Raw genomic sequence first — 62,650 nt, 5'->3', positions numbered from 1 at the left:
GAAGACTGGGGCAGAAAAAAGTAAAAAAAAAAAAAAAAGTAATGGCTGTCATTCAGGGTGTCATCATGAAGGAAGAGGGACTACGCCAAATAGAGAATCTAACATCAAGGGATAACTTCGAACATTCACTTTCCTTCAGCTTCCCTGAGAAGACTGAGGAATCTAAGCTAAACCCTGGGTGGACATCTCATCAACCACAACAGATTCAAGTAATACATGAATGGGGCTGGAGGCAGGGCTTAGCTGTTACGGCATTTTCCTGCAAAGCCAAAGGACCTAGGTTCGATTCCCCAGGACACAGGTTAGCCAGATGCACAAGGGGATGCACACATCTGGATTTTGTTTGCAATGGCTGGAGGCCCTGGTGTGCCCATTCTCTCTCTCTCTCTCTCTCCCTTTCTCTGTCAAATAAAAATAAAAATTTATTTTAAAAAAGAAAGGCATGAATGAATGGAAGAGAAACAGAGCTGCACACACGTGGGCATGATGACGAAACAAATGGAAAAAAGCTGGGAGGTTGAGAGGAGAAGGTAAGATGTAGCATTCAAAAGTAACATGTCAAGAAAAGCAACCGGGCCGGAGAGATGGCTCAGTGGGTAAAGTGATTACCACGCACAGGATGACCTTAGTGGGATCTCCAGAACCCATGTAAAAGCCCGGCATGCTGGCATGTGCCTGGGGTTTTCTGGATAGCTAGTCTAGCTGAATTAGTGAGCTCTAACTTCAGTGAGAGACCTTGTCTCAAAAATAAATAAATAAGATGGATGGTGACTGAATAAGACACCTGACGTTCCCTCTGGCCTCCACATGCACCCACATGACTACGTACAAGAACAATGCATGCGCGTGCATGCCCACCACACAGGCATACACATGTGAAAACAAAAGGCAACCAGTGAACAAAGAAAACTAAGTTAGACTGTGGGGTGAGCATGGCTGGAGCTTTTCAGTGGAAGATATAAATGGTGCCTGATTAGAAAGAGCTGAAGATCATCCCAGCGAAATGACACAGCTTATGAACACGGCAAATACCCAAGTAATGACAAAGAAGACCTCCACAGACCGAGCACAGCTTCATACTAGTGCTAAAGACAATGTTGCTATTCACCCTAAAGGCTGATGGGACAGCAGTAAACTGTGAACTAAGCTGGTAGCTAACCAACATAGGACGAATCAAAGAGAATCCTCTTACAGATTCTAAAGAGTAGCATCTAAAAGGCATGAAAGAACAAGCCAGTTAGATTAAAGAAGGGGATACTTTAAGTGAAGCAGAAATCAAATCTGATCCACAAGAGAGACAACATGTGGGAAAGCTTGGATCTATGTGCCTTGACATTAGAATATTTCCGTGTTAAATTATTGAAATCCAAAGTTAAAAAGAAACACTTGAGTATCTGGCAGAGACAAAAATTAATTTGTAAGAAAAATTATCCATCTAGTAATAAAATATTCCACAGACATAACCAAAAAGGCTAAAATAAGGGAGCTATGTCTCCAAAGTATTGAAAGAAAATGAAATCCTGGAGAAATGCTTTGTGAGTCGTTCATTGAATCAAAAGGGTGACTTGCATACAAAGAAATCTCAAGGATGAAATCACGTCAGGAATAACAGTGAACCTGAACTGCTCTGATGTGTTTCCTCTATGTCAATCAAGAGGAAAAATGGGAACTAGAAACACCATGCTGAAAGACTTCTGTGACCCTCAGCTCCTTTCGTGCTGATCAAAGACTGTAAAGATGGGATGAGGCTTACAGATACTGAAAAAAATACCACATTTAACACAGAAACAGAAACAACAAAACCCAAACTTAAGCCTAAAGATCAGGAAAGACCACAGGTCTGACTAGTATTGCCTGCACTGGCATGGTTAAAAGCTAAACTGAGGAACATTTCAATGTTGAAGGGATTATCTGAGCAGAAAATAATTCATTGGGCAACACCAGAACCCAAGCAATTTGGTGGCCCAGTACAGTTGTGGCTGGAGAAAACTCTTCCAAGATTTACCCAACGGGAAAAAAAAAATCTGTAACTAAAGTCGACAGTCCTTGCGGCCGTTTGAGTGTGAAGTGTTTTTACAGGCTCATGAGTTCTGAATAGTTGGTCTTCAGCTGGCGGCAGAATTCAGGGAGGTTGTGCGGACTCGCTACGGGAGGTGCGTTACTAGGAGCAGGCTTTGGAGCGATAGAGCCCAGTTCAAGCCCCGTAGATGGACGGCTTCCTTCCTGGGCTAGAGTAATGATGCCAGCCGGCTTCCTGCTTACCCTGTTCTCTCTCTGCCATGGCGAAACTTCCCCTCAAAACCGTAAGCCAAAAGTCAAGCTTTTCCTCCCGTAGATTGCTTCTGGGCAGGTGCTTTGTCCCAACAACGAGAAAGTCACTGCTAAAATCCTTGTTACAGGTGATGGGATGGCTTCTGATTGGTAATGTCTATGGCATCCTTTGACTGTTTCTTTGCGAAGGATAACACTGGAGCCCTCCAGCCCAATGGCTACCCAGTTATTACTATTATTATTATTATTGTTATTCATTTTTGTAAAAGAACATGTCTGTTAAATTATTCAAACATTAGACAGGAAGAATCTAGGTATAATGAAAAAGAAAGGGGTAGAACCAGAGAGGAATTGAAGAAAGAACCAAGAAAACATTTTAAAATATATACTATGTCTGACATGAAAAATCACTGGGCACATTTTCTTTTTCCTCCACAGGCACAGAAGGGTAAAGAACAGAGCACACTTCACACTTAGTGAGAGTGGGGAGGATTCGGGACTGAGCCCAGGGAGATGTTGACTTTATGTCATCCTGAACTGAGGAATTCCTTTAGGATTCCCCTGAGCCTGTGCCAGGCATGGGTGCTTATGTATAGGTGCAGAGCTTTGCCCTTTCTCAGGACAATCCAAAGCTTTCCCACCCTCTTTTGCTGAGAAATGCAGGTGCCAGAGATCAATGTTCTGCCAAGAAAGCCTGAGGGCTTACATTATCTGGTAATTCTCATGCCTCAAGCTCCCAGGGGGTATGCATTGTGTCTGTCACGTGGTTCTGGCTGTGGGAGCCTCAGACTATCACTTAAGGAATCTAAACAGATCCAGTATCCTAGAGACAGAAGAAAAAGATGGAGATATTTTCTTCCTCATACTCCCAGTTTATGTCAACTATGTTCCTGAGTGCTGATAATCCCTCTCTGTTTTCATTTTTCTTTCTTTTGTTATCCAACTCAGATTCAGAAGAATAACAATGGAGACTGACCCCGGGAAGACAGATGCTGGCATGAAGAAAATGACTTTTGTTGAGAAGGTTAGCAGTGAGGAAGAAGACAGGACCGTGCCTCAGTTCCTCCTTCCACTTCTTTGGGGGAAAATGTGGAATATGATGTACAGGTTGCCAGAGGTTATTATGAGAGAGCCAGCTTCTTTTCAGGAGCTAGAGGAACTGGTGCTGTCTCATGACAGTGTTTTCTTGTCTTGAGGACAGGGCGTTCAGTTTTGTGGCCAGTCTTGTGGTCATCCACTAGTTCCTGGAATCAGCTCAGAACAAAAAGGTCACTGGATGGCAGAGTGAAAGGCAGAGTCTGAGTATGAGAGAGGAAACAGTCACCAAGCCCGAGGAACAGTGATGGCAGCATACTGCTGCCCTTTCACACCTCACCCTTTCTCTCATTCGCCTCTCTACCCAAAGGCACCTTGTGATTTGCAAGTGCTTGGTGGCAGGAAGAAGCTACAGGCTGGTGTGCCTAGGGCATCACCTCAGCCACAGACGAGGGGCATTGGAAGGTCCACATCCCAGTGGTCTACCGGGTGGCCTGATGCATGTTCCTCCACTGCCTCTCAGAGTGACTATGATTCTTTATTCACAGGTAGCCCGTCATGAGACCTTTGCTCATTCTCAATCTGCCCTTTAAAAAAAATATTTTATTTGTATTTATTTATTTGAGAAAGGGAAAGGGGCAGAATGAGAAAGAGAGAGAGAAAGAGACAGAGAGAGAATGGGTATGCCAGGGCTTCTAGCCACTGCAAACAAACTCCAAATACATGTGCCACCTTGTGCATCTGGCTTACGTGGGTACTGGGGAATTGAACCGAGGTCCTTTGGCTTTGTAGGCAAGCACCTTAACCGCTAAGCTGTCTCTCCAGCCCCTCAAACTGCCTGTAATCCTTTGATCCTCACATCCCACTCTGACCAGAGCCTGTATTTACTTCTTTCTAGGATATCTGTGATCTCTACCCCCACAGCAATATCTTCCAACTGATCCATTGCTACATCGAATACCAGTAACCTGTTCTCTTCTCTAAGAAATATCTCATTATTCCAGTCTCTGCTTTTCTTTCAATCCTATTACGATGCTCTGAGGTTGAAGAGTCTCTATTTTATCATGTAACCTTGCTATTGGAATCCATTAACAGAAAAATTGACTTCTCAGTAAGCAAAGATTCAGCTTCTGAAGTGAAGCTATTCTTTTAGACTGTGGGACATTTGATATCTTATCAAAATTTAATCAAGGATTGTGCAGGGAAATGATAGTGGAACCAGTATTTCAAGCTCCAGGGAAATAAAGCAAGATGGAATAGAGTTTCCACTAAATGCTCACCTACTACCAAAACATTACTGACATTGCGTATTCATCCTTGGAACAAATAGATGTGATTTCCATTAAATCTGCAAGTGAATTATATAGGTTAGCAACTCCATCTAACCCTAACCCTAACCCTAACCCTAACCCTAACCTGATCAGAGCCACAGAATTTTCCCATCAAATTCTGGCATTTGAACACAGATGTAAACAGGAATCATATTACCCCCCCCCCACCTTATCATAAAGTATGGAAAAAAGTAAATGAATATATCTGGGAGATAAGAAAGATGATGAGAATGTAGGTTAGTTTTAAATGTACTTTTCCATGCGTAGGGTTTATACTTTTAGTTTATGAAGTGAAAATGACAAAAGGTACATTTCAGCAGAAGAACATGCAAAATGCATTATATCCTTGTTGGAAGTATTAGACTCAAAGATGAAATTATTAGATTCCATCTAACAATTATGAGTACCGGACTCAAAGAGCAGCACTGTGGCAGTTTGAATATGACCGTTTGAATGTGTGGCCTGCAGCAGGCAGACTCCTGCTGTAAGAGGACGTGTCACTGGGCAGATCCTGGAGTCCAGCACTAATGTGTGTGTGTGTGTGTGTGTGGTGGGGGAGGCGGATCTTTAATCCCCAGCCCTACTAGGTGTGAATGAGCAGTCTGAGCTCTGGAGGTTTGATTCATGTTTGCTGGTGGTGCTGGCTATTGGGTGGTGTCTCTCTGCTTGGATGTGTGAGCGGGAGCCGGTTTCTTTTGCCATTGTTGGTGGTCCCCCAGGACTCTAAGCCTGAAATAAATCCTTTTCTTCCCACAAGCTGTGTCTGGTTAGATGCTGGTCAGAGCAATGAGAAGCTGCAAAAAGTAGAGTAACTGGTGCTTCTATAAAGTTTAAAAACCCGGAAGCTTGGGCTTTGAGGGAAGATTAATTGGTGTGCTCCCTCTAAGATTGGAAATAGAGTGCATAGCCAGCAGAGGTAGGTTTGTTATAAACATGAAATTTTCTGGTAACAGATAACCCCTGGTTATCTCTGGCTTGACCAAATGTCAAATTCCAAACTCTTTGTTGTGGAAAAAGTCCAGGTAAACAGAAAAAAAGAGGAAACATATCCCAAAGCAACATCTCTTTGTGTCTCTGTAGACACTAGTGGAGTTCAGAGTGGAACCTCAACCATGAGGCAGTAAAAATCAAAAGGGAGCAAGTCAGCCGGGCGTGGTGGCGCATGCCTTTAATCCCGGCACTTGGGAGGCAGAGGTAGGAGGATCGCTGTGAGTTCGAGGCCACCCTGAGACTACATAGTGAATTCTAGGTCAGCCTGGGCTAGAGTGAGACTCTACCTCAAAAAAAAGGTAGGGGGGAGCAAGCAGTGCCCAGAAACATGAATGATTAATTTGTGGGGGAGCTGGACTTGGATTTGATGAAGAGATGAAAGATACAAGGTGGAGCCTAAAGGAACCTGTAGCATTTCTGACTGTGGGTAACTACAAGATGTTAGTGGACAAAGGGTCAGTAGAGAGCTGGCTTGAGGTGGGCTAATAAAGAGCTGGGTCTTACACATGACCTGGCAGGATACTTGGGTGTGGCCATCAGGCAACACTTGTAAATCATACATCAGAAATGAGGGACAGGTTTGAAGCTATGGATATGCATTTGAGTTTCATCCTCTTCAATACCCTTATCTAAGCTGTGGGAGAGAGTGACCTGTTAAGATGGTTAAGATGGGAATAGATGATGGAAGGGATTTCTACTCATCTGAGTTTTTATTATTATTATTTATTTATTTGGGAGATACAGAAAAAGGGAGGTACAGACAGAGAAAGAGAGAGAAAGAAAGGGTGCACTAGGGCCTCTAGCCACTGTAAACAAACTCCAGATGCGTGTTCCCCCTAGTGCATCTGGCTTATGTGGGTCCTGGGGAGTTGAACCTGGGTCCTTTGGCTTTGCAGGCAAGCGCCTTAACTGCTAAGCCATCTCTCCAGTGCTTGTCTGAGTTCCAGGACTGGACCTGGTAAGATAAGACTAACTAAGGTCATACCATCTGCTGGTGTTACTATTGACATTAAAATGAGCAAGATTGCTTTTATTTCTGGGCCTGTAATAATTTTCAAAACAGTGACAACACCTGGATCGTTATTAAACTCTACATGTCTGACTCTGTACCAAATACCCATGGAAAGTTAGATCCTATTTTCACAAAACAGCAATCACTGTAATAATCACAGGGTTTGGTGATATTTTTAGAAGCAGCAAGCATTCTTCCTTTATGCATATAGAAGGAGAACTCAAATAATTCCTGAAATTTTGGATTCTGTAAAAACTTAGTTGGACACTCTCCAAAGGCCTACTTAGAAGAAAAGCAAATCGTGATAGATATAGCCAAAAATCATGTCCCATCATTTAGCACGCAAAGACCTTCACAGAATGGGGAGGACGTAGTGTCATTCTCTCATCACCCCGCTCTCTGGCTGGTCCCCGACATTCTTCCATGTGTCTGACATGACTTCCCTTCCAGCCATCTCTAGACCTTGGCGTGGTTGACATTTGTGTTGGGTTACTTATTGTGGGAGTCCAGCTGTGCATTGTGGGGCATTTTGTGGAGGACAAGAGGACCGCCGCCCACCCTGCACTGACGTGCCCAGCACCGGGACACCATCCGTCCCACAGAGATGCTGCTCACTGGTGATGGAAGCTTCCTGTGGCACATCCATAGACAACGCTCCGATGTCTGTGGTGGGAGTTATGGGCACCCGTGCATAACCTTGGCCTGCCTAGGGTGGACTGGTGGGAAGTTCTTGGCTCACTTGGGAGACGTTTTCACTGTAGCAGGAGCAGCACAGTTCGTGGACATGAAGAAGGGAGAACTGCGCGTAGAAACAGCCCCTAACTCCAGTAGAAGTCCCAGCTCTGCGCTTCCTTTTCGTCACCTTAGCGTGGTGCTCACCCCCTCGGTGCGTGTAGCGCACGTGTCTTCTCTTGATATGTGGAAGGGGGAACTTGTGGGTGAAGAACTCGGATATTCATTAGACGACACTGAAGCTAAGAGTTGATAATGTTCTCCCTTCATAGTAAAAGAAGACAGGGCAGAGGGAACGTGAGGAAGGAATGATGAGGTGAAAAGAAGCCAGAGTGGGAAGATTTGGAAACTCTCTGCCCATTCATGCTCAAGAAGACAAGAAAGGATGCCCTGGGGCTGGAGAGATGGCTTAGCTGTTAAGACACATGCCTGTGAAGCCTAAGGACCCAGGTTCTATTCTCCAGGTCCCATGTGAGCCAGATATACAAGGTGGCCCATGCATCTGGAGTTCGTTTGCAGTGGCTGGAGATCCTGGTGTGCCGGTGTGCCCATTCTCCCTCTCTCTCTCTCTCTCTCTTTTTCTCTCTCTCTCTCAAATAAATAAAAATAAAATCTTTAAAAGAAGGAAGAAAGGGTGCTCTGCAGAGGACATGAAGCCTGCCCCGACAATCATGTGATAAAGGAATGAATGTGAGTCACGGATCCCAGCAATTACCTCCGCCGAAAAGCTGCCAGCTCGCAGAGGAGTGAGGAGCATGAAGATGTGAAATGTCTGATTTCTACACGAAAGACCTGCACGGTCACCCGGATCGACAACCTCCATACATCATCCATGGGCATAGCATTTATAGCGATGTGAGTGAGGAGCATGAAGATGTGAAATGTCTGATTTCTACACGAAAGACCTGCACGGTCACCCGGATCGACAACCTCCATACATCATCCATGGGCATAGCATTTATAGTGATGTGAGTGAGGAGCATGAAGATGTGAAATGTCTGATTTCTACACGAAAGACCTGCACGGTCACCCGGATAGACACCCTCCACACATCGTCCATGGGCATAGCATTTATAGAGATGGGTAGGGTTACCACCATCACAAGGAGACCAAAGAGCACAGACAAAGAGGTCAGAGCCGTCTCTTCTTTGGTCAGATGTGAGGTTCCTTCCTCGGTGGTCTCAGAGTCAGCTCCTCAGGTTTCCTGGGCCAGGTTTCTGCCTCCAGGAGCAGAGGGTCTGGCCACTGCGCTAGGGGCCCTGAGACTGAAGATGTCCCCATGGCGATCCTGGAGGACAGGGAAGGGAGCAGAGAGGGTCATTCTGTACCTGAAAGCTAGTGGAGTTTGGTTTGGCCTTCAGCTTACTGGGGATCCCTTTCTTCGTGTGGGTCTCCCTTTTGACATGGGTACATCGATATTTCCACTACGAATGCAGGAAACAGTTTTGATTGTGTGGGTTTAGAGCAGGAATGGAATTTTGCCTCAGGATGAGCCACACCTCCAATACCACCTAGATCTTACATGATATTTTCATGGCATTTCAGACTTCGCACTGACCAGGGAATGTGTTCATACTTTCATGGCTGTTAGAATATGGTGAATTCAGTTTATTAACAAGAAGGGCATGAATTATGGAGGCCAGAGGGCAGAATGTTTTGAGCTGGATTTTTGTCCTCCCACAAATCCATATATTGAAGTCCTGGGTTTGGGCTGGGTTTGCCTACCTTAAACTGTAATAAGATTTGAACTTTAAAGAGATAATGCAGGTGAAATGGGGTGATATTTCTAGATCATAATCCAAGATGACTCATGTCCTTAGAAGCAGAGATGAGGAGACAGATGACATCTACACTGAAAATGGCAGGGAGAAGGCAAAAGGAGGGAGACTTGTGTAAGCCAAGGGGAGAGGCCTCAGGAGAACTCAAACCTGCCAACGTGAGGGTTTTGGACTTCCAGCCTCTTTCTATTTCTTTTTGTTGTCCATTGTGTGGTATTTAGTCCTAGTAGGTGAATAAAGCCACTTAAATAATATAATAGAAAACTACCATTCATAATATCCGCCAGTCCTGGATCATCAGAACAGTGCTGTTGAGGACAGAAAACAGCTTATCATGAATACTGGGCCTCACATTGTCACTTAGGTTCTAACTGCTGTTTATTCATGAAAGAAACACATCAGCTTTTGCTTTTTTGTTTGTTTGTTTGTTTGTTTGTTTTATCCTTTCCCAGAGCTCCTCTCAGGGCCTTGCACACTGCTCTTACACTCCTGAAGTTGTCCTGTGGGAGGAACTACTGTGGTGTGTAGGTCCCTTATGCCTGGAATGTAGATTTTCCTAACATTTGGAAACAATAAGGTTGTTGGAGATTTTTCTCAGATCAAAGATAGCACAGCACAAAGGCATTTTTAAATTTTATTTATTTATTTGAGAGCAACAGACAGAGAGAGAGAAAGAGGCAGATAGAGAAAGAGCGAGAATGGGCGCGCCAGGGCCTCCAGCCACTGCAAACGAACTCCAGACGCGTGCGCCCCCTTGTGCATCTGGCTAACGTGGGTCCTGGGGAGTCGAGCCTTGAACCAGGGTCCTTAGGCTTCACAGCTTAACCACTAAGCCATCTCTCCAGCCCACAAGGCATTTTTGAAATTTCTGATAGGGAGTAGTTTGGTATAGAGGAGAGAAATACTCTTTTATCAGTATATATTTCTACATTTTTTTTTTTACGTGGGTCCCTGTTATTATTAATGCCTCATGGCCTGACTAGCAATGGAAAGATGAATCCCAGACTCCAGCATCCAGTTGACAAGAATTTAGCATCTCTTTATTCTCTATAAAGGAACAAGAAAATCAAGCAATTGAAACAGCAAACATTGAACTTCTTTCCTGTTCAGACCAGGAACTCAAAGGGATGAAGAGTTAGTGGCTCCCCACAGGGAAAATGTCAGGAGCTTGTAAGTCTGGGAAGAAAAGTGTGGCACTAGCTGTGAATTAGGTTTTAACCCTTTCTGGCTGGCCGGGGCTAAATAACTACATAACTTCGCATTCTCCTAGTTTAAGCAAGCCCCTTATTCATAGGTCAGGAAAGGGTACTTAGGTCTGCTGGGAAATCACCGGGCTCCCTTTCAGTTTGGGGTGTTGTTCACAGTTGTTTTTCAGTATTGGCTGATTAGACCACCTCATATATGAGATAGCTTTTAAGTTTCTATTGTTCCTAGGAAATTTTTGCTTTAAATGCAATGTCCTTTTCTTTTTAAATGTACATTGATGTGCGTGTGGGTGTATGCATGTGGAGGCCAGAGGACAGCCTCAAGTGTAATTTCTTGGGAATGCTGTGCTGTCCATCTTTTTTTTAGACAGGTTCGCTCATTGGCCTGGAGCTTGATTAGAGCTAGGCTGGCTGGCCAGTGAGCCCCAAGTTTCCTCCTGTCTCTACCTCCCAGAACTGGATTACAAATGCATGCACCTAGCATTGTTATGTGGGTTATGAGGCTTGAACTCAGCTCCTTATTCCTGTGAGGCTAACCCTCTTCTGACTGAGCTGTCTCCCCACTGTGTGCTCTCTCCCACTCTCACTGTCTCCTCACTGTGTGTTCTCTCCCATTCTGTCTCCCCACTGTGTGCTCTCTAACACTCTCACTGTCTCCCCACTGTGTGCTCTCTTCCACTCTCACTGTCTCCCAACTGTGTGCTCTCTCCCACTCTCACTGTCTCCCCACTGTGTGCTCTCTCCCACTCTCACTGTCTCCCCACTGTGTGCTCTCTTCCACTCTCACTGTCTCCCTACTGTGTGCTCTCTCCCATTCTCACTGTCACCCCACTGTGTGCTCTCTAACACTCTCACTGTCTCCCCACTGTGTGCTCTCTTCCACTCTCACTGTCTCCCCACTGTGTGCTCTCTTCCACTCTCACTGTCTCCCCACTGTGTGCTCTCTTCCACTCTCAATTTCACTCACCTAGCCATATGAGCCTAGTTCTTCACACTTACTTTTCTTCTGGTTTTGTGCTACATTTTAAATATATAAATGGAATCATGTATGTTTTTTTGTTGTTGTTTAGCTTTTTTCACTTAGTATAATGGTTTGAAATTTACCCATAGTTTGGCTAAAACACATTATTACTGTTAATTGACCAATGCTTATGAATCTAATGCATTGCTGGTATAATTATTTAAGGAAAATATATTCTTTATTTTTAATCCTTCAGTCAAGCCCAGAGCTGGATACATGGTTAGCACTCCATAAGTGCCAATCAACTGAATCCACTCACACACCCATGAGAGATGAAATAAAGCAGGCAAGTAAATAACACAGCAGGGAAGCTTCTGAAATAGCCATGCATATTAGGTGCAATTGGAACACAATAGAAACCAGCATTTCTGCCCGGAGGACCTGGAAAATATTTGATAGAAAATGCACATTTTTATAGAAATACAAAAATGACTTTGAATTTTTTAATTTCTATAGGCTGATACTCTCTGTCTTGGGATGTCAGAGGAACAAATTGGGGTCAGGAATGGTGAAAGTGCTAGCTAGGTGACTCAGGACGAATGGAGACGTTGGAGCGACATGTGGGGAAGTGAAGGGAAGGAGGATGAAAATGGCCATTGGGATCAGATCTAATTTCAGCTTCCCAACAGCTTGGCCTGTACAGATCCAGGGAGCTCAGAGGCCGCCTCCCTGTGAAGCGTTCTCTGAAGTGCCAGTCAGAATTAATCCCTTTTCCTTTTGGTCAAGAGATGGAATGAGTTGTGCTACAATATGCAGAAGAAAAAAAATAAGTTACATTTTTTTTTTTTTTAGACAGCTCAAAGCTGATGGTCTCCCCCACTCAGCTTCCTCCCAGCAGACTGTCTACAGACACAAATTCACTTTATTGTCAAGAAACTGGTTTCAGGGCTGGAGGATGGCTTAGTCATTAAGGCATTTGCCTGAAAACCCAAAAGACCCAAGTTCGATTCCCCAGGACCCACATTAGCCAGATGCACAGGGTGGTACATGCATCTGGTGTTTGTTTGCAATGGCTGGAGTCTCTGGCATGCCCATTCTCTCTCCCTCTTTGGTTCCCTCTCCCCTTATTTCTCTCTGTCAAATAAGTAAATAAATAAGTATAAGATATTAAAAAAAAATGGAGTCCCTTTCTTGGCCAGGTTGTTCCTTAATCCACATCTCCAGCTCATTTTTCCTGTCTCGTGGGGCATCACGGTGGAGGCATGGTACACTGGCACCACCACCTGCTTATTTCTGCTCATCTTCCTCAGCCAGCTGCATCTTCACCCCCCGTGACAGCTCTCCAACCCTTCCCTTGTATTTAATTCTTCTGCAACTGTTTGATACAAGGAAGCTATTTCTCCTTGACAGACTTGTGAAAATGTAGGGCTCCTGATCTGACCTGAACCATCTGGACTCCTGATCCAACCCGAACCATCTGAACTGATCTGACCCGAGCTGTGGAGGCAGAGTCCACATCTGGACCCCTGATCCGACCCAAGCCGTGTTGGCAGAATCCTCTTCTGGACTCTTTGCCCTCTTCTTCCCAAATTGAGAACGTGGAGGCTGGAGGTTCCGAGGTCAGGTTCAGGGTGGCCGATTCTATATCTTTGGACTCCAGTCTTGTACGTGGGATAATAAAATATTTATCTAAAACAGGGGGTCATGGCCAGGGTGAAGGAAAAGTGCTTGATGGACAAGCATAAAGACTTGAGTTCAGATTCCCCATGTTCACGTAAAAGGCAGACGATGCATGCCTGTAATCTGAGCACTTGAGTGGTGTAGACAGAGGAATCCCTGTGGCCTGCTTGCTAGTCTACTTGGTGGAGATGGTGATCTCTAGATTCAGTGAGAGAACTGTCTCAAAATTAATGTGGGGAATAATTGAGGAAGACCCTCAATATCAACCTCTAGCCTACACATCACACACACACACACACACACACACACACACACATACACACACACACACACACATTTGTACACAACTGTGCGCACATGTATAGGCACATGCACACCACACACACACGCACAAACATATAACAAAATGGAAAAATACCGAACTATTCTATGCTTTGGGGGGGGGGTCAAAGGTCAACTATTGGAGAGAGAGAGAGAGAGAGAGAGAGAGAGAAGCAATAGGCAACCCATAGTCCAACAGGTACGGCAATGTTCCCATGAAACTTTATTTACCTAAAGAGTTGCCGCCTGTGTGTGGCCACAGCCATAATTTGTCAAACTCTGTTTAAGTCACTATTACAACATTGTGTGATGTAATTTACTAAAGCTGCCAATAAAACAACAGCAGACTGCCTGTTTTAAGCAACAGAACGTTTTTTTTTTTCTTTCAATATTTCTGGAGGCCAGAAGCCCAAGGTGAAGATGACCCCAGACTCAAGTTTCTTTGAGGACTCTATCTTTGTCTAGATAGAAGACTTCTTGCTGTATTCTTACATGGTTTTTTCACTTTGTATATACACCTCTGTTGTCTATTTACTTTTTTTTTCCCCCTGAAGTTCTCCTTATAAAAACAGTCATCCTTGTGGCCTCATGTTAAAGGCACTAGCTCCAAATTCACTCACAGTCTGAGCTCTTGGGGGCTGGGCTACAACATATGAATTTGGAGGACTTAATTCAGTCTATGCCACAGTAAGTGATGTTAACTAAATGCTATTATTTACTAGCTGCTTTTCTTTGTGTTATTTATTCTCAGAGTCTTGATATTCCTATCTAGAATAAGTGGATAACTTTTTTTTTTTATCTGGGACAGACTTAGTGATTGTGTATGTAACTGAAGTAAATCTATTATTCAGGGACCAGATCAGTCCTTTGTTGGTTGTGTCCGCCATGGACCGGAAGGCAGTTAGCACGTACAAAGTCTGGAGGCATTAGGCAATAGACTTCCTCTGAGGACTTCTGATTTGTAGCAAGAGCTGGGGAGAAAGACATTATCAAAGGTTACTCTCACCACAGATAGAGAGATGAAGTTATATGTGTCTCTGAAGAAAGACATAGCTAAAAAGAAAGAGGGCCAGAGATGAAACACCCACTGCATCTATGGCCTAACTGGCTCAGCTGGTTCTTCATTATAAATAGTTTTGCTGGGTTTTAATGGAAGGAGAGAATAGGTGGGGAATGCCCACGTGGCAAGGCTTGAATAGCTGCCCCTGATTTCACATGGTTATGGAAAGGGATTAATGACATGCCCTGAACATCAGTGACTTCCTTGCAGAAAAGCTGGAAGGCTTTCCAGTGGAGGACTGGCACGTTGAGGAAGGTTAGAAGCATCAGTAGTACAGAAAATAGCAACAGCCAAGAGCCAGCATCAATTCCTATTGAAAATCCTGCCTGGCTGAGAAGCAAAGTAAGAAATGGACATTTTTATAAAGGGAACTTTTGTTAATATATTGTAAATCCTTTTACAAAAGCAGTGCTGAGGGTTGACTTCACGTGGAAGTGAAATTTGAGCATTAGAATATGGAGATATTGGCAAGGGAGAAGTAATTTCTTTTGGTACCTGCCTGGGCCACAAAATACATTTTCCTTTCAGGAAACACTGGAACAGTAAGATCTCTAAGAAGCACTTGGAATTCATATCTGTCCAGAATGACCAGTTCCCGAGTCTGAGCATTGGCTCATGCAGCGCGCTCCAAGGGAGAAGTTATGTGCTCAGAATTGGAATTTCATTTATGTGCACATTGCCAAAGCTGCTAATTCACTGGGTTGCATTTATTAAATACATAGTTGTTCCCTTTTATCTTCTTTAAAGGAAGCCACAGTTTAAAGGCATGAACTAATTGAATGTGAAGCCTCTGCCTGTGTGCTGGGGTTGGGCTAGGAAAGGACGGGGGGTGAAGACAGTGGACAAGAGTTGTAGATCTAAGCAATTCCTCATAGGTGATCAATGTAAATCATCACAGGGTCCCACTCATTAGTGACGGAGAAGATGACCAAAGCCTGGAAAATTAGTAGGACAAGCTAAGGAGATAGATTCTATGTTAAGGAGAAAGAGATCAAAACACACATTCAATACCCCATTCATAGATACGTGTTCTCTACCCCTTCAATGCAGCTCCATGGTGCACTTTCCAGAAGAGAGCAATGTGTGAACAGCCACACAATTGGCAGATACTAGTAAGTTCAGCACTCATGACTAGAGTATAATGACCACAAACATTCTGAAAGAAGAGCATTGAAGAATTATGAACAGGCAAAGTTGCTGTTTGTTACTAAATGTTTTTGTTGAGAATTTTTAATAGGTGAATATATTACAATTTGATCATAATGCCCTCCCATTACCCTATTTTGACACCCCCTCACTCCTATTATACTGAAACCCCTCCTTTTTCCAAGCAGTACCTCTTCTTTTTTGAGGTCTCATTCTCTCTCTCTCTCTCTTCCCTCTGTGTGTGTGTGTGTGTGTGTGTGTGTGTGTGTGTGTGTGTGTTTGTGTGTGTGTGTGTGTGTGCCTATCACTCTCATCCATGTCAAAATGTTGAAGAACTTAATACTTTACACGTCTTAAGGTGGAAGCAACCTCCACTACAAGGTCATCAATGTACCGCTCACGTCATGTCCAGACAACAGTGTCTTACAGTACTTGTCCCCATCCTCTGATGGCATTCTTGAGGATGACATCCAAGGGTGTCCTCTGGTTTCCCCAAGCCCTCACACACCCACATCCACACATGCATGACTGTGCACACACAAATATTCACACCCACACATACACACATAAAATATTTTGAAAGTTGATAGAGATGATAGCTTCACAATATTGGGAATTTTCTAAATACCATTAGATTCTGTAAAATAAATAAATAAATAATAGCTTTATGGAATGTGAATTTCATCTCAATTAAAAAATAAATTATAGGGGCTGGAGAGATAGGTGGCTTAGCAGTGAAGGCATTTGCCTGCAAAGCCAAAGGACCCCAGTTCAAATTCCCAGGAAATTCCCACATAAACCAGATGCACAAGGTGGTGCATGTGTCTGGCTTGGCTGTGGCTGGAGACCCTGATGTGCCCAGTCTCCCTATCTCTTCCTATCTCTGTCTTTCAAATAAATAGTGTGGTAGAAAATGAATTATAGGGTCTGGTAGAGGGCTCAGTTGATCAAGTACTTGCTGCCAAAGCATAAGGACCTGAGTTCAGATTCACAGCTCCCACCTAAGAAGTCAAAGTGGGGCTGGAGGGATGGCTTAGCGGTTAAGCGCTTGCCTGTGAAGCCTAAGGACCCCAGTTCAAGGCTTGATTCCCCAGGACCCACATAGCCAGATGCACAAGGGAGTGCATGCATCTGGAGTTCATTTGCAGTGGCTGGAGGCACTGGCACGCCCATTCTCTCTCTCTCTGCCTCTTTCTCTCTCTGTCACTCTCAAATAAATAAATAAAAATAAACAAAAAGAATTTTTAAAAAAGAAGACATCAAGGTGGCTAAACCTGCTGTAATCCCAGCTCTGGGAAGCTGAAGACAGGAGAAGCTGTGGGTTTGCTGTTAACTAGTCTAGCCAAACTGTTGAGCTCCAGGTTCAGTGAGAGAGCCTGTCTCCAATAAATAAATAAATAAATAAGTAAATGAGGTGGAGATGATTGAGACAAACACCTGACATGGACCTTTGTCTGCCACCACACATGCATATCCTTTTATGTATATCCACATACATGAACATGCACATACACGTGCATGCAAATTAAGTAAAGATTATAACAAATATTGCTCATGCTCTTGAGGCCCTCATGCCACAAGGGAGCCACAGCCACATAAAAGCAAGGTTCAGGCACTCCTACACCAGCCCCATTCCAACACTGCACAAGCCAGTAAAGATGCTCTCAGATAATTCTAGCAGAGAGGTAGCAACCCATTACCTCCCACAAGTAGACACCGGAGAACAAAGCGATGCCTTGTGTTCACTGAGACTCCAGACTCTAAAGGTCTTAAGCACAAGAAATGTTAAACAAAGCCGGGCATGGTGGTGCACGCCTTTAATCCCAGCAGAGGTAGGAGGATCGCCATGAGTTCAAGGTCACCCTGAGACTACATAATGAAGTCCAGGTAAGCCTGGGCTAGAATGAGACCCTACCTCAAAGAAACAAAAACAAAAACAACAACAACAACAACAAAAAAGAAATGTTAAATAACTAGATTTCAAGACAATTTTCTAAGGACAAGTACTAACTGGATTCACAATTTATTCTTGCTGTCTAGGTGAAGCTTCAACCAGTTCCCTTTCCCCACCTCCCCACTTCTAGCCTCTGACAGTCATCACACTCCTCTCCACTCAGGCACTTGATTATTTCGTGTTGCTCAGGCTCACGTCCAACACACCATGCAGCTCAGGCTGGCCTTGAACTCATGATCCTCCTGCCTACGCCTCCATAGTACTTGGGGTATAGGTGTGCACTATAATGACCTTATTTTTTTATTCTATTTAGTAGTAGTAGTAGTTGTTGTTGTTGTTGTTTTTGGATGGTCTCATTCTAGGCCAGGATGACCTGGAGTTCACTATGTATCCTCAGGGTGGCCTCAAACTCATGGAAATCCTCCTATCTTTGCCTCCTGAGTTCTAGGATTCAAGGTGTGCGCCACCATGTCTTCTTGACATGTTTTCAGATTTCAGGTGTTCTGTGCCTGGCTTATTTCACTCAGCAAATTCACCCATGCCATAGCAAAAGACTCAATTTTCAGCTTTGTAAAAGGTGAATAGCATTAAAGTGTGCATATACATTATGCATTTTCAAAGTCAGTTTTCCCAATTAATGGGCACTTTTTCTTCACCCTGGGACCTGAGCCCGTGGGACGATGCTTGAATACGTGCTCCCATAGACGCCGGGGCTCTATGAAAACTGAGTTTGTAGCTTCAGCAGGTAGCAGGCCAACTCCTGCTCCCAGGGGGCAGGGGCTTGTCACTGGGGCGTGACACTGGGCGTGGAGCAAGCTGTGCTAAGGGACTCCTGCTTGCTATAGCCACTTCCTTCTTCCTGAGGTTTGCTGGCTGCTGGTGGTTTTTCTCTCTGCCTAGATCTGTGAAAGGGGGCCAGCTCCTTCCACCACCGGTGGAGGTGGAACTCCCTCTGGATATGTGATCTTAAACAAATCCCTCCCTCCCTATAAAACTGTGTTCGGTTGGATGTCCATTCCAGAACTGTGGAGCTGTCTACACCACCCACAGCGTGGCTCCTCCACTTCACCTTAAATGACTCTAGAAACACCCTCACAGACATGTGTCTCCTAGATCATTCTTGATAGTTAAGCTGGCAATTAAGATTAGCCATTACGTCTGAGCAATGAACAGAATGGGAGGAAATGCCTTTATAGAACATTAACACCATCACACTTTAACACCGTCGTACAAAAAACGAATTCACATTAAATTGGCCTGGAAAGAATGAATACACTTCTTAGAAAATAAGCATTCCTGTGATACATATTTCATCATTTACAACAACTACTTTTAGAAGTACATTATTTAAATCTGGAAGCTGAGAATTCAAAATATCAGGATACCCATAAGAAAAATGGTATATAAAGAACAACAGCTATAAAAGCGATCCTGGAAAAAATATTAGTGGTGTGATTCTTACTGTCAATCACTGCTACAGTGGGGCGGTTTCCATCTTATTTTGAGGACCATGAGGTTATCTGCAGCCCGTATTGTGCATCTTCTTTGTTGTATACAATCCAAATTTATATAGGTGGTGGTATTTTGTAAAAATTAGATTTCAGCTATAAGCTCATTAAATTTAATGGAAATAATTATGTCATTATTCTCTATACTGAAATGCTATTATAAATTCTATAGGATTTCAACAATAACCACCAATATTGGATTATTCTCACTAATCAGTATTTTGCTATTAAAACCATAGTATCATTATGCCACGTCTTTGAATGACTAATTTTTGAAAGGTCTGTGGCTATGTTTCATTAAAAAGTCATTAAAAAGTGTTGACATTTTTTTGTGGGGGAAATGAAATATGACTAGGATTTTCTTCAATGAAATGTAGGAGTACAGAAGCTATAATAAATAGTTGGTCACTGGCAAGATGAGTAATGAAGACACAAAGACTCATTTGATTATTTGTACTTTGTATATATTTGAAAATTTCATCACAAAAAGTTTTAGTATATGCAGTGATGCAGAAGACCATTGTGGCTTACTCTAAATAGTAAAAAACCGATCACCATGTTTGGGTACAAGTTTTCTGTCCAAAGAAATACCAAATATGGTTTTCAGCACTTCTTCTATTTCTTCCTCATTCAATGTCTTGAACTCTACCAGATCTACATTGTCCTTATAACTGAATCTTCTATAGGTGAGAGTAGAGCCCACTAAACAGTGGACCCCTTCTTGGGTCTGCAAGGAACAAAATGATTTACTTGTAAACACAGAAGCTGGAGATGTCTGAAGGAATATATTCATAGCCTCAAAATCTTCAATCGTCCGAGCATCGAGCGTAAAGGAGTAGATTTTTCGGAATCTGTTCTTCTCAAGGAGATCAGAGTTGATAAACTCTTGGTTTGGAATGTGCTGCTCTCTTCTGATTTGGTCCAGGTACCAGGTTCCATTCTCTTCCGTCAGGCGGAAGGTGGCAGGCACCTGAGGATGATCCTTACCAGAGATCAATTCCAGAGGTTCCCACATCTGGTAGGAGCGTCCAAACCCAGCATCAACAATGTAGCTCTTGCCACTGATGGTCACCTGTACTAAAAGGTGAATCATACCATTGCTATATTTATTAGCTGGAGTATTAAAGACATAGCCTCCTAACATTGTGGCCTCAAAACCCATTGTGGTCAGAGCCCAGTATAGAAGATAATTAACCTGGAGACACCACCCACCCCGCTTCCTCCTCACAACTTGGTCAAAAATGGCCTGTAAGTCTAACTCCATGGATTCACCAGAGTGGATGTTAAGGTTCTCAAAGGGAATGGCTCGGATCTGGTGCTGAAGAATGTCCGTTAATGTTTCCAAGTCCAACTTGTTCTTAGAGTTCTTATAGCCAATTCTTTCAAAATAGGCTTCGATGTCCATGGTCCCCTGATCCTAGGAAAACAAAATAAAAACAAGTACAACTGTTTTGCCTGTGGATATTCTGGAGTGAGCTAAGTTATAGTAAAGTGCATTTTCCAAACATAAACACAAAGAATGCTTACACATATCTATAATAGTTGTTTTGCTGCCATTGTATGAAATGATTTACAGTCACATGTCCATAATAGTTTGACAAGTACTATTTAGTCTCAATGACTGCAAAAAGGTCACTTTTTTTCTCTTTTCCTTCATTTTTTTAGGCATTATAAAATTGAAATTCATACCAAATGGTGAGCCAAGAAATAAGTAAGTTCGGTGTAGGATGTTCTGTTCTCTTAGTATTTATATACTAAATATAGATATTAAGTAAGGAGCCAAAGAGGGATAAATAAAAATGAGGTTCTAATTAGTTCCCATTAAAATTGGCTTCTGACTTATGCAATATAATTCATGGTCATCACAGCAGGTGATCTTCTTTAGCTAAACCATATACAAAAATCTGCATTTGCAGACATATATTTATTCCCTCACGAATTAACTTCTTCAAAAAATAGTTTACTGGGTTGTAGATATAACATACTGATATAATATCTCTTTTTTGAGGTGTTTGTAAATTTTTGTATTAGAACCCAAAGGGACATGGTAGTGACAAAGATATCAATAGAAAGAAAGCAAGATTTCTAACCTCTTAACATTATTTTAAATTTGCTTGTGAACCTATATCACAAGTTAAATAAAGATTTGACTCTTTTCCCTATATTCCTAATAGTTGAAAAAAAAATCCCACTTAGACATTTTTTCATGGAGAAAGTCATATACACACTTATCTTAAACTCAGCACATGCTTTATCCTCTGACCCAAGATGTATAAACAGACCAAGTCTATGTGACCCACCGGAACCTTCTGGAAATTTCTGGAAAACCATTATCTCACACAAGGTAGACTGAGCTCACCTTGGCTTAGATGGTGGTGTAATTGACTTCCTTCTATTGTCAAGTGGCCCAAAGTGGTTTTATAGTCATCTCTTGTGATCCTGTGGCAGGTTGCTGTGCAAGATATTATGGTGGCTTGGTGACAGGTTTGTGACAACCTACCTATCTTTGAGGTCAACTGTCAAACATGTACCAAATGGAAGCATTCAGTAGGTAAGCCAGGCCCCATCCTAGACTGAAAGGACTGTAGCCATTCAAGTTCAGAGGCACACAGGGCGCAGGAGATGGCCCTCTGGGCACTTGTGCATCATCGTCATATTCTCCATGAAGTCTGGCTACTCGGTGTGCACGCGCACACACACCCCTACACACACAGTACACTCTTCCTTCTACGCCTTACATTTCAACGAGGGTTAGAATGACACAGAACAAATCGAGCAACTGAATGCAACATGTAAACTGTGAGCCTGTGGTAAGTGCCTTGGGGAAACTAAGGGGATGAGAGATGATGGTGAGGGAGCAGGGAGAAGTTCAAGGTCTCCTCAGTAATTAGAGATAGCACCACAAGGCCTTGATAGGTCCAGAGGATGAGCTCCAGGAACATGCTCAGCTCGCCATCAAAACTCCCCTTTGGTAGTCATTGTGTTTCTTCCCATCTAACTCTATTAATATCTTCTCATAACATTTAGGCAAGCACTAAGCTTCTCACAGACCCAGAGAAAATAAATGAATTTAGTTTGGCCACTCCAACCCCTGATTGGCTCCTTACCAAGCATTTTTACCCAATATATAAGAAAGGGAGTAGAATGCTAATTCAAAATGATGAGATAGTTTACATATGTCTGGCCATTGCTTATACCAACATCCCTTTTGTTTCATTTAATGTCTGCAGTTGATCTTCATGTGTTTGTCCAGCCTCCTCTGTGTTTAACTATCTCTCATTCCTTGCCTCCTTACCCCGGCCATCCCTATATCTTTTTTGCCTTTTTTTTTTTAAATGATAAGCAAATGAGTTTGAACTTGATAATTGCAGTTAATTACCATTTAGTCAGTTTTGTGAGGGGCCTCAATTGTAGCAATATGTTGTGACCAAATCATACATCAGTATTCTGTGACTAAACTTATTTTAATTTTGTATTACTAAAGCTGGGGTTCAAGGTGAATTGCTAAAAAGTAGTTGTTCAGGAAAAAGCGGAGTGAAAACACTCAGTATTGCATGCTGGTTCACAGCATCTCAGTGAAGGGACAGAGCCCTTCTTTGTGGCCTGATTATCAATATAATAGAAGACTTAAAGGTAGTGGAGTGAATCCCCTTAAATACCCCACTGAGAACTCCGAGAAAGGTTCTTTTTACCTGTCTGAGTTGAAAGTATGATCATAAACTTAGAATATTTATTTTTCCAAGTACAAACTCTAAAAATGAAAGAGAGCTTAAAAGTTTTCCTAATGTGACTTCTCTCAAAAACAAAAGTGTAGTTGTCTGGACCATAAACTATCCCTGAATATCACAGAGAATGGGGTCGCATAGAAAAGTGAGCACCTTGGTTGAATAGGGAAGTTTATAGAAAGGATAAAAATAGGACACGGGCTCCAAGCCTGGGAGCTCTGGCAGTACTTGAAAGTTCTCACAAGCAAGAGACCCAGAAGCAGTCAACCAAGTGACTCACTAGCATGGGAACAGCAAGGAAGGGTTAACCCTGTGCCATGCCCTTATATTTCTCCCTAAATGCATACCTAACCATAGGTAGTGCTATATGCAGGGGCAACAGCTGGTCTTCCTTTAGATAACAACTGAAATGGGGAGTTTAAGAGAAGGCAAATAAAATAATGACCTTACTGTTGGTGTCACCAGAAAGATAAATAACATATATATATATAGAAAACATGTCATCTAAGAGTCTACTATCATATTCAATTCCCTTCGTTTCTGAAAATATAGAGCCCAAGTACAACCCCTGCTGGACATTTCCACCAGCCAGAAATAGGTTCAGGGAAGAAAACATTAATGGTAGAGAAAGCACTACATATAAATTCACATATTGTGAAAACAAATGACAAGTCGTTAGGAGGTTGGTATTAGGGACAAGATATAACATGCATGCCTAACAGATCCAATAGAAAAAAAAAAAAAGTTCTTTCCAGGAACTTGACAATATAAGATGAGTAAAATGGAGCTAAGCAACAAATAAGATGAATCAATGTCATTTATGTGAAGACAGATTTCAAGTTAGAAGCTAAGTAAGGACATGGAGATAATGCACAATAGATGATACGCAGTTCTCTATGGATACTATAGTACTTTGAATGTAAAAATGCCTCCCATAAAATCATGCATTTGAATTCTTAATCTGGTGCTATTACGGAAGGGTGTAGAGCCTTTAGGAGGTGGAACTTTATTGAAGGAAGTGTGTTGCTGGAGGTGAGTCTTGAGGGTTACACTCTGCCCCTGCTCGCTGTCTTCTCTCTGCTGGTGTGATGACATCACAACAGGTTCCTGCAGTGCTTTCCTACCATGAGGGACTCTGCCGTCAGAACCAGAAGCGTGAATAATAAGCTAATAAGCTCTTTTCCTCCTTAAGCTGGTTCTGGTCAGGTATTTTGTCTTAGCAATGAGAACATGACGGATACAGATACATCATAGTTCCTTATTCACAGTAACAGTTTGACATTTAGAGTAAAGATCATGACAAGACACAGCCGTGCCAAAGGCAGCTAAAAGCTGACAGACGTAATACACATGCAAAGTCATCAATGTCAATGGACTTAATGCTTCTGAAGAGGAAAATACAAAATTTACATATATACATATCAAATCATGTTCCAAAAATGAAGCAGAAATCACATCTAAAAACAAGAAAGACAATATTATAGGAAAACTTGATTGTGCATTCACAACATTCAAATATATTCTTGTCAAATTACTGAAATCTGAAATGAAAGAGAACTATTCAAGCACCTGGTAGAGAAAAAAAAAAAGAATGCCACTAAGGAAGAAAATATCAACCCGACAACAGAATATTCCACAGAAATAGAGAAAGGTGAAATGATGTAACTATGTCTATAAAGGATTGAAGGTACATGCTATCCTTGAACATATCATTCTTGCTAGCATTTCATTGAATCAGAAAACAGAACACGTACAACCTCCAACATGCAAGAATTTGAGAAATGCAGCTGCTGTAAGCTATTCCGATGAAGCACTCACCCTTCATTGGCCAATGAGGATGCAAGTCCAAAGGGAAACTGATAGGTACAGAGAGAACAAGGCGGGCTTCTACAAGCCCTGGCTCCTGCTAACACAGAATGCAGAATAGGAAAAGGATGGACACTACAGTTACTGAACAAGCTGCCTTGTCTTATAAAATAGCCATAAGGAAAAAATTAAATCCAAATATTGAACAATGATCCGAATTAGGAAGACCTGATCCAGTACTACCAACACTGAACCATCAAAAGCACAGGGATGAGCCGGGCGTGGTGGCGCACGCCTTTAATCCCAGCACTCGGGAGGCAGAGGTAGGAGGACTACAGTGAGTTCAAGGCCACCCTGAGACTACATAGTTAATTCCAGGTCAGCCTGGGTCAGAGTGAGACCCTACCTCAAAAAACAAACAAACAAAAAAGCCTAGGGATGTTCAACGTTTGGATAGATGGGTGTACACACAATAGTTCCTGAGTTAGGCACCACCAGGCCCCAAGCAGTCTGGTGCTCCGGTAGGGCTGTGGCTAGAGAAAACGTTCATAAGAATTTCCCAGACAGAGAAAAGACTATGTTGTATTATTCATTAATGTGGAAAGTCCTTAGACTTAGAGGTTACTTAGCAACTCCTGAGCAGTCATGTTGCTAGTTTCCTTTTACTGCTTACGTTGGGGACCCAAAGTACTAGAGTCATACAACCCCATAGTTAGCAAAATTTGATAACATGATGGTTATTGTTTTGTTGCCATGACAAAAAAAGAAAATCAACACACAGTAAGAAAATCAACTTAGAGGTTTATTATGACTCACTGTTGCTCTAAGGTTTCTGTCCCTGATTGGATGTCTCCATTACTATGGGCCTCAACGGAAACAGAGATGCTATGGGGGCAGGGGGCCCTGGGACAGCAGACAATCACCTGATACTGGCCAAGAAAGAAAGAAAGGAAAAGAAACAGAGAAGGGGTGAGAGGAAGATACACCTGTCATTAGCACACCCCCAGTGAGCTGCTTCCTCCATAGGCCCTCTCCTAATAACCCACACAACTATGAACTCACCAATGGGTTAACACACTGGTGACACAAATAATTTGTAAGCCACCAGCTGGGGACCGAGTTTTCAGCATGCGAGCCAACAGTTCATATGCAAACAATAATAGTGAACTAATACTAAATTGATAAAAATTATGGAAATGAAAGGTAGGTGAAACAAAACAGGGAAAGAGAGAAAAAAAAAAAACCCTCGAAGGAAATGGAATATTCCCTATGTAAAATAATAAAAATAAATAAGTTTAAGAAAATAGATCAGGACTCACATGTCCCTGGTAGCAGAAATCTGCGTGCTAGGGCCTAAAGTTGGAAGTTGAATTTAAAAAGAAAGAAAGGAGGGAAGGAAGGAAGAAAGGGAAGGGAAGGGAAGAAAGAAAGAAAGAAAGAAAGAAAGAAAGAAAGAAAGAAAGAAAATCAAGTCTGTGAAGCGGTACATTTGAACAATCACGCACAAATAAACTACCACACACATGAAAGTCTTGCTGTTTTATTCAGATCACAAGACTATTTACTTTGTCAAGTGAGCAATATGTGGTAGTTGGATCAACTGATGTGACCTGCAATTCAGCAGCATGGCATGTCAATCACAGATCCCCGCGTTGGATATAGTCCAGAAGCACAGTTGGTATGCTGAGCTCTTGCTAAACTCCCAGTCCTTAGGACCTTTGCATCTCTTGTTTCCAACAGGGACTTTCAAGCATTTTAGCAAAACAAACCCTTATTTGTGCCCTAAATGAAGTTATAAGCAAGAGCCCAACACAGAAGAAATATGAGCTGGGGAGATGGCTTAGTGGTTACAGGTGCTTGCAAAGCCCACCTGCCCAGGGTTCAGTTCCCCAGTACCCATCAAAAGCCAGATGTGCAAGGTGGTGTATGGTCTAGAGTTCATTTGCAGTGGCAACAGGCCTGTATGCATGTGTGTTTTCTCTCTCTCTCTCTCTCTCTCTCTCTCTTGCAAATAAATAATTATTTTATAAGAAAAACAACAGAGCAGATCAATCCACAGGGAGAATGCTGTGATCTCTCACTCCCTCAGATGAGAAGCAGGACAGAGCAGGGTTACTGTACCTACCACATGGATTTCTGGCAATTTGAACAGAAGAATTAATAAGAAAGCCTAATGAATTGCTTCTACCTCTGGAAGTTTAGTTTGTCTTCTATCCTTTGTTTTGTTTATTATTATTATTTTCATTTCTGCTTCATGAACTGCGGAACATCAAAGTGTATCATTATACCCAGCCCTTTGACTATCTAGATGGGAAAGGACTTGACTTGCTGGACTGGCGATATGCAAAGAGCATTAGCTAGAAACCTTAGGTGACAGAAAACCTGGATGGCAGCTGTGTCTTCCAGGAAAAGCCTCCAAAGATATGAGGCTCTCTGCGAGTCTAGGAAAAGAATCTGTAAAGGGGAAATAGTGGCTGCAGGGGAAGATGGTGAAACCCAAACAAAGCCAGTCTCTGGCAGGAAGTGGGAGAAAGTGAAGTTTCTTTGGAGGGACAGGGTGGAGTCAGCTATTTTGAGGCTGTAAACAGGCAGGCTTAGGTAAAAGATAGCATGGTTTATCAGAAAGGAGTTCAAGGAGGTTCTGTGAGTGGCGGCCTGCCTGGGGACCACGGCAGAGCCTAGAGCCTCAGAGAGTCTACGGGCACCCAGGCTCACGGGGCTCTTTGCCTAGACAGACATCTCACTGTTAAGGAACTCTGTAGTGTGTGTTCAGGTGAGTTGCCCTGCTCTGAGCACATTTATTAAGAATAGTTAATATAGTTTTTTTTTTTTACATTCCTATGTACTTTCATTATAAATAGAAGCACTGCAAATATAAAATGTGATTTTTGTGTGCATCGGTGCGTGTGTGTGTGTGTGTGTGTGTGTGTGTGTGTGTATGTGACAACTCACCAGTCCCTCTTCAAGCATAATGAAATTTTCACCAAGTTTAGTAAGTTTTGGAGACATCACAATTATTGCTATTATTATTATTTGGCACCATTGTTGAAAGTATCCAAGATGGAAATCCAGGGGAGGACAGAGCTACAAGTCTTTTAAGTAGGCACCGTTATTAGCTCCTATGTTACTGTTAAGTCAAGGATTTGAGAGAAGCTGAATGACTCCTTCAAGCTCTCGGTGGTGTCAGGGTTCAGGTTTACAGCATTGTTTTCCAAGTGCTAAGTGCCACGCAAACTTTCTTAATAGCCTTAGAACTTAGAAATCCAGGCTTGTGGTAGAATCCTGTCTCCTGACCTTCCTTTTTTTTTTTTTTTTTTTTGAAACAGAATGAAACCCCAAGTCCAAAGTCAGCCGCGAAAAGTTCCACTTACCCTTTCCTTAGGGACCCAGCCACGGGGAAGGCAGCCGCGCTGGGAGCTGTGCCGAGCCGGCGCATCATTGGCTGTCCGCAGGGCCCTGCCCCCGGCCGACCAGACTCGCCCCGGGCATCGCTGGGAAATGTAGTGCAGGCACCACTTAACCCTGGGCATCTCTCGCTCAAGTTCTTACCATTGAAGATGTGGTAAGAATCATGTTAGGTGGTGATGTCTGTGTGGCGGGGAGAGGGACGCATTCCCACATAGGTTCTGGCCTCTGGGAGCGTGCAGCCAGGCATCTGGGAAGGACAGAGTTTGAAGGAGATCCAGACAAATAAGATGCAGTACTTTAGGGAGGAAAAAGAGGTTGTGATATTTTACTCACACCCCCAGTTCGTGACACACTCTTTTCACCAATGCTTCTGTCCTCTCTCTCTTCTCTCATCCTTACCCCCTTTTTACCTCTTTACCCAAAGGCAAGGTGTGTGTGTGTGTGTGTGTGTGTGTGTGTGTGTGTGTGATGCGTGTCATCCACATGCTGTGAGCATGACAGGTGTCAAATGCCTGTCTTTCTGCCGCTGTTAATCTTCATGAATGACATTGCTCTATGACTTGCTCCCTTCCTATGCGTTTCCCTCCCCGTCACACCTTAAACAGTCTTTGCCGTGTGCTATCCCCTCGGAACCGGCTGCTCTAGTCCATCCCTCATGCCTCACAATCCGGGACTCTCCTACCTCTCGGCTTCCTGGAGGCCTGTGCCTGGCAAGCAGAGTAGACCTGCAACTTTCCGTCCTCCGCCCAGCCACTCAGCAGAGAGTGGAGTTGTAGGGGACACATCTCCGTCTCCTGTTTGCTCAGCCAGGGTTAGCACAGGGCTGCTCCTGGCTCCCTTGGACGTGATTAGACTTCCCTTGTGCGCAGGCTACCTGCTAGTAAGGCAACCTTTCTTGGGTCGAAGCTGCCTGTGCGTCTCTGATCCTTTCTTCTTCCTGAGGCTTGATCTCTCGCGCACCTGTCTCAGGAACAGTCGCTGTCACCAGTACTTCTTGTCTGTTTATAGTGCTGCGAAAATATCTATGTGGCAACATCCACCCACAATCCTAGCAGTTGGGACTTGGAGGTAGGAGGGTCAGGAGTTCAAGCTCCGCCCCTAGCTATTAGGGAGTTCCAAGTCAGCCTGGGTTACAGGCCTTTCTGAAACAAAATAAAGCACCCGTGGAGAGGGGGGGTATAATATACTCCCTTCTGATATTCTAGCCCGGATTTTGTTCTTGAGTATGAACATTACTAGTTGAAGACAGGTCACTTGGAATATTCAAGATAAACTAAAATTCCTGATACTGGAATCCACAATTACAAAACATGGAGTGTGGATCAGTAAAGATTCGGATTCTAATGCTCAGGCTGTACACTTAGGTCCTTGGCACCCATTATCAATATTTCATCAAACATGCAGTATGCAGATGGCAATGTGAACAGTAGTATAGGCAGGAGTGAAGTCTGAAAGATAGAAGGACCTAGAAATATTTATCATTATTTATTTATCTAGTAATCCTTTTTGTATGTGTATGGTGGTCCGAGAAATCAAACCCAGGAGCCCATGCATGCTGGATAAGTACTCAAACACTAGACGCCAATCCTTCGCCCTTGCCCACTGCTCTTAGCTCGATTTTGTGGCCTTTCGGTCTTATGTTGAATATTCAAGTGTTAAGCTCATTTTATCATGATAACTCATATCCATAAGCTTACCTAGTAATTCTTAGGGTTATTCACATATTTTGAGGGCTGGGAAGATGGCTCAGCTATTAAAGACACTTGTTAGAAAAAACAGTCAGCCTGGATTAAACTCTCAAGCTGCCCACATAAGCTAAGACACAAACAGTACTGTAAGCATCTATTTGTTTGCAAAGGCAAGAGGCCCTGGCACACCCACATATGCACACACGCACACATAAATAAATAACAAGAAAACACAGTTTGAAATTTTTATTTACTGATTTGAGAGAGGGAGAGAGAGAGAGAGATGGAGAGAAAATAAGCATGCCAGGGTCTACAGACACTGCAAACAAATTCCAGATGCATGAGCCACCTTGTGCATCTGGCTTATGTGGGTCCTGGGGAGTCAAACCTGGGTTGTTGGCTTTGCAGGGTAAGCCATCTCTCCAGCCAAGAAAACACATTTTTTAAAAATATTTTTTGTTCATTATTTATTTATTTATTTGAGAGCGGCAGACACAGAGAGAAAGACAGATAGAGAGAGAGAATGGGCACGCCAGGGCTTCCAGCCACTGCAAACGAACTCCAGACACGTGCACCCCCTTGTGCATCTGGCTAACATGGGACCTGGGGAACTGAGCCTCGAACCGGGGTCCTTAGGCTTCACAGGCAAGCGTTTAACCGCTAAGCCATCTCTCCAGCCTGAGAAAACACATTTTTAAAGGTAAAGCGCACAAAGAAGTAAAAGGACATAATTGGAAGGTGAGAAGTAGGGGGAAAGGAAGACTGGTCTTATAGAAGACACGAGCTTCAATCATATCCTAACAACTCCAAACAAAAAACTCTGATTCACATCTCATTAGCCATTAACATTTTAATATATTTCATAGATGACGAGTTTTCCAGGTGATATGTACTTTATAGCTCGTAATGATTATTACAGTAGGTATGAATCATTTCATTATAAATATCAGTGTTCCAATCTTAAGAAAAATGATATAAATAAAAATACTGTCTACAAAAATAACTCTGGAAGAAATTATTAGCTGTATCCTTATGTGAGCATGTAGTCTCATAGTTCTTTCTGTTGGCTTAAGGATTTTTCTTGCAGTCTATGAGGTTATTTGGAGCCAATGTCATGATTCACTGTTTCTTTCTTTCAATTCCAGTCCTAAATTGTAAAGGCAGAGTTTGGTTAAAAAAAAAAAAAAAGGACATTGAATATATTCTATTTGAAAATAATGGAAGTAATTTTCTCATTATGTTTAGTTAACTGCCAGTATAAATGTTGTTTTTTCAAAAATAAAATAATGCTAAAAGCTCTTTTATCATGATTTAGTATGATTTCTAAGATAATCACCTAATCACTAAGATATTTTTATGATTAATTTTGAAAAGGATTGTGGTTACATTTTTAAAGGCATACATTTATAATTTTTTACAGATTAAATAGAATTATACCTAAGATTTCCTTATAAAATGTAGATAAAGGGTACAATAGACAACCAGCTGATCACTGTTGAACTAGGTATGATTACATCAGAACTTGCTATTCTATTAGAAACATATTTGCAGTGAATTTTTACAATGAAAAGTCTAGATACTTATAATCATAGTGAAGAGCAGTTTTGTTTCTCATCTTAAACAGTAAAGGATTGGTCACCTTGTTTGGGAACAAACTTTCTCTCTAAAAAAATACCAAATGCAGTTTTCAGAACTTTTTCCATTTCTTCCTCATTCAGATCCTTGAACTCCACAAGATCAGTGTTGTCCTTATAATTGAATCTCTTAGAAATGAACATAGAGCCCACTAAGCAGTGAACCCCATCCTTGGTCTGCAAGGAACAAATTGATGTGTTTACAAACACAGATGTTGGAGATGTCTGAAGGTATGTATTCACAGACTCAAAATCTTTAATTGTTCGAGGTTGAAGAGTAAACAAGTAGATGTTTTCGTATTTCTCCTTTGGAAGGAAGCTAGAATTAGCAAATTCTGGGTTGGGCACATAGTGCTCTCTTCTGACCTGGTCCAGATACCAGGTTCCATTCTTTTCTGTCAGGTGGAATACAGAAGGCACCTGTGGCTGATTCTGCCCAGAGACTAATTCCATGGGCTCCCACATCTGGTGGGAGAATCCACATGAAGCATCGACAATGTAGTTCCTGTCACCAAGGGTCACCTGAACCAGAAGATGAATCATTTCGCTACTGTACTTTTTAACTGGAGAGATGTAGAAATGACCACCCAGCATTGTGGCCTCAAAACCCATTGTGGTCAGAGCCCAGTATAGAAGATGGTTAACCTGGAGACACCACCCACCCCGCTTCCTCCTCACAACCTGGTCAAAAACAGCCTCTAAGTCTAACTCCATGGATTCACCACAGTGCATGTTAAGGTTCTCAAAGGGAATGGCTCGGATCTGGTGCTGAAGAATGTCCGTTAATGTTTCCAAGTCCAACTTGTTCTTAGAGTTCTTGTAGCCAATTCTTTCAAAATAGGCTTCGATGTCCATGGTCCCCTGATCCTAGGAAAACAAAACAAGGGCTGGAGAGATGGCTTAGTGATTTAGGCACTTTCCTGGGAAGCTTAAGGACCCAGTTTTGATTCCAGTAACCATGTAAGCCAGATGCACATGGTGGCTCATGTATCTGGTGTTCCTTTGCAGTGGCTGATGGTCCTGGCTTGCCCATTATCTTCCCCCCCCCACCCGCTCTCTCTCTTTCTCTCTCAATCTCTCTTTTTCTCTCTAATAAATAAATAAACTTACAAAAAAACCCCAAAACCATTACATTATTTGCTCCCAGGAATCCTGGAATGGGCTAAATACAGCCTGAATGTATTTTTAACATATATATGAACAACGCCTGAAAATATTTATATTCGTGATCATTTTGGTTGTCTTGTATGAATTGCTTTTCACATACAGACATAAGCTAAGTATTCCCAATGTCCCCGGAAGAGTCTTGTCCTTTCTTCCATGTTTCAAGTGTCAGAAATGCAGAGATTTGGGGTCAAATGATAAAACCAAATGATAAACAGCTTAGATATGGTTTTCTTGCTGATGAATGAAAAATATTACAATTGTATTCCACCATGATAGTTTTTGAAACTGTTATTCATAGAATCAAAATTAAGAGGGCACAGTGTTCATGTTAAAGTACCCACTGTGTTGCCCCACTAGATGAACTTGACACAAAGCTCTTCACTCAAAAGTTTGTAAAAATTGATCATTTATTTCATTCATTCAGCAAGTGGTTCATTTAATAACTATAAAATAGTTGCTATTGATGTAGTACTTGATAGCCCTCAAAAATCTTATACTGGGTCTGGAGTGATGGCTTACTGGTCAAGGCATTTGTCTGCAAAGCCAAAGGACCCAGGTTCAATTCCCCAGGACCCACATTAGCCAGATGCACAAGGAGGTGCATGTGTCTGGAGTTTGTTTGCAGTGGCTGGAGGCCCTGGCATGCCCATTTTCTCTCTCTCTCTCTCTCTCTCTCTCACTTTCTCTCTCTCTCTCTCTCCCTCTCCCTTTCTCTGTCAAATAAATAAATAAACAAATAAAATATTTTAAAAAAAATCTTATAGTATACTGAGCATTAAGATAATATGGTTAATGAACTAGGTAAATGAAAAAAAATGCAATCTGCTAGATTGTTGTTAAGTGCTCTTGTGATAATTAAAACAAGGACAGGGAATAAAAAATGCACAAGGAACATTTTGATGTCAAGTAAGGTAGCTGGAGAAAGCCTCACTTGTGTGACTAGAGTGTGGATAGTTTATCAATAAAAGGCTCACCTTGCAAGCATTGGGACCTAACGTGTGTGGAGGCCACTGGACAATTTTGAAGGTGTTAATTCTCAGGTATGTCATGCACTTCCTTTGAGACAGGATCTCTCAATGGCTTGGAGCTGACAAGTTAGGCTAGACTAGATGGCCAGAGAGTCCCAGGGATCCACCTATCTTGGCCTCCCTAGTGGTATGATTACAGGAGCATACCACCATACCTGCCATTCCTAGCATGAGGAACAGAAAGTCAAAAGACTGTAGTATCTGCCTAGATTGTTTGGGAAACACCCAGGAAACCAGAGCAACTGGGGAATTCTGAGTGAGAACAGTATATTGAGTTGAGATCACAGTAGACATTTTTATGGTTCATGCTAGTATTTTGACTTTGGACTGAGATGAATATTAGATGTCTTCATTAGCTTCTATGAATGATAAATAGGCAGGACCAACTGCAAACAATTATGCTCAGACTCTCCTGAGTCCTTAGACCAGAATCTGCAGTGAGTATGTATGGAAGAAAGGGGAATGCCAAACCAAATGGTAAAGGGTAGCCTAGCCATGCTCTGTTATGTGATTATGGCATAACCATCATACTTTCTATTAAGAGATTATGTTTCTTTTGAAATGCTAAACTTTGCATTTCTCTCTCTATTTTTCTTTCTCTCCTCTCCTCTTTCCTCTCTCCCTTCTCATATCTGTCCTTCCTACCTCCTTCTTCCTCTTCTTCCTTCTTCCTCTGCTGCCTTTTCCTATTGACTTGATTAAGATTTTGATGTACAATTTGATAAGTGCAGATCAATTAAAATGAAGTCAGCTTTTATTATGGGCCTTGATAGTAGTAATATACTATATGTTTAAATCATCCTTGGGTAATCAATGACTAAGCACATTTTAATTGAATAATATTCAGGCTAGGATTCAAGGTGAAAAGTAGAAAACACTTAAAATTATTTTTCAGGAAATCTGTGGGCATTGCATGCCAACTTGCAGCATCTCCCTGCAGCAACAGACCACTTCCTTTGAGCTTGGCCATCAACATAAGAGAAGACTTCAAGGATGTCAGATGAGCACACACAGAAAGTCAAATGAAAACTCTTGGGCACTTCATACCTGTTTTGGTTAAGTTTAATGTTGATTGATTTAATTCAGAAGTCTTAAGCTGTTTCGTACTTCTTGGTGCAAACTGTAGAAATGATAGAAAACATATCATCAAAATACTATAGCATGACTTTTCTTGAAAACAAAAATGGCGTCTTGTGTATTTTAAGTTGTAGTGGGAAAATAGTAAAGTGATCATCTGAGTTGCACAGGGAAGTTCATGCAAAGGGTAAGTGTGGGAGCCTGTAACCCCATGACGGACTCTAAGCCTGGGGTTCTAGAATTCATGAGGAGAGTGTTGAGAAGCAATGCATCAGAGATTTGCCAGGTCAGTATCCTTGATTGCTGCCAAGATATGTTCCAAACACACAAGACCAGAATGCAGTGGGAACACGTGATCTTCTTTAGGGATCAAGTTGTACTTGCAGATACTGAAGCAGGAAATGAAAGCAGTATCACTCCACTGTTGTCTTACTGTTATCAAAGTTCAGCTCTGCCTACCGCATGACTCAATGCCAGTTGGAGTTTATAGCTGATAGAAGGAAATCACATTTTATTAAGATAAGCTAGCTTGATCAGGAAGATGGCCAATTTCTCACTGTGATGATAATCTCAAAGATTGTTGGTGCACCAAATGTCATTCAGAGGATATTTTCTTTCCTGTGATCCCAAAAAATATTGTGAGGGGGCCTTCATTTCCAACTCCTGACTTTCAAAATTAAAGTATAACTGAGCTTTGGTCTCATGTTGGATGCAAAAGAAACCCAGCACTGAAAAAGATCCATTGTCTCCAGGTGTGACATTTGGTAAGGCATAGGGATTTTCACCGTAAGATGAACATCTTGCACAATGTTATTAATAGTTTTCAAGCCATAAACAAATATACAGCCACCTGTATAAAGCTTTTACGTCAGCAAAACTGGGATATTATAAAACAACCTTCAGGGTCAACTTAGTTCATACTTGAGAAGTTTCTAGAGCACAAGTTGTATTCCTTTTAAAGCTTCTTCCTTGAGAGAAAAATGGATTTTTCAGTAGTACAATGGCTTCTTCTCTTAATTCAGAATGTACCAGTTGTGCATTTAGTGCTTGGCTCAGATTATTTTTTTTTTTAAATATGCCATATGGTCATACTTTCTCAGAGACCTCAGGGGGAAGCAGCTTCTTTTCTGCCTCCTCAGTTTGGGTGAACAGCACTTGTAACCTTAAGGCTTGTTCTGCTGGGACCTGCCAATGGGCTGTTGCTGATTTCAAAATAAAATTACTTGAGTGTTCAGTTTGCACCCTATGGCATTTCCAAGAATGGGACTGGGCCTTCTGGCGTACAAAGAAACCTGTGTCATAAGCTTCATATTTGACACTCTATAACTGAGAGGGAAAATTTCTGTTAGATTTCTCCAATTACTCCTACAATGGACCCTATCTTTTGACTCTTTTGAGTCACCTTACTATTGAGAACAGAGTATGCAACTACTGTGTCTCCTAGCGTGGTAGTTTGAACGTAAAATGTCCCCATAGCTTTGTGTGTTGTGAATTCTTGGTCTTCAGCTGGCGGAAATTTGGAAGAGCTATGGGGCCTTTAGGAGGCAGAGCCTCGCTTGAGGAGGTGTGTTGCCGAGGGTGGGTTTTGGGGTGATGCAGCCAAACTCAAACCCAGTATGTTGACTACTTCCTTCCCACTGACGTGGAGATGTGACCCAGGCTTCCTGCTCAGGCCTATCAATGCTTTTCCAACCAGGATGAAGCTTCCCCTGGAAAAATCTGTAAGCTTAAATAAACCCTTTGTCTCAGAAGCTGTTTCTCATCGGTTGTTTTGTCCCAGGGACAAGAAGATGACTGCTGTATGCCCATCACTTGGTGTCCAATTGTCAACTGAACTGGCTCCAAAATAAAAGGGGGACCCCTGCACTTCCTCATCGATCATCTGAATCACTAGCCTGCCACACAATCTGTCTATGGATTCTCTTATTCTCTCTCTGTGTCTTGGTTTTTCTCTCTCTCAATTTTTTTTTCTTTCAAATTTGCTTCTTGCTCCCAAAGTCCCTCTTCCTTGTGATCTGCGCATTGGTTCCCTCGTAGGCGTTCACTTTCCCCACAACATCCTAAGGCATTTTTTACACTGCCCTCCATCTTCTGTCCTACTATACCCATGAATATTGTGCGTTGTGTCGCCCTTATTGTCTCCCAGGCATTGAATACCCCAGAGGCTATATCCACCAGCTAGGATGGCTCTATTCCCATTAACCCCTCCAACTTTTACAGATTTTAATGAATGTGTGTGTGTGTGGTGGGGGGGGGGGAGGCTTTTCCTTAGAACAGTCATGCCAGCCATCGCCAGAGTCTCTGGAAATACTTGACTGGCATGTGCATTCTCAACGTGCTTGACGAGTTCTAAGAAGGCCAGGGGGTCCTCATTTGTTTTCTTTAAGATGGACAAATTTTAATTATTTTTGTAATGCTTTAATCTTTCCAAAATGCAACACTTATTAATAATACAATGGAACCACGGTCTCATCATTCAGTTTTAATTGGGTTCCATGCCTGGAACAGCTCATGTGGGATTAAGGCTTCCCGTTGAGTTTCTTTGGTGGGGGTGTTCTACCTCCTCATTGGCTTCCTCGGACAGTAATCTTTTACCTACCATCAGTAGAATATTTACCAGAGCCAGTGGGCATATGGGTGGAAAAAATGGACACAAATCAATCAGTCTTTTTTTTTTTGTTTTGTTTTTCAGTATGTGGATTGTCCCTCTCTAGGAGGTTGGAGGGTTTCTGATTTAACTGATCTGAGTTGAGAATGGATAAGTCCAGTAAAATTCTGCATGCTCCTCATCTTGGCTTACATATTCAGGTGGATATTGGGTTAGAAGACACTGCCCTGCCCTTAAACGGGATGCTTCTTGGCCACACTGCATGCTCTGCAAGGTCTTAAATGGGGGAGACCATCTTTTCTTCCCTTTCATATTACGGAGGACATGTGGTTCTGGTGTTCCTTGTCCACTGTCCACAGGGCCTGGGGATGTCACAGTCCCACATCACCTGATGAAAGATTTAAAAGGCACTTGGAAGACCAGTTTCTTCATCCTCATTTTCCTCTGACTTTTACTGCCTCAGAGTAGAGTAACAGCTTTTCTTCCCCTCCCAACCACCAGTCTGGTCTTATTGTTTTTTATTAGAATCCTTGTTATTAAGGGACATAAAAACTTACACATAAAGAATTGTGCCTCATTTATATAAACTCTGAGAGAGAAATAAAATTGTAAACTAGTATATTCATTCAAAGTCCCATAAAGTGACCATCTTTTGCCAGAATTGAATGCATACATAAGCCATGCACTATACAATAGAATACTGATTTATTTTTAGTTCTGGGCCCACAACCCACACTGCCTAGTCAGCCAATAGGTAGCACAGAAGATGCTCAGGTGGTACAGTGGTAGACACAGCAGTACATTCACAAATGAAAACATCTGGCTGGGGCAATGGCTTAGTAGTTAAGGCATTTGCCTGTGAAGCCTAAGGACCCCAGTTCGATTCCCCAGGACTCATGTAAGCCAGATGCACAGGGACATGCATGCATCTAGAGTTCATTTGCAATGGTGGAAGGCCTTGGCACACCCATTCTCTCTTTCTCTCTTCCTTAAAATAAATAAATAAATAAATAAAATATTTTAAAAAACATTTATATAGAGAAATAAAAAGCCAGACTAAACAAACAACACTCTTTTAATAGGCATACAAGATTCCACCCCCTTGAAGGCAAGGCTAGGAAATAAGCTTCTCTACTAAGTAGAACTGCAAATTATTGGAACACAGTTCAAGCGGCAAACTCCTAAGAGTGGAGATAGAGAATTCCTAATGTACACTCTCCCTTGTTATGGTTTGAATCGATTACAAATGTCTCCCCAAAGCCCATGTGTTTTCAAGGTTTAGACCTCCATTGCCACAGTGTTGAGGTAGGATTTTTGGGAGGTGATTGGATCCAAAGGGTCTGACAGCTTCATGGGTTAATCCATGTATGGACTCAATGTTTAATGGGCTTTGGACAAAGGACTTTGTTATAAATGTGAATAGTGTCTTTGCTTCCTCACCCTCACTGAGGTGAGCAGCTTTGCTCCCCCGTGACATCTCACTCTATCACAGGTCCAGAGACAATGAAGTCAAGAAGCTATGAACTAAAATCTCTGAAATTAGGAATGAAAATAAAGATTTCCTTCTTTAATTTTATTTTCTAAGGTATTTCATCAATGGAACACTGACGAATATGCTAATTGAGACCATTGACTCTGAAGTATGCTTTCCTTCTACCAACACCATGTTCATAGACAGCGTGTACTGTGGAGAGGAGAAAAAGAACCCCAGAGACAGAGTCTTGGAAGCTGCCAGAAAATTTTGGGCATTCCAACCCAACTACAGGGTTGGCTGGCCATGGGCATCAGCCTTCTTTCTGACTGACTCACTAAGTGTCTTACCACTAAAGTTCAGTTCTGCTGTCCACATTACCTAAAATATTCAAAGGTGAGACTTGGTGGGAAAGAAATAAGATCTTATTACAACAGGCTAACTTGACCAGAAAATGGCCAGGCCCTTCCTGTCATGGTCATTTCATAGTTTTTGGGTATATGCAAGGTTTTTTGTTTTTTTTTTTTTTCCTTTTAGGAGGACGAAGATGGTAAGGTGATGAAGAGAAAGGCTACATGCCGGGTCTTATCTGGCCACTTCTGTAATTCAACAGGAATTTTCTTTACTCTTTAGTTAATTCATTTCTATGATTACAAATGACCTTCATCTCCTGGGTTCTGTCCTGGAATCCTTTAGATAAACAGAGTTTCGTTCCAAGTAAACGTTATTTTCTTAATTATAGAGCAGTATTAGCAAGCCACTGACCCACACTTTGATATGTGAACGCTATCACGTGTCCCAGGGTTTTTGATAAACTTAAGAAATGCTATTGACTAGGAGTCTACCGCAATGCTTTTGCCTTCTTTTTTTTTTTAAGTTTTTTTGCTATTGTTTATTTATTTATGTATTTGAGAGTGACAGAGAGAGAAAGAAACAGAGAGAGAGAGAGAGAGAGAGAGAGAGAGTGAGGATGGGCATGTCAGGCCTTCCAGCCACTGCAAACGAACTCCAGACACATGTGCCCCTTTATGCATCTGGCTAATGTGGGTCCTGGAGAACCGAGCCTCGAACCGGGGTCCTTAGGCTTCACAGGCAAGCACTTAACCGCTAAGCCATCTCTCCAGCCCTGCTTTCGCCTTCTCCGGGGACAGCTGACTCTACCAGTCAGTGCATGAGTCACGTAAGGATGAGTCTTTCAGAAGTCACAGTGCTGGACAAGGAGCTGAAAACCAGCGTCGAACCTTACCGCAGGCCGTGTTGCAAAGTCACGCTAATTTCAAGTAGCATACGGCTGCAGTAGAATTATGGAATGGCAACTTCTGTTACACTAATCCCCCACATCTAGCAATCCTGGGCACACCATGGCGAGGTGTGCCCTCCTCAGGGTCTGAGCAGCCCGGCTCCTGCAGTCTCGCTGGCTGTGGCCCGCATGGCCATATCCTGGGATGACTCTATTGGTGTTTTCCCTGGGAGGAGCTCCGCGTTCTCAGCCTCTCTAACTTCCTGGGGTCTCTCCTTCAGCGTAGCGTATCTATGCATCCTTTCCAGTTTCTGTGCACAGGAACTCCACTCTTCCACACATCACTGCCCAGCCTCCCAAGATTTCATCTGGAGTCTGAATGTAAGCTTTGATTCCTGATGCCTTTCATAACTTGTCTACATGTAAAAACAGCATCACCAGGGAGACACTAAGGTCTGATGCTGACATGAGCTGTAACTGAGCCCATTTTAAAAGCCTCTGAGAGTTGCCAGTTGCAACAAACCCAAAGGTAATCCAAGGTTGTCCCAGAAGGGAAGAATTTCTGTCTTCTCAAAACGCCACCCTAAGCCAGCATGGTGGCACACACCTTTAATCCCAGCACTCGGGAAACCGGGGTAGGAGGATCTCATTGAGTTCAAGGCCACCTTGAGACTACATAGTGAATTATTCCTGGTCAACCTGTGCTACAGTGAAACCCTACCTCCGAAAAATAAGTAAATAAATAAATAAGAAGCCTATCTTGGAAATCTGTGGGAGCAAATTTGCATATAAACATCTATAAAGTTGTATTTGCAAGCTCTTGCTATTTTCTGAGATCCTTCAAAGTATCTTGTCCCAGTAAAAAGTGCTTTTCTTCTTTTTATGAGAACTAAGAATCATGTCTTCTTATACATGAAACTTTATACATGCTCTTTTAAAACTTTATACATCTCCTTTTCTGGCAAAATTACAAGTTTTACAAAGCTTCCAGCTCTGTTTCTCTTTGCTCCTTTCTTACTATAAAAATCTAGCTGAAACCAACCCACAATATCTTCCTGAACATGGTGGTGCCTGACACTTTCTTCCATCTGATAACTTGTCTGTCACTTTCAAATTCATCCTACCACGAAATCTCAAGGTTTTGACAAAAGGAAACTGGATTATTTGACAATAGGTAACTTCTAGTCCCATTGGCAGTACATTCCTTATTCCTATTTGAGACCTCATGAACACATGACTGTCCATATTTCTATTAGTATTCGATTCTCTTGAAACCACAGTGATCAGATCTGCTTGTAGCATGCCGGGCATTCTCTATCATGCCCGCCACACTTGCCCTAGCTTCCTGTGAAGCAAACCTAAAGGCATCTAGAACACACTGTTATAGGCACAGAAATTGCCTCCATGTTTTGGTAACAATATTCAGTTAGTTAGGTTTCAGTAAGTGTGAAAATAAGAAAGAAAGAAAGAGAGAGAGAGAGAGAGAGAGAGAGAGAGAGGGAGAGAGAGAGAGAGAGAGAGAGAGAGAGGAAGGAAGGAAGGAAGGAAGGAAGGAAGGAAGGAAGGAAGGAGAGAGAGAGAAAGGAAGGGAAGAAGGAAGGAGGGAAGGAAGGAAGGACAGAGGAGGAAGGAAAAGGGAAAAAAATGGAAGGAAGGAAGGGAACTTGCCTGAGATAATCAACAAGCATTTTAGCTGGGAGTGGTGGTGCACACCTTTAATCCCAGCACTAGGTAGGGAGTGGTAGGAGAGTTCGAGGCCACCCTGAGACTACACAGTGAACTCCAGGTCAGGCTGGACTAGAGTGAGACCCTACCTCAAAAAAACCAACAAAACAAAACAAAATGAAAACAGCATTTTTACTTGTTCTAATAATTTCAAGTTTCACACCTTGGTTACTTGGCTTGCTTATTTTCCACCTATCATGAGCTGGTATGTCATGGCGCGTGGACGCGTGGGGGGCAAGCGGCTCGCTTCCTGGCAGTAGGAAAGTGAGGAGAAAAGGTCCCAGTGTCTGGACTTCCCATGAGCCTCTGCGTTCCTTTCCGTGCAAGTGTGTGAAGGAAGTGTGCTCTGTGTGAGAGCGTGGACTCACGCTGCCACAGAAGGAACAGAGAGGTCAGAGGACAATTTCTGGGTTCGGGTCCCCACCTTTGACTTCATTTGAGGTAGGGTCTCTCATTCTTGTGGCTGTCCACTGTTGTAGTCACTAGTTCAGCTGGTCCCTGAGCTTCTGGGAGATAAACCTGTCTCCACCCCCCACCAGCATCAGTGTGGTGGGATAACGGAAGCCATGGCTTCCTACTTTCTTACACAGGACCTGGAATCTGAACTCAGGCTCAAGCAGCCAAGTGCTTTGTTCACTGAACTGTCTCCCTCGATGGTACTGTGGGTTCGAAACCAAGAATTTCACACACACATGTATGGAGGACACTTATTCAAACCACAGCCGCTCAGTTTGAAACAAAGCTTGATACTTCATAGTAAAGCCTCAAGAAAAGTAATTCCAAAGTTAGAAAAGAGCACAGTGATAGGAGAGAGACAGTAAAGAAAACCCACTTAGGGTTTCTGAAGAAGCAAATCAAAGAACGTGATAGGAAATCTTTGTCAGGAGAAACACACATTTGTCTCAAAAAAAGAAGTCAGGCATGGTGGTGCACGACTGTTAATCCCAGCACTCTGGAGGCAGAGGTAGGAGAATCACCAGGAATTCAAGGCCACGCTAAGACTACTGAGTGAATTCCACGTCAGCCTGGGCTACAGTGAAACCCTACCTTAAAAAACAAAACAAATGAACAACAAAAAAAAAAGCATGCGTAAAAAAGATTATTTATTTATTTATTTGAGAGTGACAGAGAGAGAGAGAGAGAGAGAGAGAGAGAGAGAGAGAGAGAATGGATGTGCCAAGGCCTCCAGCCACTGCAAACGAACTCCAGACACGTGCACCCTTGTGCATCTGGATAACATGGGTCCTGGGGAATCAAGCCTCGAACCAGGGTCCTTAGGCTTCACAGGCAAGCATTTGACCACTAAGCCATCTCTCCAGCCCTTATTCTAAGATTTTATGGAATCAAGCAGGGACCCACATGCCATGACAATCTCAAATGTAACAGAACTTGAGGCATGGCAAACCTCTAAGCTGTCCTAATAATCCAATTCTCTGGTTTCCTTTTATTATTAATCTTAAGAACCAAAGTCTTTCAGCCCGATGGGTAATCATCATCAGCCAGTGAAGAAATAGGTTCAAAAGGAAAGTGAGAAATCAGGCCGCCAAGGAGGGGGCTACTGTGACCCCCATGTCTTGTTACAGAACAAACAGCAGTGAAGAGATGAGCATTATGGTACTGGCCAAGCCTCTGACATGCAAATAGTACTTAGCAGTTAAACATTAAACCTGAAGATGGAGAACGATCAACACTAGGAAGACCTGATCCAGTATTCGTGGCATTGGAACTATTAAAAGATAAACCTCAAGACACTCAAATTCTGAACCGCGTGTGGGAGCAGACAACAATCCTGGAGTCAGGGCGTGTCAGACCCGCAAGTGGTTGAACGAAGCAGTGGGACTGTGGTCTGAGGAAACATTCAGGAAACCTTTACAGACAAGGAAAAGGAAAGATGTTTGACTGACGTGGGCAGTGCTTGGTTAGAGGTTAGTTTCTTGCTTCTGATTGGTGAATTCCTTTTATTATTAATCTTAAGAACCAAAGTCTTTCAGCCCAATGGGTACTTTATGTGACAGGTTAAAGCACTGCAGAGCATATAGTATGCAGAATCTAGGAGCCAAGAAACAGGGAAGGTTAGAGCTAGAAAAGACTTAGACAGCACATTCCCTGACTAAAGAGATTAAGAAGTATTTAAAAGAATGTAAACATGACTCACATGAAACCTATTGGTCCTACAGCTCTCCACCGCAGGTAAAGAAGGAAGCATGTGCATAAAGGCACTCGGGCTTTGGAGAATTGAGAACAGGCTACAGTCACTTGTGAATGTGAAGCAGTGAAAGGAGGTGATAGAGAAAGGAAGGACCAGTTTCAGAGGACAGCCAGCAAGCTTACTGCGGTGGACATCCTGCCAGAGCCTGGAGAAAAGTTCCCAAAGAGTCCACTAGCCCCCTAGCTCATGGGATCTTTGCCTCAGAGGGCCCCTGGCTTTTGTGAAATCATGGACTCTGTGTTCTGGGGTGATGCCACAGTCTCCCTGAAAGTGAGAGTTGGTTTTGGTCCTTGAGAGCGCCTGGAGGTCCTCTGCAGTGAGCATCATTCACAGTGCTGAAAACCTCCCCCAGGAGTCTCCCTAGACGCGGCAGATAGGCAGCTGAACCACGCAGGACGTCCAGGACCCCGGTGGCATTTCTGAACAGCTGCTTTGAACAGAGCATAAGCAGTTGGCAGCCTATTCCTTGCAGGATGAGCTGTAACCTTTGGAGAGATGGGGACGTCACTGTGATAAGGGCCCCAGATGACATTATAACAGTTGTCTGTCAATATACCTACTTCATCCCATCAACGAGTATTCTAAGTTAGCACCACTATCAGTTCCCATCTTACCACCAGGAAACAGAGGTTTTAGATGAACTAAAAGAGTCACTCAAACTTTCACTGACAGAATGTGGGATGTGGATTCAACTTTCACCCAGTTTGAGCCAAGCGTCCCTTATACTCACCACTGTGTTGCAAAGTATTTGTTAGGTAGGTTCCCAGTATGTGCCAGCAAGCTTTCTCCTGTCTTAGAACTTGAAATTCAGGGCTGATGTGGAGCCTTGTTTGCTGATTTTCCCCCTGAGGCAGGAGGAAATGCCAATTTAAAAGTATACTGAAAGTCAGTTAGAGAGTTCCACTTATCGCACACTCTATCAGGGTTTGCAACCAGGAAATAGAGTGACAGGTATCTCCTTTCTTCCAAAGTCTGCAGAAGAAGTGTTCTCATTGGCTTTCCAAACTACCCTGCCCACTATATCTGGCTAGAAGCATCCGGAGGGCTTCTGGGAGTTGTAGTTTCAGAGTCTCACTTACCCTCATGAAGCTGTTATTAAAGTCCTTTTATTGTCAGAGATTTTAGTGTCAAAGCTTGGGCTGCAGCTCACCTTTCAAACTACACTAGCCTTCCTCAAAAGACCAGCTAAAGTGACATCTAAAACTGAAAATCAGGCAAAGGAGATTTTATTCAATCTGGCCAACATTGGAATGAGGAACAATTAAAGAGGCCCAATGACCATGCCCCACGCCAGGTTCATATGCATGGAACTGTCAAGTACTTTAAGCTTAAGCAGAGGGCAAGAGGAAGGTGTAACTAAGCAGTTCTGGTCAAGGGGTGCTCCTGTCCAAGGCTGAGCCATAATTGTCTGCACTCTGGCTTCTCCATCAAAGGGGACTGACAAGTACTCCAAGCTGTGTGAAATCTTGCTTAGAAGGAAGTTCTTCCTCTTACACTAGACATTGAGGCTTTTTTTTTAAATCCCAGCATAGATCCATGGGGAAAGTCTAATTCTTTGGGGTACATTCAATAGTGTTTGCCAAATGAAGAGGCACACCTTTCTCTCTTTTAAAATAGCTTCCCTCCTTCGTTTTCATTGAAAAAGTGGTGAGAGTTATGTTATCTGGTGATTTTCATGCCTCATGGCATGGCATGCCTTTGTACTTCACGCAGCTCTTGCTGCCTGGGGCCTGGGGTCAGACTTTCTACGAGTGATGTGGAAAGTTGCAGGTTGGAAAGGGTTCAAGCAACGCAGATCCAGTACCTAGAGGAGGCCAAAGAAGTTGGTATACTTTGTTCACGCTCTTCGTCAGTCCCTGTGAGGCCTCGCGGCTGTCACCTTTCCTTCCTCTCACCCTCATTCCTATTTACTTCTGTGCCCAAAGGCAACATGCAACCTGTCTGCAATATGTCTGCACATGCATTACGAGCACAGTGTATCATATCGCTTTCTTCTGTTTGTGTTTTCTGTTTATTCCTGCTGTTTCTTAGATGTTTCCCTCTACACTGGTTGTTGCAGTTACTTTTTTCGTTTCTGGGATGAAACACCCAACTGCAAGCAGAGTATGGGAGGAAAAGTTCTCTTTCAGCTCAGGTCAAGAGTCAGCTTCATCGTGTCAGGAAAGGCAGAGCGGGGAGTGACCTCCACCTCCCGTCACACTGGCTGGAATGCAGGATCCAAAAATGAACTAGCTCTGAACACAAAATGGGGCTGGACTATAAACTCTAAGGTCTATCTGAGCAACACATTTCCTCCAGTCAGACCACTCCCCAAAAGCTCCCTCCTCCCAAGTTGCTACCAACTGGGGACCAAATACTCAAAACACGTGAGGCTCCAGGGGACATTTCAGATTTAAACCACTATGTTTTCTTTTAATTTATTTGAGAGAGAGAAAGAGGAAGAGGGGGGAGGGAGAGAATGGGTGTGCCAGGGCCTCCAGCCACAGCAAATGAACTCCAGATGCATGCGCCCCCTTGTGCATCTGGTTTACGTGGGTCCTGGAGAATCGAACAGAGGTCCTTTGGCTTTGTAGACAAACATCTTAACCATTAAGCAATCCTTCAAACCACCATGTTGTAAAGACTGTTTTTGACAGGATGGATGCCTTTGGTACCAAATGTCCTAGAACATTCTTGGGGTCTCCTACTGCATAGCCTGGGACTCTCTACCTGAAGACTCTCTGCTGGCCTGTGCCTGCGCCTGCTGAGCAGAATAGAGCACGGATCTCTGGCCCCGGCGCGGCAGGACAGCTGTGGTGGAGACGTCACGGTGGGCTGCTTGTCCCATGTCCCAGCAGCTCAGCGACGCTTGCTGTGAGGCAGGGGTAGACTGCTTCATGGAGCTGCTTAGCATGATGATGCATCCTCTGTCCACAGAAAATCTCCAGAAATATGCTCTTGTTGATCCTACAAACTGGGGATCCCACCCCTGAGCTATGAGCTATGAGCTATGCATTGCAAATTGTTGGCGGAAGGTGTGGTTTTGTTAGAATTAGACTAAAATATTATGGTGCATGTGGATGTGGATGTGTAGGATGTCTCTGTGTGTGGAGGTATGAGTGTGTACAGACCACAGCACAAGGATACCGTTAGGATGCTTGTCCTTGCTTGAAACAAGGGCCTCTCTTGTTACTTGTCTTGTGTTCCAGTCTGTCTAGCTGAGCTGCTAGCTTCCGGATTCCTGGCTCTACCTCCTGCTGCTGTCGGTCCTTTGGGATTATAGATGTGTAGGCTAGTTTGTGCCCAACTTTGTGTGGGTGATGTGGAGTCCAACTCAGGCCAGCAAGCTTGGACAAAAGTGCCTTTAACTACTTAACCACCTTCTCAGCCCCCAATGTAAAAAAAAAAAAAAAAAAAAAAAAAAAAAAAAAAAACTTGCAGATTTAATTGATTAAGGACCCTTGGGTTGTTCCCATTTGCCAGTTTCTGCAAACATTAATGTGATGAATATTTTTCTACATATTCTCCAGAGATAAGTACAAGAAATTTGCTAGGATAGATATCTGAAATGCAATCTGTGGAGGAGAACAACATATGTATACTCAAATTTACTCAGCACTATGAGATTTCCGTACTCTTGTGTACAAGAATTCCCATTTACTGCCTGTTTTGACTGACATTTGGTACTGACAATCTGCTGTATTATTTGTTTCAAGTGGCTGCTTAATGCTATTTTAATTTTCACTTCTTTCAAGGCTGGTGAATTTAAGCAGATGTTTACCTTACTGTTAACCCTTCTCATTCCGTGTGTGTATGTGTGTGTGTGTGTGTGTGTGTAAGTGTGTGTATTGGTAGGGTCTCACTATGTAGGCTAGGTCATTCTTTTGCCTCAGCCTAATTCGTGCTGAGATTACAGGCATGTGCAACCACATCCAACTCTCATTTCCACTCATGAATTAAGTGGCCATGTTAGGGTACTTTTGTCAAAGTAGCCAGTACACATCAATAATAGAGAATGAATGACAGAACTTGTCTGTCTACAAAAACTTACACAAGTGCAGAGGTAGGGGAGGGCAGGGAGTAAGCATTCTGGAATGTGGGACTTGGCTCTGGAACATTTTGACAGAGTATTAAAATGGATCAATAGATTATATCTTAATCCTGGAAATGTGACACTTGGAATTTTATGGATTTACCATCAAGATTATTGAATTTATAATTCTGAGATTGTATCTGTGGTTACTGTCAACGTGAAAGAGAACTTCAAGGACAGATCACAAGAACTGTCATAGGAGACTGTAAGATCAGGGGAAAGGAGGCCAAGGGAGAGCAAGAGTGCCGTCAAGGAGCCTGGTGCCCATCACTGGGCCTGAGCTCATGTTTGAAAACACCATGCTTTACGTGTGGGTATGAAGCAGTACAGGCAAAGGTTTGAAATGCCTCTGCACACCCTCCTCCTTATAGAGCATTCTATAAGGGTGCAGAGACAGGCTATAGATAACAACAAAAAGAGACCGTATGTGTTGTTACACTGTTAATCCCAGCACCAGGGAGGAAGAGGCAGAAGAATTTTGAATATATATTTGAGAGAAAGAAAGAAGGAAAAAGAGAGAAAGAGAGAGAGAGAGGGAGGAAGCGAGGGAGGGAGGGAGAGAGAGAAAGAATGGGTGTACCAGGGCCTCCAGCCACTGCAAATGAACTCCAGATGCATGTGCCCCCTTGTGCATCTGGCTTACATGGGTCCTGGAGAAGCGAACTGGGATCTTTTGGCTTTGTAGGCAAACACCTTAAGTGCTAAGCCATCTCTCCAGCCCCCGATTCACTGTTACATTTAAAGAGAAAAAAAATACGCGCGCGCGCACACACACACACACACACACACACACACACACACACACATATATCTTTTTGCAAAGGTTACTTTACTCCTTGCTGGGACTAAACACATGACCAAAAGCAATTTAAGGAAAGAAAGGCTTCACTCTAGATGACGGTTTCACGGGGCACATTCCTTCATGGCAGGGCAAGCAAGGTGGCAGCATGCCAAGCTGGTCACATCACACCCAGAATCAGGAAGCAGAAGAAGAGCAGGAAGTGAGGCTGGACTGCAAAGCCAGGGACACGCTTCCTGGAGCGGGGCTCCACCTCTTAAGCTTCCGCAACCTTCCCAAAACAGCGTCCCCAGCACCAGGTTTAGAAACACATGACCATAAGGAGGCATTTTATTTTAAACCACAATGGATAGGAAAAAAAAAAAGGGGGGGCAGTCTAAAAATCCCTTATTTTGCTGATTTCCCCAAATGGAATCCAAGGAAATACTGGCTCCACATTAAAGATTTGTTTAATATATCTGAATTAAAATTTATTTACCAGAATTTCTGGTTTCTACCCCAACAAGTGAGATCTAAAGTTGTTCTTCCCATCTCACTATGTAAAATACTAAATAAACTAAAATGAGGCAACTCTTCTGAGAGCCTTCTGAAAATGAGATCATAAGGCAAATGGCTGCCCTGGAAAGCAGAGAGAAAGCAAATACAGAGGGTCACAGCTGATCCTCACACGTGGGATTACAGCCCACGATTGCAATGTTGCAGATGAAGCCATTATTTGTAAAGTTCTAAAAAAACTGCTGGAAACTCACTATAAACAATCTTTGAAAAATATTTATTTTTAAGCAGAGAAAGAGAAGGAGAAAGAGAGAGAGAGCCAGAACCTCTAGCCATTGCAAATGAACTCCAGATGCATGCACCACTTTGTGCCTGTGGCTTTACGTGCGTACTGGGGAGTTGAACCTGGGTCATTAGGCTTTGCAGGCAAAAGTGCATTAGCTGCTAAGCCATCATCTCTTCAACCCATAGACAATCATGAATAGAAAACTTTTTGTGGGGTGGAGGTCATTCTCCAGATGTGTCCACACTTTTGTGTTTCCTTGTAGAGGCCCCACCATGTTTCATTGTAAAGACTAGGGAACAATTTTTACATGTTTCTCTCAGAAGGAGGAAAATATATCCTTACCCTATTTTTAAAGGGGGATATTATGATATTTACTTTAGGGAGAGTTAATATAAGAGGGAAAGCACCAAGTCCAAAGAAGGTGGAGACAGGAAAAAGCTCTCTCATCTGCTTAAAGGAGAGGGGAAGACAGTGGAAAGAGGAGAGGGGAGAAGCACCGAAGGACAGAAGGGACTTACCTGAGAGATTCAGGCCCACTGACGTGAACCCGGCATCCGATTAGGCCGAACCTCACCATCAGGCTTAGGTGGTGCATGTGCAGGAATGACTGGCTGATGGGCCCAGGAGGAAGCTGATTCAGGAGGGTCCCCTGCTTCCGAGGCTGCAGCACAGCCTGGCCTTGCCCTCCCAGGCCTCCTGCATCAGCTTCCCCAGTGCTGGGATTGTCCAGGTGTGTCAGCTCAGGCTAAAAAATACCCATTTTGAAGTGCATCTGGAGCATTGTTGTAGTGGTTTGAATAGATGGCCCCCAATATATTCAGTTTTTTTTTTTTTTAATTTGTTTGTAGTTTGCATCTGCAGCCACCTGGCTGGAGGCAGTGTCACTGGGCGGATCTTAAGGTGAGGTGTTGGGTTTCAGATTTCAATCTAAAGATATGCAAAGTGTGCCTAGCAGGAGTTCCTGAAGTTGCTGTGGCTTTGGCTTTTTAGGCTTGTGCTTCTCTCTGTCTACTTGGGCCTGTGAAGGCAGGCCAGCTTCTTCTGCCGTTATGGAACTTCCCCTGGATCTGTTGGCTTCAATTAATCCCTTCCTCCATAACTGTGCCTGGTCTGGATGTTCATCTCAGTGAACCTGAAGCTGTCCACTGCAACTGTCTTCCCCTCTTCCTCCGTGGAATTGCAGAAGGGGAACCTGAAGGGAAGGAAGTAGAAAGTCCTTCCCTATCCCTGCAGCATCCCAGCTCACAGAGAGGGGAAGAGCTGACAAGGAGCGCGCCTGCTGTGCGAGTGTGTGTGTGTAGTCCGTGTGATGGGGGTGAGCACATGTGTGCTATATGCATGTGTGTGCAGGAGTGGCACCTTGCACTCGTGCAGAGGCCAGGGGAGCAGGTTGGGTACACCTGTCCATCCCTCATCCACTTGTTTCACTGGTTCTGAAACTCTGACCTTTCTCCAGGCCAAGCATTTTTCTGGTCTCTGCTCCCCTTAGGACTGGACTTATAGATTGCATGGCCATGCCCAGCTATTTGTGTGGGTCCAAGGAATCGAACTCCATAGTCTTAGGCACCTCAGGAGGCACATTTAACTTCTGACCATCTCTCCACCCTTCGTTTTATTTAAGCCATAGCATAGGGCATATGCTTGCTAAAAGATCATAATCAATCTCAGTGCTATAGCATGCTTTTATCCGTATCTCACCCTTCCAATGGGACTAGAGTGCGCAGCACAGAATTATACCTCGAGCACTACGATTTCCTCCCAGTGTTGACATTGGCCAGGGCCTTTGCAAACATTCAACACTCACATCGGCTGCTTTAATGAGGGCACCGGCCTTGTCCTCTGTGATGGCCACTTCATCACCGTGTAGGATGAGGGCCGAGTAGATGCAGGTGTGCTAGGAGACGGGGCCATGGCGCACACCGCCGAGTGAAGTGAGGGCCTCGCTCCAACGTGGCCTTAGCTTCCTTGGAAGGGCCAGCAAGTTGGTGGCAGCTAAGGAAAGGTAAAGTTTCTATTGACACCTTCCATAAGTAAGACAATGAGCCATGATCATAACATTCTCTCGCCACCCTCTTTCCCCTCTTCTGAATAATCCTCCCCACACTGACTCCCATCTTCTTCCCAACTAGACTCTCTTCTGTTTTGATATCATCATTTCTTGTCTCCTGTTACTCAGGCCATGTGTAGGTAGCACCAAACCGTGTGAGGTCGAGACTCTCAAGGCCACTCCGGGTCTGTCAGGCAACACTGTAAGCAGTCCTCCCCTTTTTTGGATCGTACATTCTTTCCACATCTCTTCCATGATGGTCCTTGGGCTTTGGGAGAGGGGGTGACAGACATGTCTCAGGTAGCTCTGAACACTGCATCGTCACTTCTCAGCACTTAGGTGAGTTTTAAGTCACCCCAGTGATCCTTACCATCTGAAAAAAGAATCTCTCTCACCAAAAGTAAGAATAGCATTGACATATAGGCATAAACTCAAGTACATAGAAGTATTTAGAGGGCAGCTTGGTGGGCATGCTAGATCTAATCAGCTATGTAACAGTAGTAGTTTCCACAGTTGGGCTTACAACCTCCACAGTAATAGATTTCATCATCATCTTCTTCTTTTCTTTCTTTCTCTCTCTTTTTTTTTTTTTTTTTTTTGAGATAGGGTCTCACTCTAGGCCAGGCTGACCTGGAATTCACTATGTAGTCTCAGGGTGGCCTTGAACTCATGGCGATCCTCCTACCTCTGCCTCCCCAGTGCTGGGATTAAAAGTGTACGCCACCATACCTGGCTTCAAAAGTTTTCTTCCTTAAAAATCTACTGTAGCTACAGTTGTTTCGGAGCTTTGACTTCTTACATTTATACTTGAGACATAATTAATCTTCACAGCATCACTACAGCATTAGTGCCCTGAATTTGATCAATACTTACCTTTCGCAGTGTTTTATATTTTGCCGTATTTTCCAGGCTGGAAATATAAATGTAATGACTTTTTCCTTCAGTATAAAGGACTTTCTATTACATTTCTTCTAAGGCAGGTCTATTGGTGATAAATTTCATCAGCTAGTGTTTGAGAGATTAAAAAAAAATTTCTCTTCATTCTTGTAGTGTCAGAGTATTGCTCTTAGTGGGTGCTTTTACAGTGCTCTTAGTGGGTGCTTTGCTTGTTTGCTTCTTCCTTTCTGCTTTTTAAAAATACATTATTTTGCTTGCTTTTTACATGCTAGGTTTCCACTGGGGGAAAAAAAAAATCCACCAGTAGTCTTATGAAAGTTCCCTGATATGTAAAAATTTGCTTTTTTCTTAAAGATTTGTTTTTGTTCTTTCACATTTGATCATTGTACTTCAGTGTATCCTGGTGTGCTTTCAGTGGAATCATCCAATGAGATGTCTGTTGAGATTTCTGGACGTGGATTTATATTCTCATCTCCTCACATAAAAAATATTCTGCTATTAAGCTGGGCATGGTGGTGCACGCCTTCAATCCCAGCACTTGGGAGGCAGAGGTAGGAGGATCGCCATGAGTTCAAGGCCACCCTGAGACTACATAGTGAATTCCAATTAGTCCTGGGCTAGAGTGAGACCCTACCTCAAAAAAAAAAAACAATTATTTTATTATTTCTGAATAGAGATATTCAGCGAATATATTTTCTGTTTTTGTTTCTTCTCATCTACTTATTTTCATTTCTCACATTGAGGGGCTGGGACTTTAACCCATGCTCTTAGACACCTCCGGAAATGTTCTACTAGTGAGTCATGTTTTCCAGCATACTTCTTTAGAGCTCTGTACATGATGGCATCCCACAGGTACCACGCACTATCTTCACTGTTTTTCATTATTCTGTCATTTTCTTCCTCTGACAGATGAGTTCCAAATCTCTGTCTTCAAATTCACTAATCTTTTTCTCTAATTGATTGGTACTGATCCCCTTTGGTAGATTTTTAGGTGCAGTCATTCTATCTACAGCTCAATGACTACATTAGTAACTTTTCTTATTGCTGTGACCAAGATACTTGATGAGAAACATTGTAAGAAGGGGAGGGTTTGTTCCAGCTCACCATGTGAGGAGATACAGTCCATCAGAGTGTGAAGGCATGGTGGTCGAAACCTAAGGCAGCTGGTCACATGGGGCCAATAGTCAGGAAGCAGAGAAAGATAAATGCGGATGTTCCCTCCTTTCTCATTTTTTTCAGTCCTAGACTCTAGCCCATGTATGGTGCCACTTAGATTCAGAGTGGACCCTTCCCTCCTCTATTAAACCTTTCTAGAAACACCTTCACAGACACACCAAGAGGTATATTTCCTTGGTGATTGTAAGTCCATTAAAGTTAACAATGAAGATTAGCCATCATGGTACTTTTAAATATTTTCATCCTTTTTGGTTGAAATCTTATTAGTGTCTTGTTCTCCTTACTTCCATGAGCATAGTTAAGGTTGTCCTTTGGAGTGCCCTGACAAGCAATTAGCTATCTACATTTACATGGGCTTAATTTCTGACATGGTATCCTATTCATTCATTTGGAAATGTTCTTTATGTCCATGTTTGTTTCTTCTCATTAGATAAGGTAGTTGTTTCTCATAGCCTTATTAAACTGGTCTCATGTAGAAGTTTAGAAGATGTTCCTTCCAGTGGGTCTGAAAAGACATTCTATTTGCTGTTAAATTGTGATTGTCCCACACCCTTTCTTTGTTTCGAATAGACCCCTTTGGCTTCGAGGCTGCCAAGTCAAGCTATTGATGAGAAGTTCATTGAATGTCTCCCCAGGGAATGTGTTGTATCAACACCTCATAAAGAAACTAAGATACTTACTGGTCTTCAGAAAGAATTATGGAAGGAACCCAGTAACCTTTATAATTTGAAGAACTAATATTTACTCAAGATGACACAAAGACAAAATAGATTACAAATCTAAACTAGACCAAATGAAATGAGAATGCATCTTTACTGCTTCCCTACTTAATTCTCTGTAATAAAGAAAATATGCCAGGCTTCCCTTGGAGGTTTCTGTTCAAAGCATGCATTATTAAAATTTCTATCAATGCCAAATATTTTAATTGATTAAATTATTAAATAATGCTTCTTTTAAAATTATCTGATAAAGGGCATAGTAACAGTAGTTATTCAGTTTTGGATAAGTAATGTATTTTCTTTTAGTCTTTGTTCCATTGCCTGTTCAAGGTTAAGACTGGGCTGTATGGCCATCATAAAATTTAGTCAAGATCATAATTTAGTCATGATCTATAAAATCCACACCTAGTTTGCTTTATTTAAATTATGAGTGATAGTGAATACTATTTGAAACTCATGTATAGAACCTTAAAAATAGTGGGAAATTCTAGACCAAGAACTGAAAATGACAGGATGTCATTGAAAGTATTAATGATCATTAGGATGATATGCCGTCTCTGTAGAGCTGTAACCTTGATGTCTGTGCATAAGTAACTTAAATCCATATCACCTCATGTAAAAGAACTTAAAACAGTAGTATTTTAACATTTACTATCACTCTCAGAGCTTATTGTGTGCTTTGCAATTAGACATAGTTCATTATATATTCACCTGGTAGTTGCGGCAACCATCTGTTTTAGCTAATTAGTTTTACCCACAGGAATTTTTTTTTAAATCCTCATATTTTTATGAAAAGATGTATTTTTGAAACTTGGAAAGAAAAAAAATCCAACCTACTGCAGTTAGACTCCTACTCTTCCATGGAAACTGGGAGAAAAGGGTAATGCTTTCTTGTTTATATTCCAAAGAGATGGCTCCTAGATCCTTCAGAAAGAATATCCCTGGGTCATAAAGCTGGCAAGAGGCTTATTTACTTTCTAAAAAGATTATATACATTTCAAAGACACAGAAAAATAACTTACGGTTTGCCAAGTGACTTTGTCAAGTAAATGCTCTAAGAAATGGTAGGCATGTCTTTTTTTCAACAAAGAAAATTAAGCATATTATGTTAAGTTTTCACTTGTGCTTAAGAGGCAGTGGAATGAATTCAATTGCATTCTCATCCCTTTTTTCAATTCCCTTCCAGGATTCATAGAACTCAAAGTCAGAGGTCAAGGGAAGGCACCTGCTAATAACTTGCATACAGCACACCCTCTTGGGCTCAGCAGCTGGGTTGTGGCTGTGGAGAATGAACCTGCAAGGAGGCTAAGAGAATATGTCTGGCACCTACTGGAGCATGAAAGACAAGGAGGGAGAAAATTCCAAAATTAGTAAATAAAAATGTCCCAGGCTCAGAAAAATAAAGTGAGACAAGGTTTGAGAAAAATACCCACTGAATTTAAAGATATATTTATTAATTGTTGAAATAAATAATTTCAGTGATCTGTAAGAGTGAAAAGTGAAGTGTTCTGGTTGGAGCAGTGGGTAGGATGTCTGAAAGTATCGATCATTCTTGTTTTGTTTTTCTTTTTTTTATGTTTATTTTTATTTATTTATTTGACAGTGATAGAGTGACAGAGAGAGAGAGGAAGAGACAGGTAGATAGAGAGAGAGAGAATTGGCACGCCAGGGCTTCTAGCCATTGCAAACGAACTCCAGATGCATGTGCCCCCTTGTGCATTTGGCTAACGTGGGTCCTGGAGAATCGAGCCTTGAACTGGGGTCCTTAGGCTTCACAGGCAAGCGCTTAACCGCTAAGCCATCTCTCCAGCCCTCGTTTTGTTTTTCGAGGTAGGGTCTCACTCTGGCCCAGGCTGACCTGGAATTCACTATGGAGTCTCAGGGTGGCCTTGAACTCACGGTGATCCTCCTACCTCTGCCTCCCGAGTGCTGGGATTAAAGGCGTGAGCCACCACGCCCGGCTCTAGAAGTATCAATTATTCTTATAAAATGTGTAGCTTATTGGCGGACAGTAATATTCAATAAATGGTACTTACTGTTATCATTGGTACTGGTAAGGGGAGAGCCAAAAGCAGGCAGAGGACCCCTTCTTCTGTTTTAAAAATAGGGAAGTAAAGTGGTTAAGATATAGTGGAGAGAGCAGGGCAAGTTTGAGACAGCTGATAACCACCTGTGAGCACGTAGCGAGGTGAGGGTAAACCAGGTGGACTGAGTAAGTGATGCAACTGTTATGGAACGGTGAGAGATGATTAGAGAAATAACTGGCAGTTGCCAAGGAGTGTGGATGGCTCGTGCAGCATGAAGCTTTGGGGGGCACTGATCTGTGTTTCTCCTTAGCACAGTGACAAACAAATCATTTACTGAATACGTGTGCAATGAATTTCAGTCTCTATGCCCTGATAAGAAAGGCAAAAAATTAAATCACAGTGAGTTACACAGCTCTCATCTTTGGAGATGAAACAATTTTATTTGTAGACAACTTCTTTGAAACTGAATGTGGGGAAGAAACTAGTACGAATGTCCATCAGTGACAGGTAATGCGTAGAATACGCAGTGTGCTCGGCTCCAGTCACTGAGAACAGAGACGCGTTCATTTCAGATTAATTATCCCGAAACACTCTAAGCCTTGAGAGGAAGAAAATGAAACTGAAATGGATTGTTCAGTTAGAAAAAACCATCTTTGCCAGGTAGCCATGTGTAAGTAAGAGGGCCGAGAGCAAGGGAAAAAATGTTAAACTTTAAGCTTATTGAACACATTTTTACAAGGAACTGACAAACATGTTGTCTGGTGTGTTGTTATCTTGTCAAGGGAGGAAAAGGTTAGCTTTTAGGAATGAAGGGTTAGCAGATCTGACTGCCTTTCCCAAATATCAAATGTCTCCAGCAAACTTGACAAGGAAAGGCTAGTTCAACATCAGTTCATGGTTGGGTTCTCTGAAGACCATCTGCTTGAAATAACAACATCCTGAAGTTTTACTTGCATGAAAAAAAAAATTGTTTTTGTTCCCTGCCTTCAGCTTCCTTAGAGTGTAACTGACAAACTAGGATCATAAATATTTATAGTATGCAATGTGATTGATGGTCATTGATGTATGCATATATTGTTACATGATTAAACCAGCCTAATTAACATATCCTACATCTTACACTCATTACTGTCTTGTATTGGGATTCTTTGTAATTTATTCTTCTAGCATTTTTGAAGTATATAATACTTTGCCATTAAGTATAGTCACCAAGATGTACAACAGATTTTCTGGTGGTACTGATCCTGTCTAGCGAAATCTTTGTATCCTCTGACCAGCATTTTCACAGCCCCCACACCCAAAACCTTCATTCTACTCTGTTTTTCTATGACTTTTACATTTTTGAATTCCACATTAAAATGAGATCATAAATATGATTCTATGCCTGGATTATTTTCCTTAACATAATGTCCTTTTGGTCCATTCAGGTTATTACAAATAACCAGATTTCCTTTCTATAAAAATTCATCATGCAGGGGCTGGAGAGATGGCTTAGCAGTTAAGGTGTTTGCCTGTGAAGCAGAAGGATCCAGGTTCAATTCCCCAGAACCCACACCAGCCAGATACACATGGTGGCATATGTGTCTGAAGTTTGTTTGCAATGGCAGGCCCTGGCACACCCATTCTTTCTCTCTCTCTCTCTCTTTGTCTCTCTCTCTCTCTCTCCATCTGCCTGTTTCTCTCTCACTCTTTCTCAAATAAATAAAATAGATAAAAAGAAAAAATAATTTTAAAAAAAAAGAAATAGAAATTGGTTGGCTAGGAAGTAGACTAGGTGGAGGAAGTGAGAGGAAGGAATTGCAAAGGTCCACAAAAGTTTTGGTGGTGATAACGATATTTGAAGTACTCGGTTTTAGGTTGCATGCTTATAATGTGAACATTTAAATACCAACTATCTGCCAAGTTAAGAGGCAGCTTACAAAAGGAAAGGGTTTATTCCTGAGTAGAGTTTTGAGGGGAAGATTCGTCACGGCAGGGTAGCACGGTATCAGCAGGGAGCTAGCTAATGTCATCGCATGTCAGCTGCGGGGAGGAAACAATACCAGACAGCTAGCTAGCTCTGGCACGTGGGCTGGACTATAAAGTCCTGAGGGCCACTCCCAAGGGTACACCACCAAGGCTGCGCCTCCCAAGGGCTCCACCAGCTGGGGATCGAGTATGAGGCTCAGTGGCGACCACCTGAGGCCATAGGGACACTTCACATTCAGACCACCACGCTGCATCTTTGGTTAATTGCCTTGTGATTGTATTCTGGCCCCTTTGTCTCCTTCTTCCTCCTCTGTGATGCAGTTACCTCCCCTAGCTGCTTGTTTTCAGTTATCAGTGCTCACCTTTCACTTAAATATACTCTTCAAGATTAAAGTACTCCGGTTTTTTTCCCCCTATGTATTTGTCACATTAAACATGTTATAATAATAATTTATTTAAAAGTTGATAGCAGGTCGATCCTACACAAAACATATCTACCTTGCCCTTCGGCTCCTCCACATGTATATTATCGGTGTTGTGTCTTAACGTCTTTTTTCCATGTGTCTGTGGTCAAATTACTGAAGCTACAGTTATATTTTTTTTGCGTTTAAAAATACTTTCATTTACTTATTTGTGAGAAGAAAGTAAGAGAGAGAGAGAGAGAGAGAGAGAGAGAGAGAGAGAAATTGAGAGAGAGAAGAGAATGGGGACATCGGAGCCTCCTGCCACTGCAAGCAAACAGCAGACACATGCGCCACTTGTGCAGCTTTCTGTGGGTCCTGGGGAATCGAACCCAGGTCCAAAGGCTCCGCAAGTAAGCACGTTTAACTGCTAAACCATCTTCCCAGCCCTATTTTTTTTTTAAATTTGCCTTTAAAATGCATGTACTAAACTTAAAAAGCTTTGTTTACTATTAGAGTATTGTGATTTGAGTATGGTTTTTTTTTTCTACATCATGAATATTATACCTCCATTTTCAATTTTTTAGTCGGCATCTTTGCATTTCAATTTGAATACCTCACTTTAGCGTTTCTTCAAACGCAGATGTAGTAGTGATGAACTCTGTTGGCTTTAGCTTGCCTGGGCAGCAGGCACGTTGGCGTAGCGCCGGGGTCAGAAGGTAGACAGGTATGCCACTGAGTCCACACTAATCAATCTGGAGTCTGCGTATGCTGGGGCAGACCTGGAGTTTGGGTCAACTGGCATAGGCCTACTCATTTTGTCTTCAGGGTCCATCCTGGCGCTGGTGTCCACAGGAATGGGCTTTGTCTGTGGGCATGAGTTTACATCCTCTTTCAACAGGGATCAGGTTGAGTCCACAGGCTCTGACCTATCCCCGAGGTGGGTTTAGAGTTTTAGACTTTGTAGCCTGACCTTGTGCTGTGGATGCCTAGATCCACAGAATATTACATGGAACCTGGTCTGACCTGAGCTTGCCTGGATCTAGCATGAGATTTGGGCCTGGGCTTATGGGCTCAAGATTAGATCACGCTGCGTGGCAACCAGCCTAACACCAGAGCACAGTGGCACAGGGCTCACACTCCGTCCACGGGAGATTGGATGTGATGGTTTATATTGACTGTCAACTTGACGGAGCCTGCGATCACCCAGGAAACTAGGCCCTGGGCACACCTGTGAGGGATGATCTTGGTTAGGTTAGTTTATAGAGGAATATTAGCCTCAACTATGGGTGGCACCATAGTTGGGGTTCTGAACTGTATTAAGAAAGTAATAGAGGGGCTGGAGAGATGGCTTAGTGGTTAAGGCATTTGTCTGCAAAGCCAAAGGACCTAGGTTCAATTCCACAGGACCCACGTACGACAGATGCACAACATGGCACATGCGTCTGGAGTTCATTCACAGTGGCTGGGTTCCCTGGTGCCTATTCTATCTCTTTCTCTCCCCCTCCATTCCTCCCTCCCTCTATCTCCCTCTGTATGACTCTGTCTCTCATAAATAAATAAAAATAAAATATTTAAAAAAGAAAGAACTGGGTAAGAACCAGTAGTCATCTCTCTCTGCCTCCTCACTGTGGACGGAATGTGACCAGCTGCCTCAAGCTTCAGCCCTCACCTCCCCCACCTTCCTGCGACGCTGGGATGGACCCTCAAGCTGTAAGCTGAACTGAACTCTCCTTCCTTTACTTGCTTCTCGTCAGCTCTTTGGTCACAGCAATGATAAAGTAACTGATACACCAGGGCTGTATCCATCTAGAGCTCTGTGTTGGTGTGGTCCTGAGGCAGGCCTATTGGATAATAGGAGTTTAGGTCCAACGAAGCCGTTATGGAACTTGGGGGCACAGACAATGACACTGGATGGTTCAGGACTCTATAGCTGAGGGAGCATCTGGAGCCTGTGTCTGTGGTATTGATCCGTCTAGTGCTTGGGTTTTTGGAGACTTTTAGTTCACGTATATTGGCTCATTTGTTAGGAGACCAATGCAGTGTGCTGCTTCTTCAAGTGCCATCCTGGGATCTCAGATGCTAAGGACAAGTGGGCCTAAGGGCTGGTTTGGAATATGCAGTTGACATAGAGCTTGAGTCCATGTGGGTTCGGTGAAAGCTGGAACTGGCTGGAGGTCTGACTGGGCCTTGATCCTTAGGTCACTGCAGCTGCTGAAGGCTTTAGTACCACATAAGCGGGACTGGAACCAGACCTGGGGACAGCCTGCAGTACAGTCATAGGTGCCCACACGCAGCATGAGGCCAGGCAGCTGGCTGGAAACCAGTTCTTACTGGGGTAGATCTGGTACTGAGGTGCATGGCAAAATCATGTTCCGTCCAGTCTCCTTTCCCCAAGCTGAGGCTCTCCTCTCCATCTTTCTCAATGCTCAGCTTTGGAAGGGATGCGCTGTGCATCAAACAAAACTGACCTTTCTGTCCTCCTCAATGTTACAACGAGGCACTATGTTTCATGTGGATTTCTTAGCTACTGTAAAGCTATTTTTTAATCTGTAGGCAGCTGCTCAAATTAATCCATCTGTGAGGTGACAGGAGCTGCCTAAGTTCTACTCCATCATCTCACTGGTGTCATCCTGTCTCTGTTGACTGAAGAGATCCAAATGTGTTAGAAAACAAAATGTAGGAGGAAAAGATGTCTTTATATTGTTAAAGTTAAAGAAGGTGACTTTTGTCCTTTTTCTTCTTTATTTCCTTCCTTCTTGTCTCTCCTTCCTTGTGTCCTTCCCTCCTTTCTTTTTTTTTTTTTTTTTTTTTTTTAAGGTAGGGTCTCTCTGTAGCCCAGGCCGACCTGCCATTCACTATGTAGTCTCAGGCTGGCCTTGAACTCATGCCCCCCACCTCTGCCTCCTGAGTGCTGGGATTAAAGGTGTGCACTGTGATGCCGGATTCTTACTTTCTTTTTTTCAGATTACTGTCTCACTCTAGCCCGTGCTGACCTGAAACTCACTCCATTGTCCAGGCTGGTCCTGAACTCATGATGATCCTCCTCCATCAGCCTCCCAAGTACTGAGACCAAAGGCATGTGCCATCACACTCGTCTTGACTTTTCTTCTCATCTAGCTAACTTTACTGAGAGCTGGTATTGCCAAAATTTATGATTGCTCTTGACTAAGGGTATTATGAAAATAATCCTATTTCATATTCATAAATTTAAACTGCATTTGAGATTTGGGGGCATTTTTGACCAGGGAAGAAGGGGAGGCATCAATGCTTAGGCATTTTAATACAGTGGAACCCCTTTAACTAGTTGTTAAGTATTTTTAGAAGACAACCTTGGGAAACAGTTGTAAAGAGGAATAGAAAAATGGCTTCATTTCTGCTCCAAACACTGCTCTGTGTGGCAGTGGCATGGCTCTGTGTGGCAGTAGCATGGCTCTGTGTGGCAGTAGCGTGGCTCTGTGTGGCAGTGGTGTGGCTCTGTGTGGCAGTGGCGTGGCTCTGTGTGGCAGTGGCGTGGCTCTGTGTGGCAGTGGTGTGGCTCTGTGAGGCAGTGGTGTGGCTCTGTGTGGCAGTGGCGTGGCTCTGTGAGGCAGTGGCGTGGCTCTGTGAGGCAGTGGTGTGCGCTGTGAGGCAGTGGTGTAGTGCTGTGTGGCAGTGGCATGGTGCTGTGAAGCAGTGGCGTGGTGCTGTGTGACAGTGGCATGGTGCTGTGTGGCAGTGGCGTGGCTCTGTGAGGCAGTGGTGTGGCTCTGTGAGGCAGTGGCGTGGCTCTGTGTGGCAGTGGTATGGTGCTGTGTGGCAGTGGTGTGGCTCTGTGAGGCAGTGGCGTGGCTCTGTGAGGCAATGGCGTGGCTCTATGTGGCAGTGGCGTGGCTCTGTGAGGCAGTGGCGTGGCTCTGTGTGGCAGTGGTGTGGCTCTGTGTGGCAGTGGCGTGGCTCTGTGAGGCAGTGGTGTGTGCTGTGAGGCAGTGGCGTGGCTCTGTGAGGCAGTGG

General features: G+C 43.0%; 2 protein-coding genes across 4 annotated transcripts; both read right to left on the bottom strand.

Annotated features, from left to right (window-relative positions):
• Positions 1-19,431: 19,431 nt before the first annotated feature.
• LOC101615892 (arylamine N-acetyltransferase 2) lies at positions 19,432-27,933 on the bottom strand. The gene is made up of 2 exons (XM_004669697.3): positions 27,887-27,933; positions 19,432-20,401 (listed from the first exon to the last, which is right to left on the bottom strand). Exon 2 carries the CDS (start codon positions 20,387-20,389, stop codon positions 19,517-19,519), a length of 873 nt encoding a protein of 290 aa, XP_004669754.2. The 5' UTR covers positions 20,390-20,401; positions 27,887-27,933; the 3' UTR covers positions 19,432-19,516.
• A 3,085-nt stretch (positions 27,934-31,018) lies between these two features.
• On the bottom strand, positions 31,019-44,685 carry LOC101616183 (arylamine N-acetyltransferase 1-like). Of its 3 annotated transcripts, none has more exons than XM_045131840.1 (3): positions 44,501-44,685; positions 34,488-34,560; positions 31,019-32,132 (listed from the first exon to the last, which is right to left on the bottom strand). In XM_045131840.1, the coding sequence occupies exon 3, from the start codon at positions 32,098-32,100 to the stop codon at positions 31,228-31,230; it is 873 nt and encodes a 290-aa protein (XP_044987775.1). In that variant the 5' UTR covers positions 32,101-32,132; positions 34,488-34,560; positions 44,501-44,685; the 3' UTR covers positions 31,019-31,227. The 3 variants fall into 3 exon arrangements, with proteins under 3 accessions (XP_044987775.1, XP_044987774.1, XP_004669755.2); XM_045131839.1 differs by having other exon boundaries at positions 31,019-32,112; XM_004669698.2 differs by lacking the exon at positions 34,488-34,560 and having other exon boundaries at positions 31,019-32,112.
• Between the last annotated feature and the right edge of the window lie 17,965 nt (positions 44,686-62,650).

Source organism: Jaculus jaculus, chromosome 12 (assembly GCF_020740685.1).
Source record: "Jaculus jaculus isolate mJacJac1 chromosome 12, mJacJac1.mat.Y.cur, whole genome shotgun sequence".
Lineage (NCBI taxonomy): Eukaryota > Metazoa > Chordata > Mammalia > Rodentia > Dipodidae > Jaculus > Jaculus jaculus.
Note: the sequence above shows the minus strand (reverse complement) of the source record. Positions and strands in the feature narration are given on the sequence as shown.

Bases quoted from the DNA above. Each gene is read 5' to 3' on its own strand.
- LOC101615892 (XM_004669697.3), bottom strand. From the start codon at position 20,389: ATGGACATCGAAGCCTATTTTGAAAGAATTGGCTATAAGAACTCTAAG.
- LOC101616183 (XM_045131840.1), bottom strand. From the start codon at position 32,100: ATGGACATCGAAGCCTATTTTGAAAGAATTGGCTACAAGAACTCTAAG.